General features: G+C 38.2%; 3 protein-coding genes and 1 pseudogene across 5 annotated transcripts; 1 reads left to right on the top strand and 3 right to left on the bottom strand.

Moving 5' to 3' along the window:
* Nucleotides 1-1199: 1199 nt before the first annotated feature.
* Nucleotides 1200-10041, bottom strand: LOC143860876 (nucleobase-ascorbate transporter 2-like). The gene is made up of 14 exons (XM_077371719.1): nt 9683-10041; nt 9491-9588; nt 9149-9325; nt 8927-9027; nt 6299-6374; nt 6144-6203; nt 5417-5601; nt 4465-4561; nt 4284-4370; nt 4132-4190; nt 3936-4027; nt 3765-3842; nt 2963-3123; nt 1200-1637 (listed from the first exon to the last, which is right to left on the bottom strand). Exons 1-14 carry the CDS (start codon nt 9774-9776, stop codon nt 1425-1427), a joined length of 1578 nt encoding a protein of 525 aa, XP_077227834.1. The 5' UTR covers nt 9777-10041; the 3' UTR covers nt 1200-1424.
* A 7642-nt stretch (nt 10042-17683) lies between these two features.
* Nucleotides 17684-29580, bottom strand: LOC143861188 (transcriptional regulator family protein). 3 transcript variants are annotated; one of them, XM_077372122.1, is made up of 9 exons: nt 28827-29580; nt 28667-28727; nt 27662-27921; nt 27356-27557; nt 26095-26226; nt 25832-25935; nt 25618-25736; nt 18105-18200; nt 17684-17963 (listed from the first exon to the last, which is right to left on the bottom strand). In XM_077372122.1, exons 1-8 carry the CDS (start codon nt 29268-29270, stop codon nt 18134-18136), a joined length of 1389 nt encoding a protein of 462 aa, XP_077228237.1. In that variant the 5' UTR covers nt 29271-29580; the 3' UTR covers nt 17684-17963; nt 18105-18133. The 3 variants fall into 3 exon arrangements, with proteins under 3 accessions (XP_077228237.1, XP_077228236.1, XP_077228238.1); XM_077372121.1 differs by having other exon boundaries at nt 17684-18200; XM_077372123.1 differs by lacking the exons at nt 17684-17963; nt 18105-18200; nt 25618-25736 and having other exon boundaries at nt 26066-26226.
* Nucleotides 29581-32002: 2422 nt separating this feature from the next.
* Nucleotides 32003-60837, bottom strand: LOC143862100 (DNA damage-binding protein 1). The gene is made up of 19 exons (XM_077373096.1): nt 60647-60837; nt 59613-59661; nt 57455-57514; nt 57268-57359; nt 53547-53598; nt 53165-53227; nt 53019-53068; nt 52505-52580; nt 48093-48302; nt 47866-47972; nt 47394-47502; nt 44888-45088; nt 44560-44775; nt 39426-39536; nt 38336-38611; nt 37929-38203; nt 33935-34286; nt 33076-33360; nt 32003-32852 (listed from the first exon to the last, which is right to left on the bottom strand). Exons 1-19 carry the CDS (start codon nt 60748-60750, stop codon nt 32271-32273), a joined length of 3270 nt encoding a protein of 1089 aa, XP_077229211.1. The 5' UTR covers nt 60751-60837; the 3' UTR covers nt 32003-32270.
* Nucleotides 60838-67970: 7133 nt separating this feature from the next.
* On the top strand, nt 67971-69999 carry LOC143860533 (CBL-interacting serine/threonine-protein kinase 12 pseudogene; annotated as a pseudogene).
* Nucleotides 70000-72089: the final 2090 nt, after the last annotated feature.

The raw sequence follows: 72089 nt of genomic DNA, 5'->3' as shown, positions 1-72089 counted from the left end.
CCTATCATGTATAAATTTTTAGAGGCCTGTCTCGAGGCACACTCCTTTCATGGTTACAAAAAACCTTGCAGGAGAAATCATCATATCGCGTTAAAAGGTGAAGTATTGATGCGACGGAAGTGATCACCGTCTTTAACGACCTTGGATAAAAACCCTTGAATCCACAAGAAAGAAGATAAAAAAAAATGAAATTGTGTTTACTGTTCAATGAAAGATCATCCCAATGTACACCATACGTCCATATTTGTAGATTTTTTTTTTGATTCCTTACTTCTTTCAACTAAAATATTTAGCTATTAATAACTGATAAAAAAGGATTCTAACTTATCTAGAATTAGAATTTTGTAGCACTCACATATAACTTCTCTATATTCTACTAAACTATACAAGCTCAGAAATTTTGTAGCACCCACATATAACTTTGTTTTCTTCGCCGGATACAGTCATTTTCCCATCAGAGCCTTGGTTCTCATCTTAGGTTTCCAATTTAGAATCCACTATATTTCTAAGTCGCACATTTCCTTCCGATCACTAATAGGTTTTAGGGCTTGGAGTATATTCCCAAAAATATTAACAATCACTTGCGTGTGTAATCATATACGCAAATGGTTTCAAAGTTAGCTATGGTTATAATTGTTTTGGAAATATTATGTAGTTAACAAGTTCTAAATAGGCCTTAGTGTGGCAAAAAATATCAAATTCAAAAAATCTTATGCTGTTGGGCTAAGGTTTTATGTCTTCCCTCACTCTCCCCCTTGTCATCTTTTTCTGAGGTTGCATCCCAAACTTCCCCAGAAAAATCCTGCTTTTCAAATGGTTAGTTACACATGAAAACCCGATAACCTTAACAAATGCGATTCAAGTTTTATTTAGACGGGCCTTCAATTTATGACAACATCCCTTTTAAATTGACAATAATCATTCATTTCGCTCTAAGTCGTGACGAAGAAAAAAAAATATTCCGGGTTTCCACCAGAATTATCTTCTTGTAAGAATTTTATGGTTGCCAAAATTGCTTGCAAATAAGAGCCAAATTTGGTGGCATCTAAGCACCTGATGTGTATCTTCTCAAAAAGATTAGTCTGCTTCTTTTGCCCTGTTTTTGATAAGCTGACAAAAAACCACTAGGAATGTAATTCTGTTTTGTCAACAAGAAGAGGTGATTTCCTTTGGACAAACTTGCTTAATGAATGAAAACATGACAAGAAAATAAATCACTTTTATTGAATTAAGCCCTGAAAACCAGAGTAAGTTATACATACAATTGATAAACTCAAAACAGCCAGCCATTCCATTCTCACTCACAATTCTACTACCGGCCTACTTGCCATGAATAATCTGAACTCTTTCTCATAGCCTTCATCGAGATGATCAGCGTTATCTTCTTTGCTGGGATTGCTTTTCTTTCCAGAAACATCATGTGATTATGATGGAGGGAAAAAACGGTTGAGATTGAATGGGAGGGTGTAGAACTCTTCGTTTCGACTGTCTCCTTTAAATGTCCTGAATCTGACCCACCATGGCATTCCTCTGTCTACAGCAGTATCTTTGTAGTCAAGTGTATTATCAAGAAAAACAGCCACAATCAGAGCCACTGTTGGCGGGGAGAAGAAGATGGTGTTGATAAAATCATTGAACTGCAACAAAGAATACAAATATGAGGTTGTTAAGAAGCTTTATAAAAGTAGAAAAGATTAAATAGTGCCATGTCCAACATCTTAATCTTTTGGAGCAATTGGTTGTTTCACATGGTATCTTGTTTCGCATGGTATTATCAGAGAATTTGCCCTGGTTCAAAACTCCTTGATATTAAAAATCCACATCAAATGACCAACCCAAAAGAGGGGCCCACATGTGCTACGTGTAGGCCAACCCTAAAAAGAGGGGCCCCACACGTGAGGTGGAATGTTAAAATATAAAAGATTAAATAACGCCTTCTCCAACAGCTTAAGCTTTTTGACTTTGGTTGTTTCACAAGCTTGAAGTTGTAGCCCAAAAAAACACCACAATCTGAAGTGTTGTTTAATCATTTGTAGGAAATGACGGAGTGGAAATATCATTTCCCTATTTTGAAATTTATCAAATTTATACTTCTCCAATAGCTTAAGCTTTTGGAGTAATTGGTTGTTTCACAAGCTTGAAGTCACCAACCCAAAAGAGGGGCCCCACATGTGCCACATGTACGCCAACCCTAAAAGGAGGGGGGGCACCCTAAAAGGAGGGGGGGGGCACACGTGAGGGGGAATGTTAAAATATAAAAGATTAAATAACGCCTTCTCCAACAGCTTAAGCTTTTTGACTAATTGGTTGTTTCACAAAGCTTGAAGTTGAAGCCCAAAAAAAAAAACCACAATCTGAAGTTGTTTAATCATTTGTACGAAATGACGGAGTGGAAATATGATTTCCCTATTTTGAAATTTACCAAATTTATAAACCATTTTACCTGGTTTAATTCAACCTTTTACCATCCGTCACGATAGCGAACTATCATCTCACGGCAGATAATCTTTTTTGCAATGCTTTTTAAAACTCACCAGGTCAATCATTCACTACCCGAGTCAATAATACCCATTGTGATAATAGTAGACTCACTCAACCTAGTTTTGCCCTCTCGAGTTCTTTATTGTTGTGCATATGTCTTGTATTCTGACATTATATAGGACCCTGATCGACTAATGTGTGCAAGGGTTACGAAATTAATATATAAGGATTACTGAATTTGTGTTTTCCTCTGTGTTTTCTTAAAGAAGAAGAAGAGTTTGTAACCCTAAAGACCGAAATAGTGAAAACTTTTCTCCCGTGGACGTAGACACATTGCCGAACAACGTAAAATCTTGTGTTCTCTTTGCATCATTTCTTGACATTTGCAGCAAAAATTTTGTTTGATCCTTAGTTTTCTACCTTTCTAAAATTGTTTTCTAGAATGCTTTGATAATCAACCATACACGGGAGAGGAACTTACCCATCCGGCCTTTGTGTGAGCAGGACCGTGTTGGGCAGTTGCAGTGTACTCGTAGAAGTACTGTGGAACAGATAACCCCAGGAATAATGAAACACCTGTGATGAAGAGGTTGCGCATCGAATTCATGTTCGTGAACTGCAAAAAGGAGAGCCCTACCGCCGCTGGCTCTCAGACACACACAAACATTATTAATATTCAGTCATAAACACATTCATACAAAAAAATTCATTCATATGTAACACAATTTAATAATTCCTCGGAGTCCATCATTGACTTGTCTGAGTTGACCCAGTTTTACCTTGGCCAAGTCCTCATCCGAGTACAAGTTTGGCGCTATCGTGTCAATCAAAACCTCCTTTAAGTTGGCCAAAGTTAATGAAAAAGGCTACTGATACTATCATGTTTTGATAATTGCACAAACTCAGCTTGTCTTTCTTTTTTAATCAGCTTCTAGGAGCTTTTTGCTAACTGTAATAACCCCTGACAGCTTTTTAAATTATAAAAGACAAGATGAGTTAGTGCAATTATCAAAACATGTGCTTTGATAATCTGAGTCAATCATTGACTCATCTGAGTCAGCTCGGAAGAGTCAATGATTGAAAAAATAGGGCAGGAGGTTAGGGAACTTAACCAGGTAGAACTCACGACTAAAACAAGCCGTTAGAGGGAGGGTGCCCATTCCCTTATAACCCATCCCCATCTACTTCATTTACCCGATGTGGGACTATTTGCTTTTGCGTGGGTAATGTGCTTAGCATAGTTGAAAGAAATAGAGAGAAAGGTGGGTAATGTGCTAACATACCAACTAGTCCAAACAGAACACAATAGACAGCAGCAAAGATTGTAAATGGTATAGAAGCAAACAGAGCTCCAAATTTCCCTGCAGCAAATTTAGTTCATGAAACATGTTGTAAGTATAAAGAATTAGACACACAGTTTGTTCTGTTAATTTCTAGCAAGTGAGAATTGTCACCTAGTATTGAAAAAAATATCATGAAACCAGCTGAAATTTGTACAACTCGGCGGCTCCCAACTCGGGTCACTCCGAGAAGACCCACATTCTCTCTGTAAGTTGTGTGAACCGTAAACTTAGAAGACCCAGATGCAGATTACAAAGATACAAAAACAAAGAAGAAAAGAAATTAAAATGAATTGATGGCTGCACTTACACGGAGACGGTAGAGCCAGTGAGTGTTCCAAATAAACCATCAAGTAAGATACCAATTCCCTGTTGTTTTCAAAACATTCAAAGTAGTAAAAAAGCAGAAGTGGTTGAGATTTGTGAATTAGACTTCATTTGATGGAAGAGAGAAAAGCTTACCTGCCACCCAATGCCACGGCTAAGAACGTGGGCAGGGGGAGGCGTCGCACTTGCAAGTCGTGATGCAGCTTTATAAGCGGCTGAGGACTGCACTCCATAGTAAAAAATTACAAGATTAGAGATTAAAGAATAAAAATAGTATGATTTTCTCTTCGTGTTCTTCTTCTTGCTGTTTAATTACCTCGATCAAGGAGACGAAAACAGCGGCCATCATTCCAAATGCATGGCCTGCATCGAAGGTAGGTGCACCCCATTGAAGTGGGTACGGAATTTTTATCCTACAAGGCAATTCATTCTCAAAATCAACACCGTAGAAACCTCTAGTGAACAAATCAGAGTAGGGCAAAGTACTCGAAAAAGGAAAGGAAATTTTTTTTGGTGTGTGGCCGTTTATAGCCCAGTATGTTTCAAAAGGTATATTATTATGGCCCGCACCACAGGATGATCTAAACCATCCATTTGTTGGGCCACAAAGTAAATAGCATGAACCACAAAATAAATAGGTTGTGTCCCAAAAATCATTTCCATAGGATGATCCTAACCTTCCGATTCCATAGTGATTTCCATAAATAGGTTGTTCCCTACTAATCAATTACATAGGAGATGATCCTAGCCCTCCGATCTTTCGAGGAGCGGTACATTTTATATTGTAGCCTTTTGTAGGCTGTATGGATGGTTTGAATCATGGAAAAATTGCCAATGGGGGACACAATTTTGAAAAATTGTTAAAGAGGATTGATAACCCCCTCTTTTGAGAGTTTGATAACCCCATTAAGAGGGTTGATAATCCCTTTTTAGAGAGTTGATAATCCACATTTCGTCCATCCCTAGCAATTTTACAAAAGTATGTTCCCCGTTCACAATTCTTGTATTTTGGTGTCCCCCGTGGCAATTTTTCCTTGAATCATCCTATCCAGTGGGCATCCTATCCAGTGGGCCCCCATATGGTACTTTTTGAAAAATAGACTATAATTTCCCAAAAAGGAATTGCTAGCATCGCAGAAGGTGTGGCCTGTTGCATTTAACAGCAGCCACACCAGCTGACTTCATTTGTGATGTAGGTCCACCTGCGAAATGCCTAGTGCGATGGACGCTAGCAAACCGCTAATTAAAATCTCAGAGATCTTAAGTACCAGGGAGCGGAGGATATGAGGTTAGCTTTGTCCGTGCGGCAGTGGATTTGGGTTGTCACGGAACGATGTCTGTATGCGCCACTGGCCGTCAACAAGTGCGCGTACGCCCAAATCACGGTTATCGATATCAAGAGCGCAAATCGCTCCAAGATTGGCAATTGCTTTGCTTGGAAATGTTTTAAATACTGTCCCATCCAAACAAACACACAAATCAATCACGGTCTTTCAGTATCACTTTTCAAAACGAAAAAAAGCACAAAGGACAAAGAAACAGGCCTTTCGCCTTTCGGCGGATGAAAAAGGTGGTGAAAAAGAAAAGGTTTCCCGAGAATCTGACGTGGCATTAGGAAAAGAAATCCAAGAAAACTATGTAGAAAAAGGTTTCTCGTGTCTGTTTACGTGCGCAGGAACCGTGCAGGAAAAGGTTTTTAAAGAAACTGCTTGCCCACCTTTTTTACTAGTTTTCTCGGGAAAGCAAATCCGACCAAAATAGTAGGATTTGATTTCCCACTAGTGAGAAAAGAGACATTTCTACATCATTTTTGACAATTTTCATGTCATTATTTCACATTTTCCACCTAGGCACAAATTACTTTCTCAGGAAAGCAAGTGAACACCAGAGGTCTTGTCAAGGAAAAAAGAGGTTGTTTTTCAGGAATTTGCTTTCTCGGAACGCAAGTGAAGAGAGCCTTTTTGTTTCTAGGAGAGAGAAAATGTAAATCTTAACCTGAGAGAATGCTATGAATAGGATAAGCATGGGCACGCCGATTTCTACGCACTTTCCAACCTGATGAATTGAGAAGAACAAAAGTAGGGGTGTGAGAGATACACCGCCATATATTTTTTGGGGAAAAAACAAGGAAGAGTGTTGATAGTATTTACCACAGGGAAGCCTCTATCGAAAAGGCCAAAACCCACCAACGCAATTACTGGAACCATTCCGAGCGGGCTGAAAAACCTGAAACACCAGGTTGAAGAAATTGATTAGGGGTATTTTCGCCAAACACTTCCAATGATATAGAAACTGCTTCTTTCAAGAAGGGTATTTTGGGAAGTAGGCATCTTCTAAAATCTCCTAAAATATAGTCACCATTACATGAATACGAGATAAGAAACTACTTTTACTTTTCCTTGGTTCAAAAACTAAGGCAGCAGGTTTTGTCTCGCGTCATATAATTTTTCTTTACTAAAAGCAAATAATAGAAGGCCGTTATCTCCTATGACGTGTCTACCAGATAAGATACTACTTACTTTATTTAAAAGGCTAATAATAAAAGGCTCCGATATTAGCACTACCATGTTTTGAAAGCTACCACAATATACCGTGTTTTGATAATGGGACCAACTCACCTTGTCTATAAAAGACCGCGTGAGTCCGTCCCACTTTCAAACCATGGTTAAAAATTGTAGTAGGATCTGCTCGGCCATTTAACGGAAAACCATTTTGCAGTTGACTTTGCATGAGAGATCAGCCACGTAGGCACACTTTTTAGCAGATTTTGCCTTATTCATTTAATTCGTATTAGGTAGCTTTCTGCAAAATAGCCAGCAAATCCAATTAAAATAGAGGCTACTGATGTTGGCGCTACCATGTTTTAATAATTGCTCAAACTCGGCGTATCTTTTCTTATTTAAACAGCTGCCAATATCAATGGCCTAAATTTAACACAATCAATCAACATCAAAGTGGGTGGGTTGGGGGTCCGAAAAAGATCAATTTGATTCCCAACCCATTAACAGCTTTTGCTTTAACTTTTGGGATCAGAATGGGCCCATTTTTTGTAGTTTTAACGTCTACCAAGTCAAGCTTCTATGCCAAGACCCAAGCTCATTTTTATGAGAATAAGACCGGTGATAATGGGTTCTCCAAAGTCCACCTCCAGCTGCACAGCACTGACTACTAAAAATTTGTTGCAATATCTACTACTCCCTTTGTTTTGATATAATGATAACCCACAGCTTATTATAATGATTTTTAGTGTCTATCCTCTCTAAGCTTAATAGCTTATTAAACATTTTTTTAGCGTCTCAGCCTTTTTTATGTCGAGCCCCAACATTTTTTTATCGTCTAAGCTTTTTAAAGTCGAGCCCCAATTCTCTTATTTCCAACAGACCCAGTGAAAAGTGGTCAGTTGCCCAGCACTATTAACTACTAAAATGATATTTCCACCTCCCCCCCTGTTTGTTTTTTCCGGAGAATGACTTTACTTCTATGAAAAGTCGGATGAAAGAAGCATAGAAATGCAGTCATTTTCAGGAGAAAAGGTGGTTAAATGAGCAGGAAAAGTGGTAGAAATATCATTTCAGGCTAAAGATTTGCTAACTTTTCAATATCTACACTCTAATTTTGACAAGCGATTTTGAAAAGAGCCATTTCGTAGCCCACTTTTTCGGGATCGTAGAGCACATTTAAATAAAAAGACAAATTCTGCTGCTAGTGGCTGTTCTCTCCTAAAAAAGCGAGCACAAAATTGGGTTTTTTTGTGCGAAATTACTTAGCAAATAAATCCCTTTTGATAATGGCAGTCACCTAATTAAACATTTCTTTGACTGGTCTTGTCGCAAATTGCAACCGAGGTTTTTAAATTTCGTCTGAAATTTCGAATTTCTGTAAAGACCGAAACCGAAATGGTCCGAAACCGAAATTGGCAAAATGTACCAAATTCCAAATTTCGTCAATTTCAGCAAAATTATAAAGAATATATTAATTTTTTAATCCATTACCAAACTTCGGCCCAAAATTTTGAAATTTCGTGTCCCAATAACAAATTTCGGGATTTTGTCTGAAATTTCAGTTTCGGTGGGGTCCGAAATTACCCCCGAAACTGAATTTAAAACCTTGATTGCAACACCCTTTTAATAGCAAATTAAATGCAAGACGCACGACCAGCAAACATTCTTAAAAGGGCCAATAATTTTCCGCCACGTGTCCCGGACGGTTAGCTGATTGTAATCTAGAATGGTAGCCTGGCACCGTTCGAATTTTTAAACATACCAAACTTCGGTGTATATTTCTACACCCTCTCTGCGACATTTTTTTTTTAATGGTATTCTCTCTTTATCATTTTGTGAAAGAAAATTAAAGAAAACCAACCATTTATTATATGGAAATGTTATCAGCACTACTGTATTTTGATGAGGCCACTCCTCACTTTATTAAAATTACGGTATGGCCCGCACCACAGGATGATCCAAACCGTCCATTAGTTGGGCCACAGCCTAAATAGGTTGTGCCTCAAAAATCATTTCGACCTATCTGAATGTTAGAGGGTTGATCCTAACCGTCCATAGATCGGAGGATTAGGATCAACCTATGGAAATAATTTTTGGAGCACAACCTATTTAGGCTGTGACCCATCTAATAGACGGTTTGGATCATCTTATGGTGCGAGCCATACTGTACTTTTAATAAAATGAAGAGTGCCCTCATCAAAACAGAGTAGTGCTGATAACATTTCCCTTATTATATAGTTCCAAAAAATAAAACAAATATTATAAATCTAGTGGTACCTGGAGCAGATTCCCCACAACTGACTGTAACCCAGAATAATCTGAACGCTTGATGAAATTATCAGAGCCCCTTGGATAGCTCTCATGCTTTGGAGGAATCTCTATAAAAAGCATTACAGAACACAATGCAAAGTATATTTTTTTAGGCATGAAGTTTGTAGAAGAACAATGTAGGCATGAAAATTTGTAGAGTAACGCGTGTCAGTAAGAAATCTAACTAACCTGATGAGGATCAACGATGTGAGTCAAGGACGAATCGCGAATTATTGACATGATTGGGACGATAAATGCATAAGAACCGCCAATAACCGTTGGCAATCTCGTTCCGAACAGAGTCTGCAACAACGTATTAATCCCACCTACAAATAGCAATGTCTGCACAACTCTCACTTTATCCCCCTGATTCAAGTAAACAAACGTCAAAATCATAAATAAAAGGTTACCATATAAACAAATACAAAAACCCCAGAAAGAATTTCACAAATGTCCCTTCCTAAGAAGGCATTTATTCTGAAATATTTCTACTCTTTCCCTTTTAATCAAAGAACCCAATCGAGAACTCACATCACTTCCTCCCATCATTGGAACTAATAGAGTTGGAATCATCACTGCCGTTCCTAGTGCCAATATGTAGTGTTGAAAACCCAAAGCAATTGCTTCCCCTATCACATAGAATTTTATTTTTTATTTTTAAAAAGCTGTCATAAAAATAAACAAATAAAAAAAAATCGATGAGAAAACGTTGATTTTTAGTACCCCAAGATGGGTTTGAATCGATGCAATACTCGAACCCTTGGAGCTGATCCATGGGCAGATGGGGGGCTATCTCTTCTGGTTTGGGTTCAGACATGTTGAAAAACCTGATATTGAAGCTATCCTTGAATAGGTTTTTTTTTTTTTTCTCTATCTCAATCAAAGAAAGAAAGAAAGAAAGCCTTAGAATTTATCTAGGGATATCCGGAATTGGAATCAATGAAAGAGAAAGCAGAGAAAGCTGAGGAATGAATTATTGATAAGGAAAAAAGATGCAAGGGTAAAAGGTTCGGTGAGATGGGGAAGAAAAGCGAAAGAGGAAAAAAGGTGGTGTGAGAGGAAAAGGAGTGTCACTCACATGGGAATGGCTATAAATGATAGAAAATTCACTTGCCCTGTGCTAAAACATTGCTCCTTACGATTGTTCCGTTGATTTTCTCTTGACCAAAATACCCCCTTGTACTGTACAAACTTCCAAAACGAAAGTTACCGTTGGACTTAAAAATTGATGATTTTTTCGCTCCTCCCCGATGTAGGGTAATGCGCCCCACTTTTAACCTGAATTGTAGGCAGACTTTTAACTCACGTTAACAAGGGGGGCGCATTATCCTACAAGGGTGTGAAAAACTCTTCGCTCTATGTTTGGTTCCCAGTAAAATTTTTGTCCTAAGAAGTTTCAATAAAATTTTGGTAGCATCCCATGTTTGATTGCCTTTTAGCACTAGAATTTTTTAATCTCACTCTTGTAATGATTGCTTGTGTGGTGAATTTTTTTAGGGAAAATGACCAAATAGAAGGGGTTTCTACTGACTATGACATTTCAAAATGGGTGTTTTCTAAATCACCAATCAAGAGTGCATATGACTAAAATGCCCTTGACTCTCTCTCTCTCTCTCTCTCTCTCTCTCTCTCTATCAAATCACCTTTTTGAAATGATTACATTTAGAGAAAAACAAATCCCAAAACCCACCTTTTTCCCTCTTCTTCTTCTTCCTCCCACCTACCAAAAAAACGTACGTATGAAAAACCCAAAAACCTCCATTGTTAGATGCCAAAAGCTCCATTCTATTACTGAAAACCTTATTTTTAGATGTGAAAGCCTTCCTAACCCTTCATTGCATTGCACAACGCCTCCATTTTCAACAAATATTGGAAAAAAACGTTATTGGATTTGGAAATCTTAAAAATCTTCACTAGAAACCACCATTCCATTGCAGAAAGCTTCAATTTAATGGAAAGGTGTGTATTTTTACCCCTCTCCCCTCTCTTTCCATTATAATGCATGTTTATAAACTTGAATGAAAATTTTCCATGTTAAACTACTGTCTTCCATTGCAGAAAGCCTTCAATCACTATTTAATCTTATTTAAATTACTTTAAACACCTTATAATCATTGTTATTTTTCTGTAAACCACTAATTTCTTAAGTTTAACCAGTATTTCACTACCATAAACCGGTACTGAAGTGGGTGTTTATAAGTGGTTTATATAGCTTCTTTGGTTAAGAATCCTCCGTAGTGGTTTATAATCGTAATTGGTGGTTTATTAAGGCTTACCAGTGGTTTAGAGTGTTTATAATTGGTTTATAAGGATTTATAAATGATTTATACAGGGTGAGCAGTAGTTTATAGTGTTTATAAGTGATTTATATAGGCTTATAAGTGGTTTAGAGTGTTTACAACTGGTTTATATAGGGTAAACAGTGGTTTATATAAGCCTATCAGTGATTTAGAGTGTTTATAAGTGGTTTATGTAGGCTTATCAGTGGTTTAGAGTGTTTATCATTGGTTTATACAGGGTAAGAAGTAGTTTATAGTATTTATAAGTGGTTTATATAAGCTTATCAGTGGTTTAGAGTGTTTACAACTGGTTTATATAGGGTAAACAGTGGCTTATATAAGCCTATCAGTGATTTAGACTGTTTATAAGTGGTTTATGTAGGCTTATCAGTGGTTTAGAGTGTTTATACATGATTTATACAGGGTAAGAAGTAGTTTATAGTGTTTGTAAGTGGTTTATATAGGTTTATCAGTGGTTTAGAGTTTTTACAACTGGTTTATATAGGGTAAACAGTGGTTTATATAAGCTTATCAGTGGTTTAGACTGTTTATAAGTGGTTTATGTAGGCTTATCAGTGGTTTAGAGTGTTTATACATGGTTTATACAGGGTAAGAAGTGGTTTATATAGACTTACCAGTGGTTTTAGAGTGGCTTATCAGTGGTTTATAGTGTTTATAAGTGGTTTATATAACCCTATCAGTAGTTTAGAGTGTTTATAAGTGATTTGTATAGACTTACCAGTGGTTTTAGAGTGTTTATAAGTTGTTTATTTAGGATTACCAATGGTTTAGAGTGTTTATAAGTGGTTTATATTGGCTTAACAGTGGTTTATAGAATTTATAAGTGGTTTATATAGGGTAAGCAGTGGTTCATATTTCCTTGTCATGACTTAGTAGTGGTCTAGAGTGTTTAAAAGTGGCCCGAATTGTCTTAGTAGTGGTTTATGTTGTTTTATGGAGATTTAGTAGTGGTTGAAGTTGTGCATAATTCTAAAATGGCTGTTTTACTTGTTAATTGGAATGATTTTTTTTCAATTGGTTATTTTGACAATGGTTTAATTTTGTGTAAACAGAAGAACGGTAGAACGAAGAGCTTCTTTTATCTTACACGACGGCTTTGTAAAGGATGCGGTATCATTTGAATACATCGGCGGGAAGAAGTTGCCCGTAATTGTGGGTCGAAAAAAAATTGTGAAAAAATTGGAAGCAATTAGGGGTTTAAACCAAACTTTAGGGCTCTAAACCATACAATTCTAAGAAATTAGGGGTTCAAACAAAACTTTACGACTTTAAACCATATATTTCTAAAAAACATAACCAAACTTTAGGGCTTTAAACCATAGATTTCTAAAAAAAAGTAAGGTTTTAGTTGCTGATTTTTCAAACTGAAAGAGAGAGAGTACAAACCCTAACTTATTGGTTTGAGTCTAAACTGATTTGGGAAAATTATAGAGTTTTCTAAACTGATTTTCCAAAATATACGGTTTTCTCAACTAATTTGGAAAAATATAGGGTTTTCTAAACTAAATTTCTAAACCAAACTTGGAGGTTTAAACCAATAATCTGTGAAAAATTTGGAGAAAATTAGGGGTTTAAACCAAACTTTAAGGCTTTAAACCATAGATTTCTAAAAAAATTAGGGGTTTAAACAACTGAAAGGGAGAGACTACCAACCTGTGAGAGGAGGTTCACTCAGAATAAGAGGATACCGGAGAGAGGTGCACGAACCTGAGGGGCATTGTGACCCTCTAATGGACGGTTGGGATCATCCCATGAGAGAAAGAGGGCATTGTGGCCCTCTAATGGACGGTTGGGATCATCCCATGAGAGAAAGAGGGCATTGTGGCCCTCTAATGGACGGTTGGGATCATCCCATGAGAGAGAGAGAGAGGGGCATTGTGACCCTCTAATAGACGGTTGGGATCATCCCATGAGAGAGAAGGGGCATTGTGGCCCTTTAATGGACGGTTGGGATCATCCCATGAGAGAGAGGGGGCATTGGGGCCCTCTAATGGACGGTTGGGATCATCCCACGAGAGAGAGAGAGAGAGAGGGGCATTGTGGCCCTCTAATGGACTGTTGGGATCATCCCATGAGAGAGAAAGAGAGAGGAATTGTGGCCCTCTAATAGACGGTTGGGATCATCCCATGAGAAAGAGGGGGCATTGTGGCCCTTTAATGGACGGTTGGGATCATCCCATGAGAGAGAGAGGGGGCATTGGGGCCCTCTAATGGACGGTTGGGATCATCCCACGAGAGAGAGAGAGAGAGAGCCCTCTAATGGACTGTTGGGATCATCCCATGAGAGAGAAAGAGAGAGGAATTGTGACCCTCTAGTTGATGGTTGTGATCATCCCATGAGAGAGAGAGAGAGGTGTCGGTATATTTGTCCTAAACCCTTGCAAACCAGTCACCATCACTATAGATTGGTTATTTCCAAGTCTCCCCTCTTCATATGTCATAGTCGGTAGAAAGTCCTTTCATTTTGTCATTTTCCCATTTTTTTAATCTCACTCTTGTAATGATTGCCTTTTCATCCCATCCTAAAATAATTCCAGGAACAAAAAATAAGCTTGAGAAGAATTTTTTTTCTTCCCAACAGTTCAAGCAACCAAATAAAGTTTTTTTTTTTTTTTCCCCACCATAGTCCGGTCAACCAAACATGGGATTTTTATTTTATCGGGATACTTCTAGGACTTATTTTTCCCCAACAATCTCCTTAGATTTTTTTTTTTCTCCCACAGAAATCGTAGGAACCAAAAAAAAAACCGGCCAACCAGACGAGGGCTGTTTTGGGGTTATCTTTGAAAAATGAAATGCACTTTCACAACTCAAATGAGAGCTTAGGGTTGTTTTGGGAAGGATTTTGTTATTTGTCGTTGGTATTTCCTATTGTACAAATGGCAGAGTCAGTCCTGTTTTTCCTGCCTTTATGGTCTGACTCGCTCAACGTGAGAAAACAGTACGAATCTAACGTATCTATTTTCATGGTCAGTTCGCATCGAGAGTCGGGCTCAGTCTAAAAAAATCATACTATTGCTTTTCCCGCAGCAAAGTTTACGTCACTTTTCCTTTAATGCCCCTGGAGTTGTAATCTGTTAAATAACTTTTAAAAGATCCTACCATGAAGGGCATTTTGGTCATGTTCTATAATTAGGGTTACCTCACTTGTAGACACACGTGCATGGATTTAAAAGGAAAATGAGACATGGTCCTCTGTCTTGACTCTTGACTCTTGAGAGTTGAGACCTCTTTGTAACAACACACTTTGGTGCGCCCCCGCCCACCCCCCACGCACACGCACACACAGAGGCGTTGGGGGTTCTACCTTTGACAGATTCAATATGGTGTGTGCGTGTTATGACGAGCATGGTTTTAAATTTCAGTTTCAGTGCCAGTTTCAGTGCCGGTTTCGCACCCCACCAAAATCCGGCGAAACGATAAAATATTATTTTATTTGATAATAAATTTCAAAAATTTTGTTAATTTTGGTCGAAATTTCGGTAAAATACTAAATTAATTAAAAAAATTTTGGAATTTCATAAAAAACGAAATTTCGACCCAAATTTCAGAGGAAATAAAATACCGTTTCGGGTATGTGAGGTTTCAGTGTCGGTCCCGAAACCCAAAATTTCGGATTTCGATCGAAATTTAAAACCATGATGACGAGTAGCAGAGAGGCCTGCTTTATAGGATGATCCAAACCATTCATTTACCGGGCCACAACGTAAATAGGCTGCACCTTGTAGATCATCTTCATAGGTTGATCCTAACCCTTTGATTTGAAGGGCGTGAAGTCCAATATTTTTCATGAAGTACAGTGGGGCCTACTTCATATGATGAACCAAACAGTTCATTTACATGGCCACAACACAAGTAGGTTGTACCCTAAAGATCATTATAGAAACTTCAATAGATAGGAGAGTTAGGATCATCCTACGAAGATGATCTAGGAGGTGCAGCCTACTTGCTTTGTGGGCCCAAAAATGAACGGTTTGGATCATCCTATGATGTGGGCCCTACTGTACTTTCTGAAAATATTGGACTACATGAGTGCAAGACATGTAGTGATATAAAAACCTCCTACCTTTGATTGATTTGAACGCTCTACTTGATATACCTCACTTGGGCCACCTATGGCCAAAAAATACCTTAATAGTACAATCTTAGCATCAAATATAATGGAAAATGAAATCAGCAATGCCATGTTTTTATAATTGCACGGTCCTACCTTATCTTTTCTTTTCTTTCAAATGCCTTGTAAGAGCTTTTTGTGAACCGTAATAACCTTTTTGACAGCTCTTTAAATATTAAAAGACAAGATGCATTAGTGCAAATAACAAAAAATGGTTGTGCCGATATCATTTACCGATATAATTTGTAAAAAAACTACATACAAGCAAAGAAGGAAAATTTAGGCTGTCTAATAGGGGATCTAAAAATGTAGATCAAGATCCATAGTCGAAGTAAACAGGTGTAAAATTATATGATTAGAGGGATTATGGGCACATTAAGTGACATTGTCAAGAACTAGTTAGTAAGAGGGAGAACAATGACAGGTTTGATAATGTATCTGTAGCAGTAGAAAACAATTAAAATGAGGTGGTTGGAGGTGTTATCACACTCTCCACAAGTAATATCAGTGCTTTTTTAGTGGGTTTTAGATATAATATTTTAGTACATTCTAAGAAAGAAGCATAGTTGTAGACTTATAGCAGATGCTTGTTGTCTTTCTCTTATTCTAGGGCAAACGATTTAGCTGATCACCTTGCGAAATCGGGAGCTTCTAGGTTATTTGTACATGAGGGAGTATCTCCCCTATTAACCTTCTCTTATTTAATTAATGGTAACTTTTTCGAAAAAAAAGCAACGGGTCTACTTGTGACATCACAGGTATTATAACAATAAAAGAGCGGTTTATCTGTCCTAAAGAACTTTAGTGAAGGAATCTAATATCTCTTAGCTTGCGCTTTAGGAGGTGTAGGTACTCAGATACAGGTTGAGTCATAAAGTTCATATGCTGCTACTAATATAGAAGTGTGGAAGATTACATTCTCTAGGGAAGTTATGATGGATTGGTTAACCTCTTATAATCATTGTATTATTGGCTAACAGAGTGGAGGATCATGATCTCGCCTATACATAGACATATACTTTTGCGTCTATTCCGCATGGCATCGGATCAGTTTTAGCTGATCATCATCAATTGAGGAATGAGACATTAGAGAGATTAAACCACTACCAAAGTATATAAGGAAGAGCTACGTAAATTAAAAAAGAGGCGTGGAATTAAACAAGGGTCACATCTGAGAATCATGAAAATATGAGGTGGGAAGCTTTAATCGATTGTCGTTTTCAGACAGCCCGCAAGGGCGGCTATGAGTGGGGGACAAAAGTTATGATTTTTCCTATTCTTTTCTTTTGTTGTCGAATGGCCTCAAAATTCGGTTTGAAATTTGGACTGAGATTGGTGGGGCAAATCTCCCCTAGCTTCAATTAAAGGCCTTCAAAATGGAATATCTCTTGAACGGAAAGTAGCCCCCTGGCCCCCTCTCCTATCCTTATCTCCAATTCTCTATTAATGGTTGTTAACGTGATAACCAGTTTGGATTGGAGGACTGAAATGATTTTAAGGTGGACACAAAGGAAGAGGATGTGTGTGATGGAAAGATTAGAGCTCTTGCTTTCTGTTAGGATGAGTTTCCTTTCGGCTAGGTAATGGGTTTTGTCAAAGTGACACGACGATTGGATTGAGAGATAGAGAGAGAGAGTCTTTGATCACAATGATGAGATGGTGAAGGGTCATTTCCTCTATATTACAATTTCGTCCTCCTTACGAGCGCCAATGTTGTTGGTTTTTAAAAGAAATACAGTGGGACCCAACAAATGAATGGTTTGGATCAATTAACCATGTTGGCTACACTATTCTGTAAAAAAAAATTGCATTACATGGGAACATATGTTTCCCATATGTAAGAACTCCCCCGTTGTATTTACTCTTAAATTAGGGCCTAAAGTATTTTCATGTGTGTTTTTTATACAGTGAAATCCACACACGTAAATGTAGCAAAATAAATACAGATGGGCCCACATTTGGGGGATTTAATCCATTCATTTATTGGACCCCAACATAGACAGGCCTTGCGCCAAAAATCTTTTCGATAGGAAGTTCCTAACTCTTTGATCTGTGAAGGTTTAAAATGAACGGCACAGAATTGAAACCTCCACAAATCTGAGGGTTGGATGATCCTGTTGAGAAGATTTTCGGCCTATTTAAACTGGGTCCCAACAAATAAATGGTTTAGATCATCCAAATATACGGGTCCCATTGTTTCTTTTTCTATGCGAGTTCAACAGATGAAAACTCTAATTTTATATGCATATGTTATTTTCATATAATTGTATACGCAAATAAGTCTTACATCTCCCTCAATACCTTCCAATGTGACCTTAAAGGGTCCCATTTGCAAATGAAATTAAGTATTAATAATCTTATTTGGAACATTTTTAGTTGAATCCAAAGAGGCCCTTAAGCTATAGGTACATTTCTAAAATTAGGGAGGGTGGGCATTACTGTTAGAAGACTGAGTTTAAGCATGGGCTTCAAAGGCCCACCAGCCATTAAAAGTTTATAAACCTTTCTTTTGAGAAAACAAACAATGGTACCTTTTTTCATGCGACTAAAATGAAGAGAATGAGAGGCTAGCTGGAGACATGGACATTATCTGTAAGAGAAGACATGTCACTCATTACAATGATGCAATAAGCAGGCACCATTACACATCCATTTTGCCAAATGGTCATGTAGGTACTAAAATTTCTAAATGTGTACTGTGCAGTGTATTGGTGGATTAGAAGCCGCCTGCCTTTTCAAACTCCAAGAATCAATATAGGGTCATGATCTTTTCTCCAACCTCCTCTCGCTTGATCTTTTTTCTTCAGCTTCTCTTCGCTTCTGTTGCCTGCAAGTTAAAATGTACACCAAATCATACATACATTTCTCTGTTAGAAAGCCATGCAACTAGAGCAAAGCAGAAATAATAATTGTGATCATGTAACATCATCTATGAGAGTTAAGGCAGCTCGTCGAATGAAAAACACCTACATCCAAAAATGTTTGCTGTCATCCAATTCAATACTGACAAGCTTGGCAACCATGAAAAAAAATCAAGGAATATTTGTCTATCCAAGGTAACAGAGGAGTGGAGAGGGCCCGTGAGCGAGAGATTTGCAAGGGTGGTGAGTGATGAGAACATGTGGAGGTTGGAAAACGGAGAAAAAAAAATCCCAAATTAAAATAGAAATTTTTATCTTCCCTGTTTTCCAGCCCCATCCCATGCTCTCCTCGCACATCACCCCTCAAATCTCTCTTTCCTCCCACCTTACTAATCACGTTAGCAGCATACTCTTTTAAGTTGAAAGTGGTACGGTGGTACCAATCAAACTCAAAAGCCTGTCTACCAAGGAGTTGGAGTCAAGCTTAAACAAAATGGAATTGGACTCGATAATAAAGATCAGGAAGAAACACCCATGTAGTACACCTTTTAATCATAATCAGGGTGAGATCTAGATTACCAACTTATTTATTTTCAAGAAATAGTTTCTGAAAGGATGAACACAAACTGGGGCCCTCAAGTAACTAATTTGACCAAATTCACTATCAATTTGCCAACAGAACTCAGAACTCAGAACTCAAAAAAGGTATAAGTAAACATGAGCATGGGACTGGCGCTGCCAAGCTAGCTTGCGAGAATTTGTTATCCACATATTTCTTCAAATAATTGTATTAGAGATCATTTCATGTGAGAGACGTGCAAATAATTACTCGGTAACACAGAATACCAGATTATGAGTGGCAAGACAGTGAGGGATTGGTATCTGAGTGGCAAAACAAACCCATGAAAAACCCAGGGACACTGCGTGAGCCTTAGGAGTTATGAATATATGTTTCTGTACCATCTAGGAATGACGTCAAAGAGCAAAAGACCTAATGAAAGCCTTGGATCAAATTATTATTTTTATTTTAAACACATCAAAAAACTACAAAGTCCCGCCCAAGTTACTAACCCAATCCATGACAGTGAATATGGAATGACCTAAGAAAGAAAAGAATGTACATTAAACAACCCCCACGCAACCCCCCCCTCCTCTCTGACGCCACCCACACCCACAAAAAAGAAGAAGAAGAAGAGAATCTCCATAGCTGACCCCTTCTATCACCCAAAAGATGGCATAATGGGCATGAATCGGGAGGAAGGGATCATTAAGTGCTTGGATATGAAGCAATACTAATTAAAAACTAAACATTGGACAGCGTATATTAAGGAAGATAATTTAAAATCCAACATTCTCTACCACATTGTCATAACCCCATTAATATTCAACGGATCTTTTAAGCTAAAAAAGTTCAAGAGGTATCAATAAATGTAAAATGACAGAAATTTTAAAGTTTATCAGGCAAAACTAGGTAACATCAGAGAAATATAAACACCAACATTTCAGACCTCAACAATTCATACCACAAGAAACTTATCTCTTAAATCAGGACTCATTGAGAAGCTTAAGATTTAATATTCTCTCTCACGCCGCCCTCTGAGCCCCCCACAGGCCGGGCATCGGATGTTTACAAGCTTTTTATATCTTAGGTTTTAAAAAGAATACCGAAAAGACTCATTTCACATTTTAGTTTCCTACAACAACTAATAATCTAGTTATATTAGGCAAATAGTAGTGGGGTGGGAAACAAGGTAACTTCCCAACAGTTAGCTATTCGTCTTAATTAAAATCTTAGCTTGTTATCGACTGCTATGTGCTGTTTTATTTCATTTGGAAATGTTTGCTGCTATTAACGTGAAATAAAAACCATTTTATGCTCATATGTTTCCAGGAATCAAACCTCGAACTCTAGGTTTACTTGCACCAGAATAGTACTACGTCGTGCAGTCCATAAAATCAAGAGGGCAAGATGTCAAGTACTTTCGGCATGAGTGTGGGATTCAACCCCATAATGATGGGTTAATATTTGCACAACCATTCAAATGCTGGATTCTTCTCCAAAAGTGTTTTTTCCATAGTCGAAGGTAGAGTCAACTACCCCTCTGTTAATAAATTCAGCAGCTATTATAGAGATGTCATTCAAGTGATATAAGATTCATAGGGAAAGAGCAATAGGAGTGATTTACCCCCTTCATGGGATAGGGATAGCTTAATACTTACAAGCTGGGTGAGAGATGGGAAATGAAAGTTGTAATATGGATGTAAAGAATTGCATTTCATAGAGGGAGAAATGATAATTGAATGATAAAGTGGGCGTTCTAAATTAGGGGGTTTTTTTGTTTGTTTCTTTTTCTTTACTCCTTTTGTTGCAAGAGAATTAAGTTTAGGAAAGAAAGATAATAAGAAAAGGAGGAATTAAGGTTTCTAAATTTAGAAAGAGAGATTAGGGTTGCAAAAATGGGATGAACATGTAGTAGGGTTTCAAAAAGAAGATTATGGGGAATTATGGTTTCAAAAGTGGAATGTGTTGAAATTAAGGTTTCGAAAGGGGAATGCATTGGATTTATTGTTTTAAAGAGGAGAGGAAAGGGAATACGTGTCTTGGATGAAGACTAGATGGGATTTGTGGTTACGAAGGATGGATATTAGGGGTTTCAAATGGGTGATTAGGGTGTCTACTGGATTGGAGGAAAGAACAAGGGTTTCAAATGGACAAAGGAGAAAATTAGTGGCTTGAATGGGTGATTAGGGTTTCTACTGTATTGCAGGAAAGAAATAGGAAGTACCATTCAAAAAAAAGGAAAGAAATAGGAAGTCGAATTGATAAGGATGAGGGTTGAGCCTATAGCTCAATTCGTTAAGGCTTTTTTCTGCAACAGAGGTCAGAGGCTTAATGATGCACTGATGCAGGAGCATCCCTTGGACACTTCACATCAGCTCTAGATTGCTCATTAGTCTAGGTTTAGCTAGTTTTCTTCATTCCTAGCATGTATGGGTAGTTTAGTTATTTGCACCTTTTTTTTTGTCCTTTTTAGTCATTTTAGCATAAGTACGGGTATTTTTGGTTTTTTTTATCATGTATGGGCTCTTATATAAGGCCATTCCTTGTCATTTGTTATCAGTTTTTGCTTGGTTTTTAAATGTAGAGATTCTCTTTTAGAGAGACATTGACAAAGAGGGTTGTCTCTTTTCTTGTATACATTGTTCTTAGGATTTGGAAAATTGTCGATTAGTCTGCTAATCTTTTTTTCCCAAATCTTCCATTTTCTTGTTGAATGCAAGAACCCTATCCCAACGATTCCGTCCCTTGATTTGATCCCTTGCGTCCCCTTGCTCGTGGTGAAAAATCAAGAATCGAGCACTTCCTTCAAAGATTAATCAATTTTCCAAAGAATCCAAAGACTTCCACTTTGATGACGGTGGCCGCGGAGGAGTCTTGGGGCTTGTATTGCATTCTATTACAAAATAGTATACAACCCAATAACTTGCTTATATAAAGTTACACAAATTACAAGATTGCATTTAAAGAAGTAACACACCATAACACACTTGTGCATCCACATTCACCATACTCAAATTGTGTGACTTGTGATTTATAACAATGTACATGCATATTATATTCAACACACACAACATCCACCGATATGCAGTGTCTCGGGCAGATAATACTACTCGATAAAAAAAAAAGTGCCTATCATACACCCTTGACATACATCGTGTGCTACTTATACGAAATCCAATAATGTTTCTCATGTAGGATGGGTACGGAAAGATCCATTATACATGCAGCTCTGACACCAAGATAATGTGAGACAAATCTATGGAAGGAACATCACGGGTGAAAAGGATGGCAAAAATTAGTGTTTAGGATCCTAATATATGTGATTAGATTAGAAAAATATTTCTACTATGGTTAGGGTAGGTTTAGAAGGGTGCAGGCGTATCCCGGAAAGGTGTAGACATATGCCGAGAAGATATAAGGGTGCGTTTGGGATGCGGGAATCAAGAATTGGAACTGTGGTCAAATTCCATACCCATTCCCATTCTCCTGGTATACGGAATTGTGATACTGATTCTAATGTTTGGGTAAGCATTAAGAATCGGAAACAGTAAAGCTGGGCATCGTCATCTTCTTCCCTGGTTTGTTAAAATCTACAGCCCATTATCCTATCTAAACTGACCAATCTTCTCGGTAGTTGCTATTGTCTGTCATTTGGGCCTTTGCTAAGTCCATCATCACATGCAAAACCCACAAATCTTTTCTGATTCCTAGGGCTTTTTGCAATCCCTACATATTTCTTGAAATTTTCTGATTTTTAGAGCTTTTTGAAATCCCTATATTTCCCATCCATTGCTAGCTTGAGCATTTTGCCTCGGCCCTCAAACTTTCTTTCTTCCTGGATGAATCGAAAAGGGTTAGAGAGGGATGAGAAGTGGAGCAGCAGATGGAGGGTTTTTTAGTTTTACATTTGAAACCCTATATTTTGTGGAGAGAGAGAGAGCGAGAGATGGGGGGGTTTTAGTTTTACATTGGAAACCTATATTTTGTGGAGAGAGAGAGAGAGAGAGAGACGGGAATCAAGACTACCACCTATTTTGGTGGGGCCCCTTCTCTCTCTCTCTCTCTCTCTCTCTCTCTCTCTCTCTCTCTCTCTCTCTCTCTCTCTCTCTCTCTCTCTCTCTCAAAAAGCAACCCAAACACGGTATTAAAGGAAACGAAATGAAATACCCACTCTTCGTTACCGATTCCCAAGAAACAAACGCGCCCTAAGGGTTTTGGTAAGACTAAGGGGAGCAGGGATCAAGAATAATGTGTAGAGATAGAGAACCGAAAAGAAAGAGGATTAAAGAAAGAAATTGACAAGAAATGTCACAGAAAAGAAATGAAGAACGAGGGGCTAAGAGAGGGAGAGAGATTACCCCTTCGGGTCTTCTCCCAAGCTGCAGTTGAACCAAGCTTGGGAGCAATTCTTCAATTTTTTTTACTGAATGTATTCTCAAAAGTGGCCAAAGACATTACATTTATAGACCTTTACATTTATAGACAGATAAAACTTGGACTCTAAGACTTAATCCACTAATTCTAATAGAACCCAAATACCAACTCAAAACAAAATAGAATTCATAACTCAACTAGAACTTCCTACATGGACATCTCCTACCACTAACTGACTAATAGAGTTCTTTTAGTTGCATGGGTGGGCCCTTGGGTTCACTTAAACTTAAGTGATTAATTACAAAGACATGACACGTAGGCCTGATGCACAACATTGTCCCGACCATTATTCATCCCAGGTTAAGGACCTTCCTCAATGTTTTTAAGCTGACAGCTGTTGAAGCAGACAAGAAACAGAGGAGGCTCAATACATAAGCTTCATATGACTGATGTCAGTGCCATCTATCAATCCAAATTTGATGTTTTAGGAAAGAATGGGCATGATAGGTCTAGGAATTTGTGATGGAGTCGAGGCTCTAATTTATACTGACAGGAAATCAAAGAGGGTCTGAGAACCAGAAAAGACCTCAATTTCCGCCTGTCCTAGCATTAGGTGAATGATTGGTGGTCAATCTCCACATTTGCAAGCGACAATCTGAAACAATGTCCAACCCTTGTCATCATAGTCCCTACGACTATTACCTAGAGGACATTTAGCCACAAAGAAGATTATAGATTCTTTTTCAAAGCCTGTTTGGATTTCGTTTGCAGAACAAAGGTGGAGAAGCATACACATGAATTTCCAGTATTGGTGGATTCTCAGAGCAGTTCATTTCGTATGAATTTGATACTTGGGGAGTTACAAGCTTACGTAGGAAGTGGTCAACAGCAAGACTGAGACTCAAGCAAGTATCTTGGAGATTAAGAATTCGACGAGGGGTCGATTGAGGATGATAATAAAATGGCCTCTAAGTAGGACTGAGGAACAAATATTCATTTGATTTCTTTCAGTCAATTTAGGTTTGTGAAGGTGGAGAATAGCTGATGGAATGTACACGGCATCCTATTCTTGTAATAGGTAAATCTATGTGGTGGCCAAGAAGCAGATAATACTTTGGGGGTTTCAAGCTTGCATAATACATAGGAAGTGGCCAATACCAAGACTAAGACTCAACCTTGTCCCTTGGTGATAAGGAGATTCGACAAGTGTGTATCATCCGAAGCTTCTTGCATGGGATAGATAGATGTGGTGTTCTTTTTCTCAAGGTTTCTTCTATTTGGTTGATATGGAAGAAAATTACATGGAGGGCTGCATATATCAGAACAGGGAGGGAGATGATCTAAGTAGGCCTGCAAAAATAATTTAGTCACCTCCCTGCTGTAAACAACCCAGGTATTGAACACCTTGCTGAAATTTCTACCCTCAAAATTTCAACACCTCAAAATTTTCAGGCTGAATTAATTTCAGATTATCACTGAAATCAGTGTATATGAAGCCACAGATTTCTGGAATATCTAAATTGCAACAGATTCCATGACAGAGAAAATTCAGAACTCTTAAATTATCAGAAGCGAAATTTCAAAATACTGAAAATTTCAGATAAAGAAGAGAAATCTGTTATACAAATACTATGATCCTGGGGTTAAAAATAAAATCAACAGATAGCAACACTTAATTTTCAAGCGCCAAAATTTCAGGTGCAGTATTATGATGCACAGATGTAAGGATTCTCAAGTCTCAACTTCCTTTCCTTTGTTCAATTATGTATCTTTTCATGCAGTTGTAGTTTTCGAAGTGACAAAAGCAAATATATTAAATCTCTCAATGTGCAAAGACACAGGGTAATTGGTAGCATTTTTGTAACACGCCCAAACAACCAAGGCACTTTCTTGAGCCATCAGTTTTTGGCTGGCAATTTGAATGCAAAAATTCTCAGGTTCAAGAAATTAAACCTGTTGCAGTTGACTTTGCCAGTCAAAGAACACACGCAGCAAATTTTAATCTGTAATACCTCTTTCCGATTTTTATTTTTATTTTTTGACTGGTAAAATAGAAATTGGTTTACCTCTTTCAGATTTATTAAGGAAAACCATTTTCTTTCACACAGATTCAGCATCACACATAAGGGAAGAAATCGTCTCCACATAATTCCCTAGTTCATGTATAATTAACTTGGAAGTTGGGAAACCCCAACAGACAGATTCATGTAGAACAAACAACGAGAATGGTAACGCATGCCTAATAGGCGGCTTGGAGACATGGATTTTATAATCCAAGATTGTAAAATCCTGGATTTCGCAAGCTAAAACCTACATTTTTTTAATCTGAAATCTGGATTGTACCATTAGCTTAAAAAATCTAGGTTTTAGCTTGTAAAGCCCAGGAATTTACAATCATGGATTATAAAATCCATGTATCCAAACGGCCACTAAGTGAGTAAACTTACGCAAAAGCAGTATATCCAGCACCAGCATTGGCAGCAGATAAAAGGGCTGCATGAGCACCAGCGTTAGATATACTCTCTTGTCCTCCAGTCTGCAAAGGGTTTTTTCTATCTCCGTCTACCTGAAAAAGGTAAGAGGAATAAGATCAATGTGAGGTTTAAATTTTAATTTCTATCTTATAAGGAGAATGCCCACTATTTTCTGCAAGAGGAAAACCTTGTCCCATTTTGTTTTCTTGCTATGCTTACTGTCTCTTGCCACAGCATCAACATTTGAAGCGGAAAGTAATCCACCAGCTGAAACACTGGAGACTGAGGCTACTGCACCAAGTAAAAAAAGCGATAACTGGCTTAGCAAGTAAAAAGGAGACAGATAAAGGATCAATATATAAAAAGAATATTTCGTGTTAGCCCCAAAAGTTCTGACAATTATCTTGGAATAGGAAACAACCTCAAGTACATGAATGCTGCTATTCGCACCTGGAATCTGTGTGCTGATCTTTGGTGCTGGAGCAACTGCTCCAGGCTGTGTATGTGATTGAACAAATTCAACTTTTTGACTCTTTTTCCTCTCTTGTTCCTTTCTTTCCATTTCACGCTTCATATCGGCCTCTTTTAACAGAACACAAGAAAATAATCAGGTAAAAGTGAAGTTTTGTGCGAATCAGGTGATGTTCTCAATTAGTACACAAGTGTATGCATGTGTTGATGAGAGAATAACACGAACATATATATGACATATGCCTGCCTTGTCCCTTCGTCCACTGAAGGGTTGGTCCAATATCAGGACTCACAACAACCCATAAGCAAACAGAAATTCCAGGAAAATAACTTTCTTTAGTCCCAAAATCTCAGCAGAACTTGTTTAAAAATTACTAAAAATTACTTTTCTAAAATTCTCACAAACAACCCGTAAGCCACCTGAAATTCCAGGAAAATAACTTTCTTTACTGCCAAATTTCAGTTGAAATTTTTAAATAAGTACCAAAAATTACTTTTCTAAAATTTAATAAAAATTACTACCATTCAAAAAAAAATCTAAAAATTACTTTAAATTAAAATTGACACATCTCTATTCTTCGTTGTAAAAAATAAAGTCATATATGACAAGAGTTTCCAGCGAACAGGAACTGCCAGTTAGTTATTGCTGCCTCTCAGTTGATAAAACAACACAGGGTAAGCAATTAAGAATTCGGAATGCTGCCAATCCAGCAAAGTGTAACAAAAGACTTTTCTTATAAATGTTCATCCTGCAAATTATATATAAGCATCCATGGGTTCGGAGACCCTTCATTCACAATGATTTTTCTTATTTTTTATTGCTGAAATAACTCACTAAGAAAGTCCAAAGAATCTGGTATGCAGCAATTTACCTTTTATACAAACTTGTCAGTTTTCTTCCTACTTCTGTTAGGCATTATTTATCAATTATATCTGAAACGGCCCTTATACAGCCTTAATGGTTAAATAGGCAGGATATTGTAACCTATACATAACCTATGAGAAAATGTCAGTCAGGTAAACATCCTGCATTCATGTTAGCTACATAAGGAATTCCAGTTCCCAAGGCATTAGAATCAGCTAGTCCTAAAAAATATTGGAAAAAAAATCTATGACCAAAGGACATAATTAAGACAAGACGCAGAAGTCAAATACGAAATTAAAACCTCAAGGAAAAAAAATGCATACAGAGAATTCCCAACATATCCATAGAAAAACTTAAAAAGAAACTGTTAATGACCTATTTCATCATAGTAGTCGCTTTTGTCATACCCATGAGGGTCAAACACATCTCTACTGAAGCAAGTCCCTATCTGATCTATATCTTGGTAACTCACTGCATGCAGCAAAAAATCAGGGTTCCGGTAATCCTTTCTATTGCGCAAATCTGCATTGAAGCTTTTGCCGGCTCTCTTGTATGCAAGGAATTTGTTTATTTTTTCCTGTAGCCAAAAAAAAAAAAAAAAGATAAACCCACAGATGTTAAACAGCAAAGAGCAGATCCTTCCTAAGAATTTATCTAACTCACAAAAAAAAATTAACTTACTTGCAACTCCAAAGAGCACATGGTAGCTGGTGGTGGGGGGAGAAATTTTTCTAATGGATCAGCATCTTTTTCAATTTCTACAGAAACTGTAATATCTACATCGATCGGAGCAGTTGCATGTTCGTTGCTACTGTAGTTTATTGCCGTATTAATTTCATATTTGGATTGTTCCAGCTGTTCAGACGATTGAGGAGGGGTTGCTTGAATGCTTGGAGTCAAGATCTGAACGGTTCCTGGAGGTGTTTTTTCTGGGAAGTTCCCTGTAATTGCAAAAAAAAATGTTGAAAAAAATTAAAGAACATTAAAACTTCAAGGTATTGATTACAGATAAGAACATGTGATACACAATGCATCGCCCTACATCGTCACAAGATCATCAATTGAAAAATAGGAGCTAGTGTGGGACTTATCCCAATGCCATTGGATTCAGGAAAGATTTGCCAAGCTCAGGAGCAATTTTGGTCACTTGACCAGAAAAGAATTATGAACTCATACTCAAATCCAATATCCAACATTCTAAAGATCTGGATAAGAATATATTCAGTTTTTTTTTTTTGCATCAGAATGTGACCCAAAAGAATGTATGAACTCGTACTCAAATCAATCTCAAATATGTTAGATTTCTCTATTAACAACGTTTAGTTCTGATAAGGAAGAAAAATAATGTGATATCTGACAGGAGTTTTACTGTGGTTGCACACATAGCAGCATAAGAGATAATGAAGGCAATGTGTTTAACTAAAAATTCAGAATAATATGGACTGATTTTTTTTTATTTTTTCTGGGGTGAGATGCAACAAATTGCATGTCCAACTAGACCAGATACAAAGTATAGAAGCAAACACATCTCTAGTACATAAACAGCATATGTAAAAAAACCACACATATTCCTTAATTAGCACTAATTTACTCTAATGAATGCAATCATAATTTTTTGTGTAGGATTAAAAATCGTTGTCTATATAAATAATTGGGAGTTTCATAACGAATTGAGCGTAAACATACCATCAGAAACTTGAAGATCCACACCGAACATGACACGCCCACTGCTTAAGATCTCACCCTCCTGCAATTCCATGGGTTTAGAGAGTAAAAAATCAAAAACTGAGAAGCATAAAATATTCCACGTTTAGCGAAAAATGGAGCAGAAAAGAAGACAAACTACCTCGGCTTCAGGGGACATGGCGGTCTCGTCGTGGGCGTAATCGACAATTGCGAGAGACTCTTTTCTCCTTCTCTGAATATCGAATGAGTCGGAAAGGGGAGGATTTTGTGGGGGTGTCTGCATCAAAAGAGGGGGTGCAGAAATCGATATTTGGGGCTTTTGTGGAGTAGGGGGCGCAGGACTTTCTTCTAGGGTTTGTTCGTCATCGGGAATGGAAGGTTGAGATGGGAGAAAGGGAGGGGTATTTTCTCGAGCAAAATCGGAGGCAAAATTTTCAGGGTTTCTGAGATCGTCGTACCTTTCCTCCACGTCAGCCTCCATGTCGTTCTCTTGGAGGTCATCCTCCTCCTCGTCCTCGTCCTCCTCCTCGTCTACATCCATGTCTTCGTCGTTATACATGGACAAGAGAGCAATTCCTTCGGAGGGTTTCTTCTTTGCTGACATGGCTTCCCAAGGGTTTCTCTGTTGTCCGTAGAGAAGAGATTGCAAGGAAGAGGGGTTTTTTTTTTCACCTTTCTTTGTTTTTGCGAGGATCTCACAAATCACAAAACGAGAGTGAGGTTCAGTAGAACGACTTTTGTTTTTGGGCGCTGATAAATTCGCCCCTGTAGAATCAGCATTCGCCCCTTTGACGCCTTTTTTAACATTCACCGTTAATTACTCCGGAGGCAGCCGGTTACCAAAACAAGATGTTCTCTTTCTCCCTTAGTAACCGGTTACCAAAAAACAAAGCGTCCCCTCTCTCTCTCTCTCTCTCTCTCTCTCTCTCTCTCTCTATGGCTTCGCTTGTTTACTGTTTCTTCCTCATGTCATCACCTCTTCATTCGTTTTCCCCCAAAATTACCTCCATAATCTGAATATCTACAGCTTTTCTGCTCGATTTTGCTATCTGGGCTACTTTAATTTTTTTTTCCCCCCGTTTTCCTTCTGAAAGATGTCAAAGAAATGGGCTGTGTGAAAGTTGAGTTGAAAATCAAGATTGCATGGAGAGAAACCCTGATCAGTAGATTCAGTACTACATGAGAAGAAAACCAATTTGAATACACTATTCTTCTTCCGTTTTTTTCCTTTTTTGCCTTCTTTCCGAATGAGAGAAAACATTAAGAGAACAAAACGAGGTGTTGAAGTTGGTGTGGCTGATTATGAACCTTGACTAAGGAGAAACCGACAGCTGCAAACCCGAAAGGAATTAAAACCCTAGAAAAATGAGAGAGAGAGAGAGAGAGAGAGAGTGTGTGTGTGTTTTATTTGTTAACCGACTACTCAATGAGGGTAGAGAGAGAGCCCTTTTTTTTTGGTAACCGACTAATCGAGGATAAATTAACGGACGTATAAAATCCCCCTTAACGTTATCGTTAAATTTTAAAGCCTAGGGCGGGGGGGTGATTTTATCCGTTTAGGGGGGAAATATCATTTCCCTATTTTGTGAAGGAAATAAGAGAATCCAAACCGTCCGATGAATGGATTTCCATTAGTTAGCACAATTATCAGGGTGCGATCTCTGTTCGTGCCAACCACGATGTGGCCCTGTGTAAGGGGGTGGGGTGCAATGTTATTTCTATGATTAGGGAGGTGAGAATGGCAAAAACCACCCATTAGATTTTGAGTACCGATTGTGGGCCCCAAACAGATTATTGGACTTGCTACCGATTCTGATAAAATAACGTTTAATTTTGAGTCCAATAATCAGCTTGGGGCCCACAATCATTTAGGCTCTGTTCTTTTAAGATTACGACATCCGATTGTGAGTGCTAAGCTGATTGTTGGACTCAAAATTTTGAGTCCAATAATTGGTTCGGCACTCACAATCGGTTGTCATAATATTAAACAAACAGGGCCTTAAGATTTGGCTACCGATTGGGAGTCCAAATCCAAGTCTTTTATCATAAACCTTTTTCTTTCATTTGGATTTTGTGCTCATGTTGAAATGAAGAATTGACTAAAATGAAGAGTTCTGAAGTCAGATTTGTACTTCCAGTTGAGGGACTTCAATCCTAGATTACTAGATTTATCGCCGTCCACACTTTTCCTCATGTGCCTTGACGACACACTCTTTCGAGAGTTTTATATGGTGTAAGCCCATATTGCCTAGTATTTTTTTAAAAGTACTAAACCATACAAAAACTCCTCTTTCAAAGCATATTATGGTTAGAGTTGGATGAGAATGGATTGACGCGGAGTAAGTGCACAAATTGTACTTATTTAAGTTTCTGGGTTAAGATACGTATAGTACTGTCCCATGTATTTGAGATATACAAGCCATGATCCTAAACTGATTATTGGATGGCATGCAACAACAGGTAGGGGTGTCAACGGATCCACGTCAGGTCAGATCCACCTATGTCACAGCCACGATCCATTCAAATTCCTTATCGGTCGGGTCGGAGTCGGATTGTTCTTCGGATTCTACTTTCCACCTCATGATCACGATCCATTTTAATTCGGACCGTCCAACGGAGTGTCCTATTATGTCCCACTAAGCAAAATAAACAATTAATTTTTTAAAAACAGAGAGAATGGAAGTCCACTATTAGTGTGTCTGTATGCATTTTCTTCAACTAAAATAAAAATTTATCTATGTTTAATCTGTGTATAATAATGCTTGTAAACAATAAAACTAATCAAAATTACATGCACAAATATAATGTATAACTATTATCAAAGAATATGATGCATAAAGAACAAAACTCCTTTCTTTTCCTTCGTGAAAGTATGAAATGAAACAACTAAAATGAGTTAAATCGCATTACCATCCTATTCATTAAGAGACAAGAGAGGTTTTGACCAAAACACCCTTCATAGAACGGTTAGCATTAACAAAATTTGGAGGGTATTTTTGTAAATCATTTCGGATCGTGACTATCCAATGGGCATCTGTGGCGTGCCCATACACAATCCAAAATCTTTCAGATCTCAGATTTGATGATCCGAAATATGCCCATGGATCCTATGTAGATGATTAGATCTCGTTCATTAAAGTTCGGATTCGGACGATCCATCGGACCGTCTGGATCCATTGACACCCCTAAGAACAGGTCCTGTTTGCTTTGGATATTGAGAACTGGTTTAAGTCCAAAACTGATTATTGGACTCGAAATTAAAGCCCTGTTCGTTTTTTTTTATTTTGAGATTTGATTTTGAATCAAAACTGATTATCGGACACAAAAGGCTTCGCCTAGACTCAAATACCAACATCAGCAACTTGAAAAACCAACACGAGCATACACAAGACAAATACAGAATTCGAAAGTTACACTTAATCCCCATTGTCACCCTCTTCTTTCATATTTTGGTCACATCCTCTTTTCTTCTGTTTTTCTTCTGTTTTTCTTCCTCCAAGCAAAGCTTGTTATCGAACTAGGGAGCTACAGACGGGGATAATCTTAATAAACTACACAAAGAAGTTGCAAACAGAAGAACCTGAAAATTACCTCCCAGACAACCTCAATGCAATCTCGTTAACTCTTCTACTCTCTTGCATATCTCCTCTACAGAGACACCCATTGCCTTTGAGATGTCCTCCATCCGACTACGACTGAGGTCAAGAAAAGACTCGATAAGATCCCCATCTAAGAAATTTTTTGCATCCGCGGTCTTCTTCTCGTTGTTAAATGATCTCCACTGCTCGTGGCTCAGCCCCCCTACGCCCTTAATGACTTTCACCAAGTTTGACTGAAGCTTCTCCAAGAACACGTACTGCTCATGAGGGAGGGAGGCAATGACCCCGATCACACCATTTACAGTACCAAATATGACGGTCGGAATCTGACCCACATCAGAATCTGGAAGGCGCATGACAAGGGACCCATGTCGGAACCGGTTGACAAACTCACCAAGGTGGTACTCTCCAACAACCTCAAGACGACTGCGTTCTTCGTCGGTGGCACCGTCACTGTTCTTTCGGACAGTGAAGAGGTTGAAATTGTTCTCTGCGCCGAGGTAGATGTCATCATCAAGGATCTCTACGGCCGACATCCAATTCGCATTATAATCCCGTGCTCGCTCCTCAATTGCTCCCTCCTCATGCTGAAAAAAAAAAAGCCCACTCAGTTTGTTTAGCATTGGTACAAAACTTGTATAGGAGGATGGAAGGAACAGAAGGGATGGGTGTGTGTGATGGTGATGATGGCCATAATATGGAGGGTAATTCAGCCTCCCTAACTCTTTAAAAATTACAGAAATTGTGAAATATTATGATAATGATGAGGGCGAGGATGAACTTATTGGGATTTACCCTAGAGTACCGTACCTTATATATTAATAGTGAAATAGACTTCATCAGATCACCAACAACAATGAAATCTCCACGAGTTTGAACATAGAGGGCAAGTATGTGTCCATGGTGTCCAGATTCAGATTGCAACTCATGGGTTCCGTCATCCCGAAGCATCCACTTGTACAACTGAATCTTTTGATTGATAGCAGCCAGCAATTTGCCATTGAAGGCATTGAGAGAGTAGGCAGCCCCTTTAGTTTCCTTTTCCACAATCAGTTGTAACTTCCCATCTTCGACTATAAAAACAAGTATCCTGCCCTATAATTATTTAAAGAAATTGCAAATCATCAACAAAAGAATAAAACAAAGAAAAAAGGAACCGTAAGAATTTGCAGTGTTACCTCGACGATCTGAAAAAATGAAATTGAATGGTCTAAGAAAATTATAATTGGAATAGTTACCATGGTGGGAAACGAATTCAGGAAGTGAAACGTGAAACGGAAACGGGAAACACAAAAAAAATAGAGGGGAAACAACAGAAGGGGAAACGATAGAAAATTGCAAGAAAAACGCATTGGGAAATGTCCTAGGAAATGCATTAGAAACATTTCAAATACGATAGAGAAACGCAAATTAAAACACATGAAATAAAGAAGAAAATAAAGAAGGATGACAACCGAAAATCTTGCGTTAAGCCGTGCTCTGAACCATAAAATATCAGCACTGGGAAGATACCAATTTCAAATTTCGTGCAATTAATTTCAAATTTTAGATGCCATTTGGAAGCCAAATTCTATTTATAGATAATTTGAATTTTGTATTCTCATCAAATAACATTAGTTACAATTATAATTTCTGAGTAATTAAATATTCCAAAGAAATGAGGCCATACCTTGCTGGGCTCATTTTCTTCGGGAAGAACATATGCTGTACCCACACAGTAATACACATTACTATCATCCGCGAAGGAACAGCTAAGAATGGAGCAGCCATATTCATAGGTATCGAGCTGATATGTGGATATGAACTCAAAGGTTTGATCATCTAACAAGCGCACAAAGTGTGTTTCAGAGTCATCGGTACTTAATTGGCAGTATTTCAAACTGCAGATGCCAAATGTCCGCGACTGTTCCTGATGACATATACGGCGTGCATGCTCCCCAAGGGGGATTGACCGTATGTGAAGCTTTTGGATGTCATCAATGGTACCAATAGTGAGTTCTCCTTCCTTTGCAATGGCAAGGCTGTTAATAAATTAACGAGACCAAGTCAAAAACTTAGGAAACTAGTGCAAACAATAATCATCATGCGGCCACTCCATATGCCAATGACTATAATATTTAGGAAGTAACTTCTATAAAAAACTACAGGCTTACATATATAGGATGTGAACCAAGATAAATATTCTGTATAAGAAAATTTGATAGAAACCTACTAATTGCAAGAAAAGCTCAAAAGAAATCCCTAACCAAACAACATAATGTACCACATGACTCGTGAACAAAGAAATATGTAACAATGCAATTAAAAAGTATGGATCATAATTAACACTAGTACCAGCATTAAAATTCCTGTTTTTGTGAATCATAATAGTGATAGGTGCCAAATGGGCCTTAAATGGTCCCATTGGACCGGCTGGGATTGGCGGACTTCTCAGAGATTAGGCTGGTGGTACCAGATGTGCCTTTTATGATCCCATTGGGCTAAAGGATTAATGATGCGGAAGTCAGGGTTCTATTGCAAGGAATCGGGATCATAGATAGGATGGATTTTAGGTGGATGGATGGATCGCACCCTCCTCTATAGAGGTTTGCAGAGTTTTTTTATGAGATTCATGACCGGATCGCCAACTCTCCCATTATATTTTGTCAACAGTTAGTGAAGGTCTGCGTACAGTTGCGTGAAGAATAACGGTTGGCTTCCACCGGGGCTAACAGGGCCTCATTCGAGATCTAAAATTTTCTTCCACCCTGGGATTTATTCTTTCTAGTTTCTTTTAGATTGTTGCTCCCTTCGTGTAATTTTTCCTCTTCTTGCAGTGCCGACTCTCTCGGTAGGCGCGTTTACCTTTCTTATTAATAAACTGTTCATCATTAAAAAAATATTAGTGAAAGGAAACAAACGACAAAAAAAATCATAGATTGGCAAATACAAATATTTGGAAGACCAGCCCCTTCCCTAACTAGAGAATCTTCTAGATCGTATCCTCTCTTAGAATATGAACAAACGAAACCACCAAACCCTAAGTCAAATCCCAAATTTCACAAAGCATATTCAGCAATCTCTAAGGGTCCATATGGATGCACTTAATATCGAAGTATCACGAAAGGTATATAGAATCCAATTTCTTTACTTTCCTTTTTCTCCTGATTTGAAAGGAAAGTCAAAGTGTCAAACAATACATAACGGCTTTCATTTGGAAAACTTACAGCCGACAAGGACATACTAGGAAATGGAAATAGCATAGTTTTAAAACTCCCCCGCGTCATCGTGGACTCCCCCGAGTCAACTCCCTTTTCCCTTGGCCGCGTGTTCCGTGTTTAGCCACCGCATTCCTTGTTTTTCTCTACCGTCAATAAAAACTCCTTTCACTCTCCCGAGTTATGATTGCGTCAAACAAGTACTCAGCCGGTTGCGCATTCTTGGCCACGCCCAATTTGAGTCAACAAGGATTTTCCGTGGCCGCATTTTGACCCACATCCATGTTTGTAAACACTAGGGGTTGGGCCTATAGCTCAACGGTTGAGAAGGTCTCAGGTTCGATCCCAGCTTACCTATCAAAAAAATGTTTTTAAACACTAGGAAATAGTGTCCTCTTACTCGTAGTTTTAAAACTCCCGTGTCATCGTGAATTTCCCCCAAGTTGACTCCCTTTTCACTTGGCCGTGTTCCGCAATTTACCGCCATGTTCCACGTTTTGCCCTCCAGGGTCAATAAAAACTCCTTTGACTCTCCCGATTTATGACAGCATCAACCGAGTTTCTCAGCCGCGTCAACCGAGTACTCAACCGTGCCGTACGAAGTCAACTAGGATTTTCTTCGACCACATTTTGACCTGCATTAGCATGTTGAAACACTGCTTTTACTTTGATTTTCCCACTTTTTGGTACATCCAGACAGACCCTAAGGTCCAGGCACCTCTTAGATGGATAAATAATAGCATTGTCAGGGTCCACTTACCCCCACCTTTTAAATTCTGCCTAAAGATTCTTAAACCTTCTAGAATAGTGTTTTGGCTCATCTGGAATTGATTAGATATTGTTAGTTAAATCCCAAATGTCACAAAGGGCACAGTTAATCTCTATGGTCAGGGAAAATCTTAAATGGATAAGCAATAATTTTCTCAGCGTCCCCCAACCACCCTCATTACTTCCAAGCAATAACTCTTAGTTTGAAACAACCATCATATGACTTAAACGATTAAACCTTCTTTTTTTAATGGTATTTAAACAGTTAAACCTTACACGAGGTTTTCTTCAAACTACTCATTTAAACCATAGCACATTGAACCTCAGCTCTTTATCAGGATTATTTTAGTGCACGGCAATTAACAAGCAAAAAAGGAGAGAGCTGAAGTCAGAATGGAATGCAGATTATGGAATATGAGCGTAACAAGTCAAGATTGCCAAGCCCAAAGATTCCAACATGATAAAATAATCACATTGTCGAGGGGCATAATTACGAAACAGAAGACTGACCAGCTTAGTCATATAGTCATAAATATTCAAAAAGGTAACGAGACGATATTACAAATCGAATGAAATTTGAGTGCTGAAATTTATATGCACGGTGAAGAACATACTACTCAATAGCTTCTGATTAAGTACTGCGCTAGTACCAGTAAAGATGGAGATGGAGACACTATCAATCCCAAATTTCACACAGAACACAGTTAATCTCTATGGTCCGGGAAAATCTTAAATGGATAAACAATAACATTTTCAGCGTCCCCCAACCACCCTCATTACTTCCAAGCAATAACTCTTAGTTTGAAACAACCATCATATTACTTAAACGGTTAAACCTTCTTTTTTTTTGGAATGGTATTTAAACAGTTAAACCTTACACGAGGTTTTCTTCAAACTACTCATTTAAACCATAGCACATTGAACCTCAGCTGAAGTCAGAATGGAATGCAGATTATGGAATATGAGCGTAACAAGTCAAGATTGTTTCATCACAAGCCCAAAGATTCCAACATGATAAAATAATCACATTGTCGAGGGGCATAATTATGAAGCAGAAGACTGACCAGCTTAGTCATATAGTCATAAATATTCAAAAAGGTAACGAGACGATTTACAAATTAAATGAAATTTGAGTGCTGAAATTTATATGCACGGCGAAGAACATACTACTCAATAGCTTCTGATTAAGTATTGCGCAAGTACCAGTAAAGATGAAGATGGAGATTGCAAATAAAGTTTTAAAAAAAACAATGAAGACCAGTGAATAATTTGTAAAATAGTGCCCTCCTATTGATAAGTTGGGGAAAGCAAGATTCACAGGCGCCCTTTATAGAGGAATGCTAGATTGACAGGCGCCCTTGCAAAAAAGTGGGTAAAAGGCGCCCCCCCATTGGTCAATTTGCATTTAAGATGGCACAAAAAATTACAATCATAACTGTCATAAATGCAAATTGACCAATGGGGGTGCCCTTTACCCCCTTTTATGCAAGGGCTCCTGTGAATCTAGCATTCCTCTAATTAGTCTTATATCAAACAATTAATGCAGTATATTACACCATGTTTTCCCACTTCGAGTGAATGTATGACATATGGAAAGAATGTACAGGAAAGAGGTCTATGGATTATATAAGAATATTTGATGAAAAATTCATGAATAATCTTTTGATGCATGTATATGAAAAGAAAGCAAGAAGATACCTGTCAGGAAATGCGGCAGAGTTGAAGGGACACATATGGCTGACTTCTTTCAAATTTACATTGCTATACAGTAATTTCTTGTTGCTGCTGTAGATGACAGTCGGCCTATCTGATGCGGCAAATACATGTGTGGTGTTCTTGGAGGAGAAAGTGCGTAGTGTGATAGGCTGTGTCCCAAGAGAAACCTTTTTCCGATCAGATAACTGTCCAGTACTCATATTCAGTTGAAAATTGAATAGGTGGCCATCTCCAAGGGCACACAACAGATAAGATACCTGAAAAAAAAATACATACAGAAAAGGCCAAAAGAGATTAGAGGATAGAGAGGTGCAAGCTATCCGTCCAATAAGAAAAAATCCTCAAAAAGAGCGGAGATGAGAAACAAAGGCATGGAAGCATTTGCATACCCCTTCAAAGGCACATAGAAGAACAGAGCGGGGAATGATCTCTCCCCCAAGATGCTCCTTTGTGATCAGATCCAGACCAGGAAGGGAAAATATCCTAACACTTATATCTGTCCACATTCCAACTGCTGCCAGCATGCTATAATTCGAATTCTCGCCAATGGGATTTATATCGAGGCATGATATCTCATATTCCAGTTGTGCATGCTTGACTTCAGTCAATTTCCCATCCCCAATTTCCAGGTAAACTAGATGGCCTCCCCCAGTAGCCAATAAAACCTGTTGAAAAGTAAAGTAGTACCAATTAGCTTTTGTTATCCTTTGAAAACATCATGAGACTGACACATACAAAGTTATAAACTATATTTAACACCCTTTTGAGAAATAGAAAAACAAAAAGCAGTTATTTGAGTGAAGTGTTGAAATTAATTCTCAAACAAAGAAGAAACCATTGTTTCAAAACACGGATGCGGATCAAAACGCGGCCAAAGCAAATCCTAGGCAACCAGGCATGACGCGGCCGAGTACTCGTTTGATGTAGTCATAACTCATGGAGTCAAAGGAGTTTTGATTGACATTGCAGGGGAAAATGTGGACAATGACGAGAACATGGCCAAGGAAAAAGGGAGCCGACTCACGCGAGTCCACAATGACACGGGTTTTTTGAAACTATGGAAGAAACAAGCATGCCACAAAGCCACAAATATAAAATGAGGTTTTTTAATGCATAACTAATTGTGAAATTGCATGCTCACTAAGAAAAGACATGAGGATAAACTTACTGAATAGATTACAAGAAATCAATCATAATATGCTATTGCTATGTGATCAATACATGTGGAAGAGGCTGTTATTCTCTACAATCCTTTTAATAAACGTGTCGATCTATTAATTGAATCCAGTCCATGAAACAAAGAAAGATGCATGGCCAAAGACCTTTCCCGCTTGATGTATAAAACTCCTAAGTGTTGATCCCACATAAAGGCGGTCATCATCAAGATAGGTGAAAGGACCAAGTAAGCTAATATAATAAGACAGGATGCAAACTCAGCGACATACTTTGATAAGTATAGTAATCTAAGTTAGAAAGAACCTGACTGGCATTAGCAGTGGCAACATTAACAGAGAATCCCGTCGGGGCTTTCCATTCATTCAGCAGCTCTCGAGATGTAGAACTCACTAGTCGTACAGAACCGGCAGTAACCTGTTAGGTGGATGATCAGTTTGTAGGTTTTGAATTTCATTCTGAACAAAGAGATATTCTTCTTACAAACTAATAGTGAACGTGTTTTGTCCAATATTACAATAGCTGAAAATCATGTAATCAAGATAAAAAATTTAAAAAAAAAAATCAACAGAGTAAATCCTCTGCTTAAGGTTAAGATAGCTTAGACCAAAGTACCAGAATGGGTCTGTTAAGTCAACGAATCTGGCTTGAATATTATACCAGGGAAACTGCAAACCGTGGGAACCAATTCTATGTAAGACGGTTTCAATATGCAAAATGACCTGTATAAACCAGTTTAGCGGGCCAATTCTATTCAGCGCTATTAAATGAAAGCGAATTCAGCGTGATATGTTTCTTTCACTAAATGTCCAATGTGATTGGCTAAATTAGATCATTAAACTGGGCTGAATATAATATACATAAGAAACCCTGCAGATTAATTTGCTTAGTTCAACTCACTTTGACTGGATTATTTTTTTTTACTGGATTATTTTCCTACAACATATATCTCATCATGTTCTCAAATCCAACCAATTAAAAATTGATGCTCCCCAAAACTTATTTAATAAGCCCTTTATATTTCCAGGACTTCTTTAAAGTTATTGTTTTCCTTTTAATAAAAGGACATGGTGGAAGCATGCGGAAAGAAGGTGTAGACCACCGTCTTCATCCCGTTGAAGAAGAACACTATCTCCTTTGATTAAAAAAACCTTGAATCCATTACCAAATTTTATTCAATGAAAGAGATCTCTACATACACCACATGACTTGTATTCATAGATATCAATTACTTCTACTCAAACTCTATCTCTAATCCAACTACGATTAGGATAGTCTATCCCTAATCTAAATTCATCTCTAATCTAACAAAGATTAGGATAACTACAACTGAAATATCAAATAACTAGAACTTAAAATATATTCTAATTCTTCTTTTTTTTTGGTAGGTAAGATGGGATTGAACCCGGACTTCTATGTCAAAGAGCAAGGTCTTGACCATTGAGCTAAACAAAGAAACACCCACCCCCCCCCCCCCCCCCCCCCCCCCCACCCCCACACACCAAAACCCACCTGCATGAAACTTGTTCTCGAGTTCCTTATGAAGCAGGTTGAATTTGTACGCCCATAACTTAGTGCACAATATATGGCTGGTATCCATGCCAACAGGGTCGTATAAGCCTTTGTCTTGATAATAATATTTTTTTTAAACAGTATACAACAAAGTCTGGAACTCTTCTGGTTGATCATGGACTTGAAAACCTCATATCGGTGTTGTAGTAGTAGATCTACCTCTGATTTTGGTAAGGGAAATAAATCCCTGATATTAAAACTGGGTCATCTTGCACAAGATCTGACTAGCAATAGTCATATGTCACTTTCTGCTTGTGAGGATTCTTCTTCGATGAATTTTGGTCCTTTATTAAAATCTTGATCATGCTAGCGAAATTTCTTCTTCACAACTGTCCTCAACAATTTCTTCAGTCATTCTAGACAATTTCTTCTTCAATATCATCCTTTACAATTTCTTCATCCTCTAGCTTAAGATCGAGATTTTCATCGCTTGTTTCTTCTAAACTAGCAGCCAAGATAGTCATCTAGGCGCTGAGAGCATTGATTAGATCTATATTCAGACCCGCTGCAACAAATGTACTTGGCTGGGGGGGAGCATACAGGTTTTTGTTCGCATCTCTAACACTGGTAGTTCTTGCTTGCTCACTGCCTGAATTCGGGTTGTAGCTAAAGGTGGTTGGGATTGCCCTGTCAAAGGAACTACGCTTATGTCGGCACTGGTTCTTGTACTGATGTGAAAGGTGCCATCCTGCTTGTCGAGTTCTTCATGGGAATCGGATCCAACTGCATCTCTACTCCGGTAGCTAATTTGAAGCCGTTGTTTAGAGTCCACATAGGCCGCATCGAGACTCTACCTTGGATGCCCATGAGCAATCCACCTGTGAACTATACAACTTGCCGGGATTCCGTAACTGTCAGATCATTACGTGAGGATAGGCAATAAAACTCCTCGGCTTAATCCTTCACAGTTAGACTCCTTGATGACAGTTCTGATATTACCAGAATTGTCTACCGGCAAAAATTGTTTTCGCATCAATCGTTTCATCCTAGGCCAAGCACGAATTAGTACCTTCATATGTCATTTTCGTGAGACTTGGAGTTGATCCCACCAAGCTAAAGCTCCACATGTGAGTTTATAGGCTATTAACTTTACCTTCTTTTCTTCAGGGATCTCCATGTAATCGAAGAATTTTTCTACTTCAACAAGCCAATCAAGGAAATCCTCGATATGAGTTGGCCATTGAAGTCTAGGAGTCGATAGTTTCGATTGTGTCTGGCTCTAGTCTTCCGTGTTTGATGATTACTTCATCAAATTCCTCATCGCTAGACTCACCTTCATTGATTGATGGTTTACGATTCAGACGTTGAGGATCACGAACCCACAATGTGTTGCCGTGAAATTCCCTAAAAGGTGAAGAAAAAGGACCACAACCAATATCCATGTCCAACACACATAATTGATACATGCATACTCAACTCAGCTCAACAAAGCCTTTGTCCCAAACTAGTTGGGGATAATTGATACATGCATAAATAGAAAAATGTGAAAAAGACAGTCATTCTTAGGTTCTTTCCCAACAACCACTTTTTGGGCAGGCACAGGGCGTGCTTGTTACTAACAGCCTAAGTGGATGTGATCGTGTCCATCGATATGGCCAACGACCACAAGTCTCACCCATTACAATTGACCCAACCTTGATTAGATGATCCTAACCACTTGACTGAACAAGCCTCACTTAGGGTTTTGCCAAGAAAATATAAATCATTGATTTATGCAGGCCTCTATTTTATGAATGGCATGTTCATCATTCGGCATGGGACTAAGACCATGTGGGTTACTTCCATATGATCACCAGATTGAACTATACCAATTACACATGCACATCCTTGTGTGAGACCCAAAAATTGATCATTAGGATTCACACATAAATATATATATGCAAGTGTGTGTGCATAGAAATAGGTTCTCACCACTTGCATCCTAATAACAAACACTAGAACTATATGTATGTCTGCAGCATACAGATTTACACATAGATATGCATAGAGAGATTAGAAAAATCAAAATTATTAATATGACACAGGGAGATTATCCAAGCAAGTTCAAAAAGTGTGTCAGGTTTTCTCCATATGAGAAAATTGGAAACAAAGTGTAAATATATACTTTTCTTCTAGTTATAAAGCATTCATACAAAATGAAGTGCCCAAAAATGTCATAACATACGTACCTGAAGAAAGAAACAGATGCTTGATTATTACAAGCAATAGTATTCACAAAAAAAGTACGACCGGTTACATTCCTTTAATCCTATGTTGCATGGATACATGTGCAGGTGTCAGAATTCGATATGGTTATTAAGTGTCAAATCAGTCAAACCTCAAGGAAGAGGATTTGTGGATTTGGCAATATATTTTAATTAATTCTAAAAATGTAATGCTATTAAACAATAATATGGTTTTAACAGGTAATACAGTGGGAATATTTTTTTTGAGGAGTTATTATGATGGGAAATTTTAATGGGAATTTTTTGAGGAGCTAATATAATGGGAAATTTTTAATGCGAAAATATAATGGGTCAAGTAATTCTAATGTTTTATTTCATTAAAAGAAGATTGCAATCAAGATGGATAGAGCTCGAGAAGTGTTGCACCAAACCCATGATGTGTCATAATCTAACACACATCTCGCATGAGTAATTCACCAATTCAGAAGAATCCATGTAACATGTAAATCACACCATTGAAGCATTTCCTGATAAAATTGAACCAATGTTCTAAAAAGCGCTGGGCGGAGCTGGGCGGCTGACTGACCTCCAAGCGCCTAGGCCGCCCAGGCGTTTTGAGGTATTTTTCATTTTTTTTTAGATATTAATATATTTTCATAATATCTTGCATTTATTTTATATAAAATACAAATACTTGAATACATAACAATCCAAACCATTTTATGCATAAGCACTAAACATTAAATAATAACAAAAAGTCAAAAACGCCCAGGGCCTTGGCGGTCGCCTAATAACGCCCAGGCGGTGAGACCGCTTTTTTAAACGGCCAGGACCTGGGCGGTGCGTTTTTTCTGCGCCCAACGCCTAGGCGGCATGGGCGGTCAAGGGCCAGAGCTTCTGATACATAAACCAGTCTTGTTACCCCTTTAACAAGAACGCCTAAAGGATCGTGAAGGCGCATAAAGATAAAATGAATGAGTCTGGAAACTGCACTTTCCCTTGAGGACAGTGAAGAGACATTGAATGAATGATTCTAGCAACTACATTTTATTTGGGGCAATCAAGGTTTTAAATCTCGAAAAAGAATGATTCTAGCAACTACACTTTATTTGGGGCAATCAAGGTTTTAAATTTTGATTTCAGTCGCCACAGAAAGGGAAGCGTTTCGGTTTCAGTTGGCGATTTCGGTGGAAATCTTGTAAAATCACGGAAACATATGCAAATGATAGAATTTAAAGATGAAACTTCACGAAATGCTTGGATAAGCACAAATACACACTTCGAAACCATCACATGAGCAAGACAACAATCCATAATGGTTTAAAAATATCGAACATCTAATAACATGTACTGTCGTGCATGTCTGATAATTTAATACATATGAAATTTCACAGGTAATTCATACAAATATTTATACATGATACATGCACCACATTTCACATGCAATTCATATAAATACAATTATGTGATACGTACTAATATAGTACAGCACTATTAAACTTACGATTTTGGTTTATGCATTTCGGTCGTTTCGGTTTTGGTTTCAGGTGTTTTGGTGTTTCATGTCTGTTTTGGTGGAAATTTAAAACCATGGGGGCAATTAAAAGAAATAAATTATCAAAGTGGATTCATTTATTAAAAACATGCATCCAAATATAAGGCGATGGTGAATGTTGAGAGTAGATGCTGGTAGGGAAACATACTTGTACAAGTTGATCATGGATGGCATCTTGGCAGAACAAAGTTTGTGCCTGAGAATAAAAGCCTTCTATTTCAGTTTCTTCTAACTCATCCTCGAGATTCATTGCCAAAATGCGTGTCTCGCTGATGAAACTAACCACCAAAAAGGTGTCATATGGATCATCAGTAGAAGATCGTAATGACCACATCCCTTTTATGCCTTGAAGTTCTACAGATGCCTAAAGGATGACGAATATAGATCAGAGTGAGAGATTCTTCGAAGCAAATAAACCACTATACTAAAGATTGAGGAATTTTGGGAATAGACAGCAACAAAAAAATAAGCCAAACCTGTTCATTGATCCCTATACCATTACGAACAATGCGAAGAGAACCATCTTTATATGCTCCTGAGCAAGTTACAACCTGACCCTGGCCTTGCCTCTCAAGGTCAACAACACAGAAATCAACAATAGGCCCAAGATTGACGTATCTTTCAAGAACTTCTACATATGAACCTTTCACATCAGGTTGGAGATTTAGCTTTATGAGCTGTATTAAAAGCATTGTTTAGTATAAAATCACAAAAAAAAATAAGTATGGTGGAAGATAAATATTGCAACAATAAGCTCAATGCATGATCTCCCATGATGACAAAAGAAATGCAAATAATGGCAAACTCAATTGCAGCAATGTATGTTTAGCAGGCAAATATAAAAACCATTATTACAAATGTAGCATTAAATGTTCTGATATGAAATTAGAAAAATACTTCCAACAACCCAAAACAGAAAAAATAAGATATGTAACAGATGAAATAAGGGTAAAGGATAGATGTAGAATGCCAAACCAACCCGTGCTTTACTGCTAAGGTATATTCCTTCTGCTGTAGACTTGGTTTCGTGCCAAAGGTCTAATTTCTCCCAGTTTAATTTTGCCCCAGGTTTTCACATGTGTGGTACTCGTGGGGATGTTATTGAACTTGGTGAAATTATTGAAGTTTGTGACAGCATGTTGAGCGCTTAGCCTTAGAGAATTCTGGGTTCACCACTAAAGCATGGGCAGTTTAAATCTTTGGATTTGGGATCCGTTGGTGGATAGACTTGGGTGCCATTTAGTACTGTGGAAGGAAGATATCTATCATCAATTCTCGCTAGAGCAGTATTCTTTAGGCATATCTGCCAATCTTCTGATGTAATGCATCTTGCAATACAAGATTCCTGTAAAGTTTGCCAAAACCACTGATAGTATTCAACAGGACTTTGTACTTACAGGAGCTGGAGAGAAAAGGCAGGTACATTGAAGTGACTGAACAGAAGCCCTATAAACCTAGACATGAGGACAAGACAGGTCTTAGATTTTTGTGGTAATGCCTCTCAAAAATGTTGCCAAAGGTTTAGGTTCGGCCTCAATGGGAAAATGGAACAACTGGTTTTATTACTGGACAGCTAATGATGTTCATATCGATCTATTATGTGCCTCTGCATACAACTAACAACTCTTGTTAGCATTTTCTCGAGTGAAGTGAGGGCCCCCTGGAGACCAGTTGTTGTAAGTACTATAAACAGTGAATTTGGAAATTAAATACGTTAGATATGTGTGGTTCAAAAAAATATGCTAGACGTTGGATGCTTTTTCCATCTAGTGGGCAAAGGAATTGTGAATCAGCCATGTGGATGGAAAGAGAGGCCCTTCCAAAGTTTAAGATGTCTATTTGGTCAGGTACTGAAGATGGTAGTATTATCAAGTTCTGGGGTGTCGGGAAAACATTGACTAGATTGACTGAAAGATTATAGGTTTTATATAGCGAGGGCATCAACAGATAAGGTGTGACATTACCTTGCTTAGGATGAGAACTAGTGATGAAATTCATAATGCATGGTAATGCAAGCTCTAGATACATGATATTCGGTGAGAACATCCTTCCGGCAAGATGGTGTGGAAATTGATGCCTTTAGGTATCTCCTTGGTGTGATCCTTTGTTACTAGCTCAATTCATGAATTATAAACAAGAAGCTCTTAAAATGTGGATTGAAATATCTCACTATATCACTTGGCTTGTCACAAAGAACGAAGTTGCAACCCAAGGGTCATAGATTTCATAGAAGGGTATTGAACCTAGGAAAAGGTTGCATGCATTATCTAGGCGAAGGTAATCAAATGAAGGCATTCTCCAGGTGACATTTGCGACAAAGGAAGCTGCCTAGCCCCAAGAAAATGTGCCATACCACGGGTAATAAGTATCACAGTTAGAGGATTGAAATAGGCATAGAAAAATGACTATCAAAAAGGGTATATCAAATTAATGAGAAAAGCATGACTCACTGCCTTACTGAGTCATTAAAACCAACCAAGCCCAAAAAAAGCCTTTACTATCTCTCCTTTGTCATCTCTAAGACGCCACTGCCCCACCTGCTCTGTATTTCCCAAAGAGAATTCATCAAAATTCAACTTGATGACACTGGCTAGCTTCATAAACTTCAACTCACGGGGACTGAAAAAGATATAGCATACAACTATTTCAATGGTTCTACATGTGCCTTGAATACACTACTCTAATTGTTAGACAATGAGTTAAGAAGCACACTCCCTAGTTGGCCGTTTGTTGAACAGGGTTTTCATAGGGTTTCCCACATTCATAGACAAATAATGTATTCTATGATCTAACTAATCAATAGGAGAAACTATCTTTTTCAAATCAAACTATGTTTATTCTATTTTATTGTTTGGTAATTCATTACACAGATGATTAGAAAAAAAACAAAACAACATGAACATGCTGAAGTTTTTAACATTTTTGAGATAAGGAAAACCTACAATTAGACTGTTAAATAGCAAACTTATTTCATTAGCATACCTGTGAATCTCCGTAGCTTGAGCCAACAAACACAAATGCATTATCAAGATAAGATATCGTTGATGCAACAGAAGTCTCCCCCAAGAGCTCAATTTTGAGTCCAGTAACTCTACAAGGTGTTTGCAGAAGTAATAACATTCAGAAGTAGGATAACGCACTCTATAAAGGAAACAAAGGAACATGAGAAATGATAGAATGAAGGGTGCCCTTTTTTCTGCAAAGTAAACACAGTTTCCCTTGCAAAAAATCAGCTTCAAGGGCACCCTATTGGTTAATTTCTGCAAAGTGTGGCGCCGAAAAAAGTGGATGGCGTTTAAAAAGTGGAAACCGTGTTTACTTTGCAGAGAAAAGGGCGCCCTTCATTCTATCATTCCTCAAGGAACATTTGGGCAAACAAGAAAAGATAAAATATCTATTCACGTTCTACCGCAACCATTTGACAATGTGAAGAAAATAGAGGAAGACAGCTTACCTCTCTTTCTCGTGAGTGATAACGAGTAAATAAAGAAGGCCTGCATGATCACTAAGCAAGTACCGAGAACCATCTGCATCAACTCTCCCATAAGCTCTTGTAATTGACTGGAATAGCATATAAAAAGTTAGAAAAAGCAAACAAAATACAAAATAGTTCCAGAAGAGCTCCACAAGAAATTCTTTGACTTCATCAAGAATATAGTATGCCAAAATAAGATTACCTACCGGCCTGATTGGAATAGCTTTAAATGCAGTCGCACTGCAATACACAATTGTTGCCTCTCCAATGATAATAACACCACCAAGAGGCATGGGAACAGGAATTAGAAGACCAGCACCATTGTCAAGATTATTTTGTGACCATGGGCCCTCAGTGAAGTCTTTATCCTTGAGTACAACCTCATATGTTTTAACATGTCGGGCATCCTTATTATCCTGCAGTTTGGAAATATAAATACAAAATAACGTTTTTTTTTATTTGTAGTGATAGCAACGAATGAGTCACCAATGCTCACCATCCAAATCACTTTAAGAATCTCTAATTTGATGACTAATAGGGCTAGAAAAGGAAAAAATATGTCTGACGACCTTGCAGTCAGGAAAGCATCTCCATCTCACACGAGATCCTTAAAGCTAATAGGAGTATAGGAATTCAAGAAGCAAACATGAATCACCCTCCATGACCACAAATAAATATCCCTACCCCTACTACTCTGGCTTTTTTAAGTATAGTTTCCATCAAATTAAACTTGTGGACCGCATAAAATCCCATGCCACATTAAATAAATTACCTTTTAAAATAGTAAAGAAGAAGAAATTGAACCAAGCGGGTGCGTAAGGTAGCTTTGATGGAGTCAAATTCACCTTAGAAGTTGTAAAGCCACAAATTACTAATATATTCATTTCTCCAATATTGCCACACACTCCCACCTATTAGCTTTTTGTTTCCTAACGGCAGTTATCTATGCACCCGAACAATGATCAAGAAGATCCGAAGAGAAAATTGATCATTGTGAAAACAGAAATTATTAACCATAGTATGATGCATGACCCCAACTAGTTTGGGACAAAGGCTTAGTTGAGTTGAGTTGTTGAGTATGATGCATGACCAAAACGGAAGAAAATTAGATATTTTACATCTGATACGAGACTAACGCAAGACGGATCTATGGCAGGGGTGAACAGGGCGTCGGAATTAGGGTAAAGGATTCCTAAGGGTGACTAAATGGGATCCAATCTAGGAGTTTCAGTAAAATTAAGTTATGAATTTTTGGATTTATAGAAGTCACTAAATTTAGCAACCGGCCCAAATGATTGGTGTCTATCCAACCATTGGATTTCTATGAAAATTCCGTATGTGGAGACAAAACACCTTAGGATGACAATATCTAAATTTGAGGCCGATCAGATAACACGAACTCAAGTCTGGGTGGGTTTTTTTTTTAAAACATGAAACGCAACTAGTTTGGGACAAAGGCTTAGTTGAGTTGAGACTTAACGCAAATCTCAATCCGACCATTGGATCTTCACACTTTTTAGATAAGTGCTAGGACTGGTTAAGTGGATGATGATATTTCAATCTCAGGAAAAAAGGCCTATTGGATTCAAGATATGGACAGCATTAACCGTTCTGAAGATTTTAGGAAATCTCAGAATCGATCCCAGTTCGCAACACAAATCAAAATCTAACCGTCAGGCGGAGCTGAAAATTCAATTGGCACAGTTGTGGGTGATAATTTTGAAATCCTAAAAGTTGAACAATATCTGACCATCTGATTATTGATGTGGGCAAAATTCACAGATCTGTAAAGTAAAAAAATGATCAACAGATCTTATCTCCGTTTCAGATCCCATCGTCGGACTAGATTGAAACTTGGATATGCGTCGACGGTGGTGGAAAGGAAGAAGAGACAACAATTTGAAGCAAATCTAGCTGTTGGATCAATGGATAGGATTGTACGACTAGGACTGGTTGCAGAGATTAAAACTAAAGAAAGAATTAAAGAGGAAAGAACAAGATCAAGGAAAGGAGGAGCTTACGTAGATTAGAAAAGAAGTTACCAATGCATCGCATCGAGGTTGATCGAGTCATCGCATCAAGATCAGTCGGAGAATCACTCATCCAAGGCTTGCACAGCAGACTAAAGAAATGTTTATCTATCATTCAAATTCTATTCCAAAAGGGGTCAAAGGCGAGAGAGAGAGAGAGAGAGAGAGAGAGAGGAGAGTGTTCCTGAGCTATACCTCAGATAAGCTTATCTGAGCTATAGCTCAAAAACACATGTGGCCCCACATTTTTGGTGGGATTCAAAGCATTCATTTGGAAGGCCCTTCAAAGTGGAGGGCAAAAATGGGCAGATTTGTGGACAAACAGTGTCTGTCCATTTTGACCTCCACAAATGGATGGGTTAGGATGATCCTATGGAGCTGATTTTTGGTACACACCCCATCTATATAAGGGCCTTTCAAATGAATGCTTTGGATCATCCTAAAAATGTGGGCCCACATGTGATTGGGCACTCAAGCATACCATAAGGTTCATACACTCGAGCATACAATCCTTTTCCTCATATATATATATATATATATATATATATATATATATATATATATATATATATACCCCATTTTTAAAGGTAACAAAATTCTATTAAAGCAAAGCATCAAATATAGAAGGACGGGGTGTCCCACCGGTTCTATACAACCAAAAACCAGATTAAACCCTCACTCCTATTGGCTATCCCGAGCTGATCAACTCTATAAGTGAGCTGATAACATCCACAACTTCCTTCTTCGCTCCCTCCTTTGCAAATTGCTCCCTCCTTTGCAAATTTATCTGCTTGTTCATTAGCCAATCTTCTCATATGATTAAATTCTGGCTTAATCTGCAAGCAAAAATCCTTAATCTCTGATATAGCATCTGCAAGCTTCCACGGCCCAGGAGAGCCATTTCCTGCCCACGCCAATGCATTAGATGAGTCTCCTTCAATGATTAAACGCCATCCTGTGACCTAGCTTCCGCCTCATTCGCATTGCACATACCAATTGGCCCAAAATATGAGAGTAATGTATGCCCACTAATATCTCGAAATAGGCCTCCAATACATACTGGACCTACATTGCCTTAGGAACTTCTGTCAAAATCTAGCTTCACCAAAGGGAGGGGGGGTACTCTTTGAGAGTAACATACGCCCACTACTCTCCTGAAATGGCACTCTTTGAGAGTAATGTATGCCCACTTAACTCTTCAATTTACTAAACATCACACGGCCTATCTCCCACTTAAAATATCCCAATGCAAGGCGGGCTTCACTTATGTGACTTGAGTGATTTTATAACAACAGGAAAATAACATCCCCTATGACTTAAAATGACTCAAACAACACTTTTAAGACTAGATAAAAGACTACTTTAATTAACCCTCTTGATGGGCCCCATCTTCCTAGTTAAGTCCTTGATTTCAGTGAAGGCCAGTCCCATCACAACAATTAGTTGCTAAAGTGTACACTTGAACCACACCAAGGATTGGATCAACAACACAAATACAATCGCAATAAACTATTTAGGAAGAGATATTGTAGAATGAACTTTTTCTATTTTTCATTTCTTTTCTAGTTACAAACTACATTGTGTACCATTCAGAGAAAACACTACATGATGTAATGTACATTTTCTCAAGAGATTTACAAGCTGCACTTGTAGCATGTAGTAGCCTAGCATATCCTAGCTACTGCAGGCCATTCCAAAAAGTCTATATACCTATCAGGACTAGATTTCAAATACCATGTTGGTTTGGAGTTCAATTCTCGATGGGAGTGAATGAGAGGAGAAAAAAATATCAGAGTTTTCAAAATGAGTAACATTTTGAAGAATCCTGGAAATGTGGTTTTGAAATCTTTCATCTTCTTGACCAATTAGAAAGAATCCATATTGATCACACCCATAAATAAGAAAATAATATTAGCGACAAGCTATATTAATTTGGAAGGTGATTTAGAGAAACACTTGAATGGATCAATCACTGCACGGGCTTTCTCCGTTTCGTTTTTTCTGGGATTGTCTCACTTCTCGAATTTTTCTGTCCTCCCTTTAGTTTTCTTATTTCCCTTACTACGTGTGCATACTTCCAGAGGATGAAAATGATACCTCATACCTATACAGTTAAGAGCAGCTGACAATAGCCTCATGAGGCCATTCAAAGCAAATCTATTGGTCCAACCACATTATCCCAGGACCAAGTTGAGACAATCCAAAGACAGACCAAGTTGAGACAATCCAAAGACATGTATTTGAAATATTTTTCTTTTTTGGATTATCTACATCTACTCATGGTGATCACTATATCCATGAGTAGTGTAGATAGTATCAACCAAATACTGGAAAATGTTTCCAGCAATATGCTATGATTAATGAAAACGAGCCTTGATCAAGATAGAAGCTAACTTTAAAAGAAAGAAAATGAAAAGAAACCAAATAAAACAACAATTAGTTTCTAAATAGTACAAAAAAGACAACAGTGTACTGAAGAGACAATGTAAGAAATTTTTTAAAAAAATCATGGGGGTTCAAGAAAACAATCATCAAATGCTACAATGAATCAATAAGACGAATATAAGAAAATTTACAAAGTAGCAAACCTGGTAAAGGACAACAATCGTTGGTTTTGAACAACCGTAGAGGAACTTGATATCCAAAACTTGAAGCTCCTCGAGCCTGAAAGCACAAGTTACAGCCAAATGGATTTTTATCGTTTTATCAAATTATCGCATTTTTCGCTAGATTTCGGCGATATTTGTTACTTAGATTGTAAGAACGAAAACTTAGTCTCATTGAGGAAAATAACCCATAACAATTGCAATGACAAATAGTCATCACTTCCTCCTTTTAACACAATCACATCAAGCATCGATATCAATTGTGGATACACGTTAGCGTCAATTAAGAAATGAATTATTATCAATTAAGAGATCGCTTCACATTAGAATATTACATCAGGTATCTTCAGAGTAAACGTGCAAATCTAGCTTCATTATGTCAGAGGAATTTCAAGTCAAAAAGAATACCTGATGTTAAATGTCCTTTATTATCAACCGGCAAGCATGCAAATATAGTTTCATTATGTCAAAGGAATTTCAAGCCAAGAAAAAATACCTAATATTAAATGCTTCCTTGAGCTGTCCTTTATTATCGAAAGGTATAACCTGACAAAAGAACACAACTTCAGCACTTCCTACAAGGGAAATTTGGAAATGTCTCAAATGTTAGTTGAGCGGTTGAGCCACACCAATACTGCATACCTTAAATAGGCCATCATAAAGGTGGAGACCAATTAATCGACAATCAGGATCGATTATGCCAATCTGCAAAGTCAAATAGAAAGTTGTAATTGAATAATAAACGGGTAGCTTCAAAGTTGAAAAAAAGAGAAATAAAGACACCGAGCAATGCTTTACATTGTTGCAACTCTTTAAATAAACAAAGAGTAGGTATAAATTTCCAAGAAATGAAAAATTGGACTACCAAGAAAAGCAGACTGGGTATAAATTTCCAAGGAACAATACTTGGGCTACCAATCAACAAAAGCAAAGAAAAGCAATTTATAAGCGAGAACTAACAGTATTCCACTTTATTTACTTAAGGAACAAAAATACAAAAGTTGAAGAAAGAAAGTCTACAAACCTGCCCATTGTCTGTAGGGCGACCTATACGATCTGATACATCTCCCATTGCTCTACATATCAAAAGAGACATAAAGTTCATGAGGATGCAAGTGTTGCAAAATAATTCTTCCAACTTCCACTAAGACTTTAACAATAAGTTTCAAGGCAATCTAGTGCATTATAGCCTAAAGAATGAACAAGAATAAGAGAAACTTGTTATTTTTTCATAATTTTTGAAACATGAGCTTGATAGACATAACAATAGAATGCTTGACTGCAGAGTATTAATTTGACAAGTAAAAAGAACACCAAAGAGTAAGAGGATGTAAGATCAATACACTCCAAGGCATAAGAAAGGACAGCACCGTGGCTACCAAAAACAAAATGAGGAAGCCAAAGCACAGTGAGGCGAAATTCATGGATCCCACAGAAACCAGTGGCATGGACATCCAATAATCACGTGGATGTGCTTTTGGAAACAAATCATAAATATGGAATAGGATTTAGTAGATCAGAGTCTAATGGTTTTCCCAGGTCAATAGGATCAGGGGCTTGGAGAGCTACTCAGAGAGTCTGATTATTTCTTCTTGTATTAGGTATTGGATCGATGTACAGACTCCGTCTCTGGGAGGACCCATGGTGTGATGGCAATCCATTAAAATTGTCCTTTTTGCCTTTATTTAGGTATTCTAGGAACAAAAAGAGATCAGTCCTGAAATATCTAGAGTGGTGGAGTGGTAAGGTCATGTGGTCTCCTAGTTTCCATAGGAACCTTCAGCATTATGAGATTAACATCTACATCAGACTTTTGTGTCTCTTAATAGTGTCTGTCTCTATTGGTCGAGTAGGGAATATCAAGTGTCTCTTGATAGTGTCTTTTCAGTGAGGTCTTTCTATAAGGTCCCAAAACAGAGGGAGTGTGCCAGTTGCGCCCACAATGGGCTGCCATCCTGTCTTAGTCTTCCCAGTGTCATCATCTTTTAGTTGGGTTGCAAGTTTGAATTGACTATGGACCATGTCTTTCGCTAGGGTTGGCGCATCCCAAACAGGTGCATCATGTGGGCTACAGGGATGACGGAATTCAAAGATTTGGAGTGGGAAAAAATTTAGGTACTGGACGGAGAAAATTCCAATTAAGGTTCCCATTACAAAGAGATGGGCCGTGTGTCAACCTCCACCGCGTTGGGCTATGTGTCAACCTCCTTTGGTGGATCAGCTAAGTGTATCTTCCATGTAACTTCTCCTGGTAATCATGGACCAGCAACCATGGGGGAGTAACCAGAGGTCACACAATGACAATTATTAGGTTGGCATTATCTGGTCTATTGGGGTTAAGGGCTCATGAGAATTGCTCTTGTTTCCACGAGTAAAAGCCCTTTGATGGTGCAAGGTGACTCGTGAAATGTGAATAGACGGACTTCTTCTCTTTCTTTCTTTTTTGAACAAGCAAAGAATTTATTTTAAAAAATATTGAATGGTAAAGAATTTATTAAAATGAAAACTAAAAAATATTACAATTGATCGTTAGGCAACACTAACCCAGAATACAAAAGAGGTCCAATCACACACGGTTTGGCAAGTTTATTCTTGCAAGGCCATTAACATTCCAAGAAACGTGAGTAAAGACAATCATCTCTCTCCCCTCACCAAATTCCCAATCTCATCAATATATCCACCCAAATGCTACAAACAAACACTATTCACATGAGTCCACAAGATTGCTTTACATTAATCCCGCTTCAACTCAAGCATGGTTTTAATTTTTAAATTTTCACCGAAAGAGACGAAATGACCAAAATGTTTTCATTTCCATCCCCACTGAAACGATATTGAAACTAAAATGCATACCAAAACCAAAATCATAAGTGTATTAGTGATATATTATGTTAATATGAATTACACAATTGTATTTAGATGAATGGCATGCAAGGTTTTATATTTCGGTTTCGGAATGCGTTTCGGTCCTCACCGAAACCGAAATTTTGGCCGAAATTTCAAAATTAAATTTCGGCCGAAATCAGCTGAAATCAAATGAAAGGCTATTTTTTCTCCGAAATAATTTCGACGTTCGGCTGAAATTTTGGGATAGTATTAAATAATTATCAAAAATCAAGTTTTGTGGGTGAAATCCCTTAAATTTTGACCGAAATTTCGGCCGAAATAAATGAACATTTCGAGTATTATCAATTTCGGTTTCGGTCACGACCGAAACCCGAAATTTCGGATTTCGGTCGAAATTTAAAACCTTGATGGCATGTGAATTGTGGTGTATGTGTTATGTATAAATATTTATATGAATTACATGTGGAATATGATGTGTTGAATTATCAAACATGAGCGACTGTGCATGTCACTAGGTGTTTTAATGTCGAATTATCACACACGGGCGAAGCAAGACTCAAAATTGGATTGGAATAGCAGCAGCTGCCCAAAGGTGCCATATGAAGGCAGGTCTACAGCAGTGAAAGTATGATTGATAGCTCAGTCAAGACTCAGGGCCGAATCCTATGCAGCAGAACCACCAGATAAAGGGCCTCGATTGCCTAATTCATTCGTTGACCGCGGCAATGGTGGGTACCAACCCTCGCCTTCAATGTTCGGGATTCATGTGCAACCTCCCGGCAAGAGGGGCCAATTAATAGGGTCCGGGTCGTTCCCAAACCTCTAAGGGTGCACTAGCCCCCCAATCCATTTACCGACATATCAACGGTCGGGAAGGGGGACCTCAGAAAAACCACGTAAGGTCGATTCAACTCCACATAGAGGTATTGACTACTCCACCTGATGTCAATCTCTCGGGAATAGGGAGTTCAGAGTTGTTACGGGTTTATAGCGTATCAGCCCATATCATGTAAGGCCCAGCTCCTGGATTGGCCAGCAAAGGGAAGGGGTGGAAATCACGGGGTGAACTCAGAACTTATCAAAGAGTTCTGGAAGCGATAGGAGATAGTTCTTTTTTGGAAGGGGAGTGAAGATAGATAGTAGTGATCGTGTGGGCAAAGCCAACATCTTTCAGTAATGTGAAGAGGGTCTTGTAATCATTTGGACGGGCATGGCGCACGAACACCGAAGCGTCCAATCAGAAAGATGTACATCGAATGTTTAAATTCAAGGTTATGGAGGTTCTAAGGTTATGGAGTTTTTAGATTCCAATCAGAAATATGTATATCGAATGTTTGGATTCAAGCATGAGGCCGTTTCACCTCCATCGAGACTAAGAGGTTCTCCTAAAATCAGCCTTTCGGTTTCTTGTGAAGGGCTGAGATTAAAAGGCATGTGTTTGAGAGATTAACCTCAGCCTTTCACCCAAAAAAATGGAAGGTTGAATTCTACGAGCTGCACTTAGTCGCGACGGACCTGAAACAGGTTCTTCAAGTATATTATCTTGTCATGTCAATGGTTTAAAAAGGAGTACGATCCACCTTGGAAGTTTATTTCAAGATTCAGAGAGATAGAGTTCTTCCTATCCACATTGAAATTGCAAAGATATATCATATTCATAGAGAAAGAAATGATTACAATGTCTATTGTGATGATGTGATGCATTGGAACAGTATACCGAATGCATATTGGTAATGTTTGTTTCATTTTATAGACAGCACGTCATATTCTCTTTATTTACCTTTTCTAAAGAATTTTAGTTTACCTTGTCAAATAAAAAGGCCTAGCACGCCAAATAATTTTATAATATTTAGAACTAAAACTACAAACAAAATCAATACTCTACTTTAAACCCAAACCTTGTTACAAGCTCAGATGTCTCTGCATCCCATTGAAGAACACAAAATTTGTATCTTTCCGTAGCAATAAATAGAAAATCTTGTGTTTCACCCTGCATAGAGACATGACAGAAAGAAAACAAGAGCAAAGCACCAAATAAGACAATCACATGATGGTTTTCCTAAATGCGAAAAAAAAGATACTCACGTGAGGGCGAAAAAGCTCGAGTGTTGCAATTCTTCCATATATTGGAACATCCAGCATAGGCTGCAAAACAGAATACACTATTTCATACTCATATTTCTTTAGAACATAAATAAATACACCCAGGTCCCAAAAGGACTACATTAGGGGAGAAAAAGAATGTACTGTGGTCATAAGTAAATGATAAAAAAATACAACTCCCATCAAAGAAAAAAAACGAATGCAGCAATGCCTTCACAATAATTCAGAAGGTGAGAACAAGTATAAAAGACTGCATTATTTTTGTCGTGAGAGCTTTGCATACAATAAAATAATGTAATGTGGTCTTAAGTTAATGGTGAAGGCAAATACAACTCCCATCAAAGAAAAATGAAGAATGCAACAATGCTTTCACAATAATTCAGAAGGTAAGAACAAGTATAAAACATTCCATTATTTTTTTTGTGGGGGCTTTGCATACAAGAAATGTAACTAGTTTATATAAAAGATACAAATAAGGAAGCATGAGAGAAAAATAAAAAAGTATTTGCAAGGTCTCGTCAAAAATAAAATTCCAAGGTCCAGCAATGGTCCATGAGGGAGAACATTTAGAAGGAAGAAATTTAGCATGGTCAGAATTGACAGTAACTGAAAGAATAAAGGCACAAATGAACTATGAGTAACCTTTTATAAAGAAATCTAGTTTACCTTGTCAAATAAAAACGCCTGGAACCCCTAATAATTTTATTCCCTCTCAAAACAAGAACTATGTGTGTACCTCACTTGTATCATACACTTAAAAATTGAGGATAAACGCTGACACACCCATGCATAGAAATGTTGTATGCCGTTGACAGAACAAAAAAAGGAATAGAGAGAGAGAGAGAGAGAGCAGAGAGAAAAGAGTGAATCTGCACAGATGAACAGCAGGGTCTTCCTTAAAAAAAATGAGTATCAGATTTACTGTGCAATTAATCTACATAACTGTCGTTAAAAAAATAGCCTCTTGAAGAGCATGATTGATAGCAATGACACATGATGATATCGAGTTGCGTTCAGTTAATATTCTTGTAAATTTAAAAACAAAAAAACTAATATGCCAAATAAGCAAAATTGTTCGAGACATTAGACTAATAATCAATAAAAAGAGTTGCCTGGAAACTAAAGGACCAAATTAGACTCGATATAATGGGACCCAACTGCAGCTTATTAACAAGCAATTGTATTAACCATGGTTTTAAATTTCCACTGAAACCAACACGAAATAACCAATATGTTTTCATTTCCATTCCCCACCGAAACCGAAATGACCGAAATGCATAAACCAATATCGCAAGTGTAATTGTTGTATGCTATATAATATGTATTATATAATTTTCATGCAAAATGTGATCTGTGCATTACGTATAAATATTTATATGAATTACATGTGAAATTTGGTCTGTACTAAATTGACTGACGTACATGTGTTACAGTACATGTCACTATGTGTTCGATGTTTTTAAACCATTGTGGATAGTTGTCTTGCTTATGTAGCGGTCTCTAAGTGCGTATTTGTGCTTATTTTAACATTTCCTGAAATTTCATCTTTAAATTTTATCATTTGCATATGTTTCCTTGATTTTATAGGATTTTCACCAAAAATTCCAATCAAAACCAAAAATAGTGTTACAATAACCACTATATTCTTGTCTTTCTTAAACATTGCTTAATACCAAGGTTTTAAAATTCGGCTTCGGTCCCCACGGTAGCACCCGAAGGCATTAGAAAAACACACAAGTAACCATCAAATTGGCACCCACCAATTTGATTCACAATAAGGAATGCAAGGAAGGCCTAACACCTTGGCAGTAACCCTAAAATGGGAAAAGAAACTCCTGAATTTAACTTGAGAAAACAGACCTAACATTAGCTATGTTAGTAAGAAAAGAGAACCTTTACTCTTAAGATTTGTAGAGAAACCGTGCAGCTAATTCATACAAATACATTGAAAATCGGCACTTATAGAACAAAGAAAAATATATACAGGATCAAGGTTAACAAATTCAAGTGATGCGCAATAAAATAATTAAACAATAAGAAGAAGAATTTTACCCTCCAGGAGCAAAAAAAAAAATGTTGAACAGCTTCCAAGACAATAAAAAGATGAAGATTAAAACTAGAGTTTAAAAAAAATTAATACCTGTAAACCCTGTGGGGTAAGCAAATGAATCTCGATACGTGTGCATTTCCTGAAAATATACAATAAAGAAGTATGAAAGAACTGTTAAACAAAAACAGGTGAGCAAAATGTATCTTTAAAAAAGAATGCTAATCTGGAAGGTTAAACCTAAATGACTAAAAACAGCAAAATGAAACATTGATAAAACAAGGAATATAACAAAAAACAGAATTTAAAGCTAAAACCCTAAGAAATAGCTCTAAGTAGAGGCTATTAAATAAATAATAATAAGCAAAGACAGTTTCGAGTAAAGTAAAACCCAACTGAACACTGCATGAATTTTCAGAGAGGGCTATGTGATTATGCCAGTGTTTAAAAACACGGATGTGACGAGGAGTGCGGCCAAGGAAAATCCTTGTCGACTCAGTGCGGACGCGTCCAAGAATGCGGTTGATGCGATCGACGCAGTCATAACTCGGGAGAGTCAATGGAGTTTATTGACTCTGTGGGGCAGAACGCGGAATGCGGCCAAGGCGAAAAGGAGTCGTCCTTGTCGAGTCAAGGAGTTTTTAAACACTGGATTATGCAATTAAGGTAGAGAAAAAGAATAATATGCGCAAAATGAGCACGTTTTATATTTGACTAAAAAAAATAAGGCGTGAATGCATTCCCAAACACACAATAAATCCCCAACACGAAAACCCTAACAATAGGCTCACGAAAACCCCAACAATAGGCTCCTAGAAATTAGAAAGCAGTCTATTAGAAATATAAAACCCGAACACAAACAATCTATTAGAAAGCTCGACAAATTGAGTAAATGAGAGAGAGAGAGAGAGAGAGAGGGAGCAGAACAATCAATCAAAACAAGTCACAATGGATGCACAATTAAAACCCTAGAAATAGAAGAAAGCAAAAGAGTTCCAAAACAAGAAAAATTCAATTAAAAGAAAAACATGCACGAATTAAAAAAGAAAGGAAAACCTAAACTTGGAACCCTAAGTTAAAGATCCGAAAATCGAGAGAAGGGGGAAACAGTGAGAAGTGGTGCTTACGCGATAATGAGATTAAGCTCTTGAGGACTCGTGAAATTTCCAACGCAAGAATGGGTGACGTTGGTTGGCTTATGAGCCGTAACAACGTAATTCCATACACTCATTTCTTCTCTCTTGGACCAAAAACCCCCTTTTTTATGTTTTCCTCTTCCTCGCGCTCTCTCGAGTTTCCTACTTCTACAGTATCAAAGCGGCTCTAATGAAACAAACAGCTTTTATACAATCGACAACCTGGTGTCGCTTTCACGACCAATTGGAATGGATCTTTGGCCGTACATCTGGTTTTCAAGTCGACCATCCGGACCGTCAGGATTGGGGGCTTTTTAGTGATCCGAACGCATGCTGGGAAAATAGGCTCCTTCTTAAAATTTTCGATTACCGGGTCAGGTTGGGTCCCAGTAGCATTCCCTCAACGGCCAACCCAACCCAACCCAACACAACCCAAGCCTCGATTGCGGTGGATTAACCCTAACCCTAACCCAACCCAAGCCTCTAAATCTCTTAACCCTCACTCCCGACCCACACAACCCTTTTCTTTTCTTTTTCCAAAATGGTTTGGGTTGAGTTAGGTTGGCCTTGGAGAAAATCAGAAAAAATACAAGAAAAAAACACTTAACAATAAAACCTGTTTGGATACGTGGATTTTAGAATCTAGGTTTTAGCTTGAAAACAGTTTACAAGAGGGTTCATGATCAAGCTGTTGTGTGCTTTCCTGACACTTTGACAGCTTTTCTTGGATTTTAGGTAAGAAATCCAGGTTTTGTAAATCTCTTCCACACCCTGCGATTTCTAAAACCTGGAAACATGGGATGATCTGATGCTCTCACGCTAACGTAAGAAGGGCAAGAAATCCGTGTATCCAAACGGACCCTAAGATTTTGAAAACCATGATAAAATTAGAAGGCGGGGTCGGGTCAGGTCACCCAAGGCATCAACCCTAACCTCACTCAAAATTAAATCGACTTGGCTCGCCCAAGGCATCAACTCTAACCCCCACCTGAAATAAAATCGGGTTGGGAAAAAATGCATACCCTACCCATGCCAAAATCGGGTTAAACCGTCAAGTTCGGGTTGAGCTCTGACCCAAGTTGCACTTCTGAGGGTGGCCAAGAAAAGGACAAGGAAAAATGGTCATTGGTGACGAGGAATGGGTCACTAGGGCAGGACCACATTTTAATACGATATGTGCCTCAAAGAAAGCCTTGTGGGTTTCAACTTTGATTAATAGTCTCATGATTCTATATGGTGTGTGGCCATGTAGTCCAGTATTTTTCAAAAAGTGCTGTACAACAAACTTCATTGGATGGTCTAAACCATTCATTTGTTGGGCCACAGCATAACTAAGTTGTGCTCCTCCAATAATCATTTCCATAGGATGATCTAACCCTATGATCAATAGAGGTTTCTATAATGCGCAACTAATGAACGGGTTACACTGGGGCCACAGGCTACTTACTCTGTGGCCCCATAAATGAACGGGTTGGATCATCAAATGAAATGGTCGTACAGTACTTTATGGAAAAATACTCAACTGTAGGGCCACACACTACAAAATCTAGAACTTTGATATATCTCAACTATATTGACCTAAAAACTAAGGTTGTGTTCGGAAAGGCTTCTCATTCTCGTCAAAATATCTGGCGGAAATGGGATAATGAGAATCTTCCGAAGCAGATCAGAGTCTCTTCATAAAATCCCATTAATCCTCATCATGTTGCCGCAAAAAAAAAAAAAAAAAAAAACAAGGAAATGATATAAACGGTCCTAAACGGGCTGGTTGCCAAACTTAAGAAATTTCCAGTATCTCTCATTCACAAACACGAAAAGAATGGGGCAGAGAAACATTGTCGAACATGCCCTAATCAGCACAAAATCTTTAATTCCAATACTAGTATGCATAAATGCCATGGGTTGGTTAAAACCGTAACTAAGTTCTAATAGGCACAAGCTCTTGGGCAATTTAAAGCCTTACAAAAGTAAAGTCTATCTGCATTAAGCCCAAAGGCTACTCAAAACAACCCATGAATGTAAATCTATTCCTCTATTAAACCTGTGGGTTATTGAAAACTATATAAATGCAAATCTCTCTATTCAACTTCTAGGCTATTTAAAACCCTGAAAATGCATTATGTCACTGTGCATTAGATAAAGGGGGGTGTTTAAATCTTACGCATGAAAATTTCTCCTCCGCTTATTGTTGTTGATGTGTTCATTCCTACCACCCAATTTATTTTCACGACTGCTTGTTGATAAGGTTTGACGGGTATTCTCTTAACCTTAAGAAGTGCAGTGTTACATGCCTATATGGGTCCCACTTAGGGCAAAATAAATTAGTTTATATTTTATGGATTTATCTTTCTAATTGTTGGTATCGATAGAAGTCTTAGAAATGAGGGTTATCTAGGTTGGGCTGGTAGGAGATTAGAGAAACTTGTAACTGGGTTATATATTTATAAATAACATGTAGACGGTCTTTGAAAAATTAGAGAAGAATTGTATTCCATAAATTGTATTTTGAGCACAAAGGATGACCGACCCATCCCCCGAAGTGGGTCAAGAGGATGATCTTCCCTCTAAGAAGATCACATCCGTTGCGAACCGATTCGGGTTCGTAACATTTGTATCGGAGCCAGGCATGGATGATCTAAAAATCGGATGATTGGAAGCTGATGTGGGTTCTCTTGCTATGGAACAAGAGAGAATGATTAGGAGAATGCAGGAGATGTTTTATGATGTGGAAGCTCGGTTTGACGAGATGACATACACATGTGTGCAACCAGTAGGCCCTATCTGACAGGATGATGGCTATACGTATGCACGATCGGGAGGAAAGCTCCAAGAACCAAAATAGTAATGGTAGAGATAGAGCTTATGGCCCATCCAGAATAGGTATTTCAGGTTCAATGAATTCATATCTTCCCAAACTCAAAGAAAACAAAAGGAGAAAAAGCCACATAAGAAAGGCGTTTACCAGTGTTGTTAATTTGACAAGGTCCTTGCCGAAAAATCTACCGTTTGGCTCAAATTGGTTAATGCCATCGAGAAGATTCTCAACCTTGACGATGACATTCAAAATGGTGATAAATCACAAGGTGAAGAGAAGAAGAAAGTGAGCGAAAATCAAAAGAGAACAAGAGAAGGGAAAGAAATTTCAGAAAGTCCTGCGCAAGATCACATTTTTCACCAACTAGTGAGCGCCTAATCTCAAACCTTGAGGAAAAGGTTTATTTCAATGGGGGGTGGAATGCTACAAGCCTAGATGGGTTCCGCCTAGGGCAAAATAATTTAATTTATATTTTATGGAGTGAACTTTTTAGGAGTCTTAGAGATAAGGGTCATCTAGATTAGGTTGGTAGTAGTTTTAGAGAAAGCGACAGGCGGTTTTTCTATTTGTAAATAACATGTAAGCCATCTTAGAAAACTAATGAAGAATTGTATTCCATAAATTGTGTGTTTTGAGCACAAAGGAGGACTGACCCTTACCTCAAAGAAGATCATTTCCCCTCTAAGAAGATCATTTCCGTTGCAAACTGACTCGGGTTCATAACACGCAAATCCCAAGACTCCTATATCGTAGTTTTCAACGATTGAGATGTCAATTTTGGTCAATGATGGCTTTCCATTAATTACTATCATTGAACGAGGAGTGCGGCTCAGGTTGATTTTTGGAATTCGAGATGAGCTTTTATCATAAAATTGGGTCGGGTCCAGGTTGATTTTAATTATGTTTTTAGCAAATGCTAAACTAAACCCGACCCGAATTGCACCCTTAACGATCATGAAATACCCATCACCAGCCAATTATGGTGAGCATGATGCTAGATGTAAAATCTCAGAGGAAACCCTTTTATACTTGTTTGAGGTAGACCATGAACCACCACGTGACAACTTTAGCGACCTGCAATATGCACCTCAACGGGAGAATGTCAATGAAGGTGTGCTATGACAAAGTGGTTTTGGATTCAATCACTAAATGAAAAAATGGATTAAGGTCATACATTGATTATCGAATTAAAGGGAAGGTGGTGTCAAGCATACGAGCATAATTTGGGGAAAATGCAAAGCTAGCTGCCTATCCCTTAGATTTGATAAAAAGCTTGCACCAATGAACTACAGGCATCTATAAGTTCATATTCGTTTTATTATTTCACAACTCGTGTAGTAGTTTTTGTAGGAAATGTATTAAAATATAATACATATCTAGATGCTCTTAAGGGATGGAGCTTCTCGATGGCATTGAGGGTTCGTTTGGATTCTGGAAGAAGAATCGAAATGGAAGGGCTGACTGGGCCAACGAGGAAAGGCAGAAAGTGGGAATCATAAATTTTCTAGTTCTTGGAACTGAAATTTTCCAATCCCTGTAACTAGTTTGGCTGGCATGGAGAGAGAAAGGGAGAGATTTCCGAGTGGATTTATGGGATGAAGTGAGAGACGTCTATGTAAATGTTGAATACAAGATTAGAGGCGGGAACAAAAAACCAAGAAACACAAATCACATGAGAGGGAGAGGGATTTTCTCTCTTAATACTATTCAAGACACAACCTTAAGCGACCTCTTCTCTTCTCCAAGGTATTCTCGTGTTTGTACTTCTCTTTTCTCACTCTATGTTTAATTTTGGGAAATGATAAATGTGCCCCTTTCACTACTTGGGACATCCAGTTACAATGTATCTATGACTGCAAAGGGGCTGATGTACTTCACATTTAAGGAATGAAGTGACCTGATTGCCATGTACAATGCAGTTGGGTGTCTCAAGTGATGAAAAGGGGCACATTTATCATTTCCCTTAATTTTGTGCACTTCCCTTTATAAACAAAACAAAAAAAACCTTAAACACCAAGTTCCTTAACTTTCCAAAAACCTTTACTTTCTAAAAACCAACGTCTTTCTAAAGACCAATTAGAAAATGAACACTTTCTTTTCCTAACTAAAACAACTTTAACAAATTAGTTACTAATAATAAACACCAAATTAGAAACTTATTGACTACCAAATTAACAATCCTACAAAAAATTAGAAACTTCCAAATTAATCCATGTGTGGGCCCGCACCACGTCGTGTCGGCTTGGCCCCTCGAACACAGTGTAGAGTCTGTGATGACTCTCAATCAGGGGCAGAGCTACATGTAGCATAAGGGGGGCAGTTGCCCCTGTTGAGTTGGGCCAAATCCTTAATAGGCCCAACTCAATTGGGCCCATCCCCTTTCAAAATTTGAAGGCCTGCCTCCCTTATGTGTAAGCCTATATAAGCTTGCCCCCCTTATACATAAATCCTGGCTCCACCACTGCTCTCAATAGTATACTTTTCCGACGGAATTTGCAAGCGGTGTTTATGGTTTATGGGATGGGAATGGAGAAAATCCGTTTAAGTTGACACATCGGCCGACATCAAGGAAGACAAGGAAAATTCCCATAATCGAAAAAATGCTTTCTTTGTAATCCAAATGTCATTTCAACGAAAAAAAAAAGGAAAAAAAAAAGCCTATGTCCCTTTTACTTTCCAACTATTTAGTGTATCCAAACAGACCCCAAATGTTCCGGCTAGCTTATAGTTTTGAGAAGCAGATTTAGAAAAGTACAATTTTCGGACACTATTTTTCTAGATTGCGTGGAAATCGATGGGAGGAAAGAAAATCAAGAACAGAAAACATTAGTATTTTGTTGTCGGCAAAAAAACAGAGGCAGAGGAACAATTGGGATAAATGGAAAAAAGGGATAGGGCATGATCGGGGCATTAATTGTATGATTCGACCGATCATGTGACCAACGACTCGACTCATATTGGTATACATTTATAGATTATTCTTGTTGTTTGCATTAATCTGAACACACCTGCACTGTTGGATCTTTCAATTTAGGATGTGTACGCGTACAATTGATCCTTGGATCACATACGGTATGGGTGCTCCATCATTAAATGTTCTGGTGCATCCATCACTTTAGATGTTTAGGTGGACCTCCTTCAGATGGATAATTGGCGGGACTGGGACACTCCTCGAAGCATTGTCAATGCGAAAAACCCATTTGCAAGGTTAAATTGATAGGGAGATGGGATCACTGTGATTTGATGTAATTCCCTACCCTTAGTTCTTCTAAAAACTCTTATGTGGGCCCAAAATGGTTCCAAGCCATCTGATCTGTGTGATCGGATCCTGTGACCAGACTGACAGCCATGAGTCTTGATTTTTGTAATTCTTTAACGTACGATTTGGATGTCCATTTGGCACGTGATCAAGACCATGTTTGTTAACTCTACAAGTTAAATGATATTGCCACCATTGATCCTCACAGTACGGTCTCCCTAATGTTCTCGAGTATGAATTCATTAAGATGGTGGTCGTCCTTTTATCATTTCTATAGTAGAAATTAACCGACCATCCAGCTAAGCTAAATTGCGCCTTTACTTGGGTCAATAAGTTGTATGGGTAGGACCCATCGATTAGTGATTCAATGGCTTGCATGGGCCCATTAGATGAATGGGCTCACTTGGGTTTATCTGCTAAAGGTCGGTAAGAAACAATGGTCAGTATCGACGGAAAAAAGGTTATTAAATTTTTTGATAATTGAACTAAGTCATCCTGTCTTTTATTGTTTAAACAGCCGTCAAAGGTTATTACAGTTTCCAGAGAGCACTGAAACCAATTAAAAAAGAAAAGACAAGCCGAGTTTGTGCAATTATTAAAAATAATACTTCCTGTGCGAGTAACCTGAAAAAATATGTGCAGCCGTGGTATAAGAAACCCCTCGCGTGCAGGGCATTTTCTTCCAACTAAAAAACATACGGAGATGATATTTTCACCCCTGCAGTACGCATTCGCCCCATTATGACGTAAACAGTGGGCAACTTTATCACTTTTTGACGTCAAATCACGTTACAAGTGGGCGAATGCGTACTGCAGAGGGGTGAAAATATCATCTCCCAGAAAATATTGCTTTAAACTGTCGCTCTCACTGGCAAGGGGTTCGTCTAACCACCTGCAAATGGAAAAGCCACTTTTCCGAACAAAAAAACAGAAAAAGTCAAAACTAAAAGAGGGTCAAATATGGAAAACCAGAAAAAGCTAAAATAAGGACAATCTCTGTGACTCTGTCTATAGAATCACACACGTCAGCAACTAAGATCAAGCCACGTATTCAACTTTTTTTTGCGTGGTAGACCGTTTGCTTAAAATCGCTGTCATTTGTAAAGCGCCCTGCCTCTAGATTTCAGCCCTTTATTTCCAAAAACGCTCCGTCACAAGTTTACACGGGCAACCCCCTGTAGAATGATTCGCACCCCTGTAGCGTTTTAACGTGAATTGTAGAGACTTTAACGCGTACAAGTTGTGCGCATCATCCTAGAGTCGGTGCGAATTTATCACAGGCGATGATAACGACACCCCCAAACGCCGAGCTGGCAAACGGCAAATTCTCACCGTTTACTTATTCCGTCACCGTCATTAGCTCTCTGTTAACTGCCAGCCTTTTATAACTCGACTTAAAAGCGGTCGGCAAACAACAAGAACATCAGAAGAAAAAAAAACATCGGAACAAAAAAACGTCCAAAAACATCGGAAAAAAAAAAACGTCGGAAAAAACCCTGAGAAACCCTCAATCGGGCAAGAAGAAGAGGAAATGATATCGTATTTGAAATTTTGAACCAGAGATTATGAATAAGAAGGAGACTCAAGCGCTTCTTCTCGGCCGATACGAGGTCGGAAAGCTACTCGGCCATGGAACCTTCGCGAAGGTCTACCAAGCTCGGAACGTGCAATCCAACGAGAGCGTTGCAATCAAGGTTCTAGACAAGGAAAAAATCCTCAAAGGAGGATTAATAGCTCACATAAAACGTGAGATCTCGATCCTTCGCCGTGTTCGGCACCCGAACATTGTACAACTCTTCGAGGTAATGGCCACAAAGGCGAAGATCTACTTCGTAATGGAGTACGTAAAAGGAGGAGAGCTCTTTAACCGTGTTGCAAAGGGGCGACTAAAGGAAGAAACAGCACGGAAATATTTCCAACAGATGATCTCAGCCGTTGGATTCTGTCACGCTAGAGGCGTCTATCATCGGGATCTCAAGCCGGAGAATCTTTTATTGGACGATAACGGAGATCTAAAAGTTTCAGATTTCGGTCTGAGTGCCGTATCGGATCAGATCAGACAAGACGGGCTTTTCCACACGTTTTGCGGAACTCCGGCGTACGTCGCGCCGGAGGTTCTTGCGAGAAAGGGTTATGCTGCGGCGAAGGTCGATATATGGTCTTGTGGTGTGATTTTGTTTGTTTTAATGGCGGGATACCTTCCTTTTCATGATCAGAATGTTATGGCAATGTATAGGAAGATTTACAAGGGGGAATTTCGGTGTCCGAGATGGTTTTCGCCTGATCTAACTCGTCTGCTTTCTCGTCTTCTTGATACGAATCCAGAAACGCGAATTACAATACCGGAGATTATGGAGAATCGATGGTTTAAGAAAGGATTTAAACTTGTTAGATTTTACATTGAGAATGACCAGTTCTGCAACATTGATGATGTAGATGAGACAGAAAATCCGGAAAGGGGAAAATCGGAGTCTGAGCCGTCTTCCCCTGAGAGAGAGAAACGTCCTCTAGGGTTACCTAGGCCGGCGAGTTTAAATGCTTTTGATATCATTTCGTTTTCGCCCGGTTTTGATCTGTCTGGACTGTTTGAGGAGAAAGGGGAGGAGTCTAGGTTTGTTTCGGGTGCTCCTGTATCGAGAATTATTTCAAAATTAGAAGAGATTGCGAAGGTTGTGAGCTTTACAGTGAGGAAGAAAGATTGTCAGGTGAGTTTGGAAGGGTCTAGAGAAGGGGTGAAGGGGCCTTTGACAATTGGGGCAGAGATATTCGAGCTCACGCCTTCGTTGGTGGTGGTAGAGGTTAGGAAGAAAGGTGGGGATAGAGGAGAGTATGAGGAATTCTGTAATCGAGAGCTTAAGCCGGGATTGCAGAACCTCATGTACGATGAATCTGAGTCCTCTCATCTAGCCTCTGATAGAAGAAAGTATGAGGAATTCTGTAATAGGGATGCGAAGACAGGATCGCAGAACCTTGTGTACGATGAATCTGATTCTGCCCATCTAGTCTCTGATTCCGAATAGGGAGAAAGAAGTATGCTCTTATTCTTTTTCTTCCTATTGTTTCTTGCTTTTCATTGTTTGTTGGAGTTCTGTATCATACATACCTGTCTCATTTTACTTTTTTTTTTCTTTTGGTTTGTTATCTGCTGGCCTACTTCCTGTATTGATAGTTAGAACACACGGTCTATGTATTCTATTTTGCTTGTGAATATCTGTATTTCCAATTATATAATGAGAAAAGAAGAAATAAAGTCTTACACTTTTACTTGCATGGGAGGAAACACTCATCCCTGTTTTCTTATTCCTTAATTAGAAAACAATAAGAATGAGAAAAGTATCCATAAACATTGCGTTCTTCAATAATATCTGTGCAGAAGTGGGCAGAAAGACCCTGGAGTAGTATGCTACAATGCTCTGTCACTATACAAAGTGAAGACAATGAGATGCTCTGTGCATCCAGAGGCCAGGAGAGGAAGTAGGGTAGCCAAACGATGTAATTGGCAGATTTTTGTGAAACCGCCAATGATTAGGAGGTCTGCTTTATGTACAATTGCTCTCATATCCTCCCTTTTGTTTGCCGTGTTTGTGTTCGTGTTCATTGATATCCTACAGGGAAAACAAGTTCATCATTCTGTCCCAGGTCTCTGATTCCAGCCACATTGTATTCTACCTTTTGTTTGCAAGGATGCAACTGATCTTCCATATCCTACAGACAAATGCTGCATACTATTTCGCCTTGGTTATTACATGGGATTGATGGTAAATCCATCAACCTCATCTTTTAGGTTTCTTGACAACACTCAATTGAGATTCAGTAGTTTGTTGCAGAATATAGTGGTTTAAAAATAGGCGGGACTTGGGGATTTGTTTGAGTTTTTACACTAAATAGAGGAAAAGGAAGAGGTTCATGGGTGGTCTTCAAGTTGTTTTCTAACCTTTTAAATTTCAAATGCTCTTGGGATGCAGCTGCCATATCCAATAAATTGGTATCATTCTCTTTTAACGAGAGAGGTTTTGAGTGGCATTTGAAGCCTTGGTCCTTTTTCAGCATTTTGCCTGTACCTGAGAGAAGTCTAATTGAAATTGATTGCGAGGGATCATTTGGGAATACTGCATTTTTGAACCTTGAACTAACATCTATGTCAACAAGCAATCTCTGATTTTTTTTTTCTTTCATAGTAATTTTGAACCTTAAACTAACATCTATGTCAGCAAGCAATCTCTGATTTTTTCTTTGATGTATGCTATCAATCTCTTCTAAAAAGAGCGAATGTAGATCAACCCAAATTAGTAGGCTTTAACCTGTCCAAATTCGAGATTGGAATGAGATCAGATGTATATTCTTGAAATCTCTCTGCTTTGCTATAGGGAAGGTTGGTTGGTTACAGTACCTATCTTCTCTTAAATTGCCAATTTTTTAGTGCATATCACATTGCGCTATATGGGTTTGGATAAACTTGCCAGTTTCTGCTATGCTTCTTCAGACTTTCTTTGCTTGTTATGTTACTCAGCTAGAAGACTTTTGGTTGGAGAAATTTATCTAGATATATTGGAATTCTACTTTACACCGAGGAGCAAGAGAATTTAAGTTATGTTCAGTCAATCACAGTTCTACAAAGAAGATCTTGATTGGAATGGTATATGAATTTGAGGTAAGTTGGAAGCTGATGGGGTGCATCCGAATGCCTTTTTAAAGTTGTAAGAACATAGGTTTTCTCAAATCAATTGTTTGGTGTTACTAGAAATGCTTGCCAAGCCTTGGCATCCTGATTCTTGGACAATTCTTCTTCTCAGAGCATTGCTGTCCAATTCCAACTTGTAATCTTTGGGCCTATTGGGAAATGGTTAAATGCAAAGGGTTTTGCTGGTTGTTGCATTACAGATTTCTGAATTAGAGACATGTGCATTACTTTGATATGTTTCATACTTGCACTTGCACAGATGACAAGAAAATGAAGGTGTGTTCAATCAATCACAGCCGTACAAAGAATATCTTGATAGAAATGGTAGACGAATTTAGGGCGAGTTGGTAGATGATGGGGTACATTCAAATGCCTTTCTAAAGTGGTAATGACATAGGAAGTCCCAACTCCCAAATCAAACCCTTTGGTGTTATTAGATATGCTCCCGAAACCTTGGCATTCTGATTCACGGACATAATCATAATTCTCTTCGCATTGCCATCCAAATCCAATTTGTAATCTTTGGGCCTACTGGGAATTGATATGTTTCATACTTGCACTTGCACAGATGACAAGAAAATGAAGGTGTGTTCAATCAATCATAGCTGTACAAAGAATATCTTGATAGGAATGGTAGATGAATTTAGGGCGAGTTGGTTGATGATGGGGTACATTCAAA

The sequence above is a fragment of the Tasmannia lanceolata genome, unplaced genomic scaffold, assembly GCF_043159265.1.
Source record: "Tasmannia lanceolata isolate RefF3 unplaced genomic scaffold, GAP_Taslan_0.1 ptg000037l, whole genome shotgun sequence".
NCBI lineage: Eukaryota > Viridiplantae > Streptophyta > Magnoliopsida > Canellales > Winteraceae > Tasmannia > Tasmannia lanceolata.
This window is presented reverse-complemented; position numbering and strand designations above follow the sequence as displayed.

Excerpts from the sequence above, each read along its gene's own strand:
- LOC143862100 (XM_077373096.1), bottom strand. The coding sequence starts at position 60,750 with ATGAGTGTATGGAATTACGTTGTTACGGCTCATAAGCCAACCAACGTC. Across the intron at positions 53,228-53,546 it reads GCCCTACAGACAATGGGCAG|ATTGGCATAATCGATCCTGA; the intron begins GTTTGTAGACTT and ends TTGACTTTGCAG. Across the intron at positions 38,612-39,425 it reads CCACTGCTAATGCCAGTCAG|GTTTTATTGGCTACTGGGGG; the intron begins GTTCTTTCTAAC and ends ACTTTTCAACAG.
- LOC143860876 (XM_077371719.1), bottom strand. The coding sequence starts at position 9,776 with ATGTCTGAACCCAAACCAGAAGAGATAGCCCCCCATCTGCCCATGGAT. Across the intron at positions 6,204-6,298 it reads TCGATAGAGGCTTCCCTGTG|GTTGGAAAGTGCGTAGAAAT; the intron begins GTAAATACTATC and ends TCAATTCATCAG. Across the intron at positions 3,124-3,764 it reads TGTTCTGTTTGGACTAGTTG|CGGCGGTAGGGCTCTCCTTT; the intron begins GTATGTTAGCAC and ends TCTGAGAGCCAG.
- LOC143861188 (XM_077372121.1), bottom strand. The coding sequence starts at position 29,270 with ATGTCAGCAAAGAAGAAACCCTCCGAAGGAATTGCTCTCTTGTCCATG. Across the intron at positions 28,728-28,826 it reads CCATGTCCCCTGAAGCCGAG|GAGGGTGAGATCTTAAGCAG; the intron begins GTAGTTTGTCTT and ends ATGGAATTGCAG. Across the intron at positions 27,922-28,666 it reads GGATCTTCAAGTTTCTGATG|GGAACTTCCCAGAAAAAACA; the intron begins GTATGTTTACGC and ends TTGCAATTACAG.